The sequence below is a fragment of the Gymnodraco acuticeps genome, unplaced genomic scaffold, assembly GCF_902827175.1.
Source record: "Gymnodraco acuticeps unplaced genomic scaffold, fGymAcu1.1, whole genome shotgun sequence".
Lineage (NCBI taxonomy): Eukaryota > Metazoa > Chordata > Actinopteri > Perciformes > Bathydraconidae > Gymnodraco > Gymnodraco acuticeps.
In genome coordinates, this window is record NW_022989933.1 from 316833 (window position 1) to 388921 (window position 72089).

General features: G+C 42.3%; 3 protein-coding genes across 11 annotated transcripts in view; 2 read left to right on the top strand and 1 right to left on the bottom strand.

Moving 5' to 3' along the window:
• Positions 1–8573: 8573 nt before the first annotated feature.
• Positions 8574–29851, top strand: LOC117542367 (fibronectin type III domain-containing protein 7-like). Of its 8 annotated transcripts, XR_004568421.1 has the most exons (17): positions 8578–8813; positions 8978–8990; positions 9139–9399; positions 10892–11152; positions 12703–12966; positions 13442–13705; positions 14368–14622; positions 14695–14952; positions 15202–15456; positions 15784–16038; positions 16561–16845; positions 19262–19492; positions 19578–19849; positions 19941–20239; positions 20376–20546; positions 20661–20809; positions 20956–21094. XR_004568421.1 is itself a non-coding variant. In XM_034209988.1 (14 exons), the coding sequence occupies exons 1-13, from the start codon at positions 8769–8771 to the stop codon at positions 28860–28862; spliced, it is 2424 nt and encodes an 807-aa protein (XP_034065879.1). In that variant the 5' UTR covers positions 8576–8768; the 3' UTR covers positions 28863–28896; positions 29354–29851. The 8 variants fall into 8 exon arrangements, 4 of the variants coding, with proteins under 4 accessions (XP_034065877.1, XP_034065879.1, XP_034065878.1 ...); XM_034209988.1 differs by lacking the exons at positions 16561–16845; positions 19262–19492; positions 19578–19849; ... (2 more) ...; positions 20661–20809; positions 20956–21094 and adding exons at positions 28167–28427; positions 28716–28744; positions 28860–28896; positions 29354–29851 and having other exon boundaries at positions 8576–8813; XM_034209987.1 differs by lacking the exons at positions 16561–16845; positions 19262–19492; positions 19578–19849; ... (2 more) ...; positions 20661–20809; positions 20956–21094 and adding exons at positions 28167–28427; positions 28716–28739; positions 28860–28896; positions 29354–29851 and having other exon boundaries at positions 8576–8813.
• A 12795-nt stretch (positions 29852–42646) lies between these two features.
• On the bottom strand, positions 42647–46927 carry LOC117542374. 2 transcript variants are annotated; one of them, XR_004568426.1, is made up of 2 exons: positions 46219–46927; positions 42647–44268 (listed from the first exon to the last, which is right to left on the bottom strand). XR_004568426.1 is itself a non-coding variant. In XM_034209999.1 (2 exons), exons 1-2 carry the CDS (start codon positions 46835–46837, stop codon positions 43668–43670), a joined length of 1212 nt encoding a protein of 403 aa, XP_034065890.1. In that variant the 5' UTR covers positions 46838–46927; the 3' UTR covers positions 42647–43667. The 2 variants fall into 2 exon arrangements, 1 of the variants encoding a protein (XP_034065890.1); XM_034209999.1 differs by having other exon boundaries at positions 42647–44260.
• A 15746-nt stretch (positions 46928–62673) lies between these two features.
• LOC117542376 (fibronectin type III domain-containing protein 7-like) overlaps positions 62674–72089 on the top strand; it is a 10088-nt gene continuing 672 nt past the window's right edge. The window contains exons 1-13 of the mRNA XM_034210000.1: positions 62674–62793; positions 62961–62973; positions 63138–63398; positions 64880–65148; positions 66792–67056; positions 67535–67798; positions 68463–68717; positions 68790–69047; positions 69340–69594; positions 70399–70653; positions 71320–71580; positions 71873–71902; positions 72039–72075. Of these exons, the coding sequence (XP_034065891.1) occupies positions 62716–62793; positions 62961–62973; positions 63138–63398; positions 64880–65148; positions 66792–67056; positions 67535–67798; positions 68463–68717; positions 68790–69047; positions 69340–69594; positions 70399–70653; positions 71320–71580; positions 71873–71902; positions 72039–72070 (2496 nt within the window). The 5' untranslated portion in view covers positions 62674–62715 and the 3' untranslated portion in view covers positions 72071–72075. The remainder of the gene's footprint in view (positions 62794–62960; positions 62974–63137; positions 63399–64879; positions 65149–66791; positions 67057–67534; positions 67799–68462; positions 68718–68789; positions 69048–69339; positions 69595–70398; positions 70654–71319; positions 71581–71872; positions 71903–72038; positions 72076–72089) is intronic.

The window sequence follows — 72089 nt, forward strand, 5'->3', positions numbered from 1 at the left end:
TAAGTGGTTAAATGGCTACTTTTTAATTTTACTAAGGTGGCTGAGCTCTCTTGATGCCAAACCTGGTCTCAACAAAATGATGTTGGACATGCTGGAAAGACGGCGTCAGGAAGATGAGGCCAAGTACGGATGTGTCACTCTGATGCTGGATGCCATGGCCATCAAAAAGCACGTCCAATATGATCCTCAGACACAAACGATGTCTGGATTTGTGGACATGGGGGATCGAATTAATGAGACTGACATTGCTTCTGATGCTCTTGTGTTTATGGTGGTTGGGCTTCAAGGTTATTGGAAAGCTCCAATTGCTTATTATTTGACCAAGTCCCTCACACCAGAAACACAGAAAGTCTTGGTAGAGCATGCATTGGAAGAGCTACATCATCGTCAGATAAGGGTGGTGTGCATGACAATGGATGGTCATGCATCCAATGTCAGTATGTGCACCCAACTTGGGTGCCATCTAAAAGGAAACCCATGTGAGCCCTTGAAGACCCATTTCCCACATCCAGTAACCCATGACAAGGTTTTTGTTATGATGGACGCTTGCCACATGCTGAAGCTGACACGCAATATGTTGCAGGTACATGCTGATTATTGCCTATTTTCTCTGGTTGACTCTATTCTGCTTTTTATACATTTTGATGTATGTTTGTAGCAGTGAAAACATATTCTGATTCTGCAGGCATACAGCCCAATTAGAAGCATCACTGGCAGCATCAATTGGAGGTACATAGTTCATCTGAACAATGTCCAAAAGAAAAGTGGACTACATGCTGCCAACAGTCACAGATAAGCATGTGGACTTTGCTAATCAGAAGATGAAGGTATGTTTGTATGATGATTTATGAATAGAGGGCCGCAATAGAAATAGGCTCTAAGACTTTATTGTATTTTTATCCGTGGTGATGATGTTTGTATCTTGTAGTGCTAATGTGCTCTTCATTTGAACTATCTCCTTATAAACTCAATCAAGGTCTCCCTGGCTGCTCAGACTTTGAGTAACTCTGTGGCAGTGGCGCTCCGCACCTTGCGGGAGATGGGCTATGCAGAGTTCATATATATGTTTATATATACCTATGGCGGACAGTACACGACACTACACGACACGCCCACCTGACACGACACTACGGTGGCTGAGAGGCACTACCGTACATGGCAGATTAAAAGCGAATTGACGACACTACACGCCCCCTACACGACACGCCCACCTGATACGACACTACGGTGGCTGAGAGACCGTACATGGCAGATTAAAAACGAATTGCAAATGTTATTGTAGCATTTTAAGCAACTATTAGGCAAATAAGTTAATAACCTATCAGTTTGAGAACCCCTTATCCCATTTTGATGGTTGACATCTCATTTGAACAGTGAAAGCCAGAATGACAGAAGGGGTGAATTTTATTTTATAATTTTGCAAAAGTCAAAGATATTTACTGTATATTATCAAAATGCTTGTCATGTAGACATACTGGAGATGGAAAGGCTTTCAGTGTTGTAGCTGAGATTCTTACCGTTCCAATGATGTATGGGATGTATTAATAATAATTGGATACTTGGATTTATATAGCGCCTTTCATGAGACCCAAGGTCCCTTTTAAAAAGAAGAACAGGAGTAGAAACAAACATAACAAAAGGCAGTCAGACAAAACAACAAATAGATTTGGGGCCAAAGGCCTTGGCAGACAGATGGGACTTGAGGGCCCTTTTGAAGGCGTCAAGCGTGGGGATGTTGCAGATCTCCGCAGGGAGAGCGTTCCAGAGAGTGGGGGCTGCCATACTGAAGGCTCTGTCCCCGAAGGATCGCAGGTTGGTGCGGGGGGCCAGAGTCTGAAGACCACAGGTTCCGGGGTAGGGCATGTGGGAATTGTATTGATTTGATACAAGCAAGCCAGTGTTTCATTGTGTACTTTCAACTACAGTATATGGTCCGGCAAGTTCAGCATTCACTGTGATGTATATAAAATAAGACACTGATACCGTTTTCCTCAATGAACATTTATTGAACAGAACATCATGTGGAAAATCAGAGCTGGTCAACTTAAAAACATATTGACCTGCAGGAGTTTATAGCCTATTTAAAAACTCCTCGGAATCTTTCACAAGTCCTTCAGCCTTTGGTGCGCTTCCTCACTCATGTTCTTGGTGAGGTCATGAGAAGAAAGTTCCATCTCACTGATAAGACAAGATGGTATAAAGAAGTCATATGTAATATTATAAAATCACATGCATCAGGGGTTGTACAGTAAGTAAAACTACATTTGTGTTGCTTCAAAATAGTAGGATTGCTGTATAAGCAAAGTCCTGAAAACTTTATATTATTTTTGCACTATACTATGCATAACCTATATTTCAATTCGATTTTTACAAAATAAATGTATATGCAGCTTATTTTATTCCTGCCTATTGCCTAACCTGACTTTACTGACTGTGTGTTTGTATTCTGCCAGATCCTGAACAGCTGTCTTACAGTTATTGAGAAGGTATTGAAGCTGTTCTAAAATATGTAAATATATGTATAAAACATACTATATTATACCGAACTAAGATAAGATATTACATTTTGAAACTACATCTGTTACAGAGAGTACAGTAGATGGCAGCGACGTGCAGTCAGGGGAGGCAGGGGAGGCAGAGCCTCACTTGTCATACTCCAATGTAACGGAAAAACAACTAAAGAAAAACTAAATAGTAATAATAATAAAATGTCTCCACTGATCTGTGTTGTAACTTGTAAATGTGATTTATGTATGATTCCAATCGCTTTTTATAGTCAAAATTAGCAAATTTGCCGAGCTCCGCTACAACTACGGGTAGCGATGAGAAGTGAGGCAGGGACGAGCTCTGCCTCTCGTAAACCCACAGTAACTGGCTGGAGCGCGGGCACTAATTTACCGCGGGCACTTATTTTGTGAGCGCGCTCAAGCCAGTTACTGTGTGGTGAGGTGAGGCCGGTGAGGCACAGATGAGCTCTGCCTCACCTCAGAATGCGTCACCCCACAGAAACTGGCTGGAAAGCGGGCCCTAAGCGCATGCCTGCACCATCTCACTGTATGTCACCAATGTAATGTTTGTAGATCCCTTTATTACATTTATCCTCGCCATCCATAGTCTCTAAATAACTTATTTCACGTATGATATTTAGGCTCGCTGGTCTCATCATACAACGACAATGAAAAAAGCACCAGGGGAGGCAGCCATAACCTCTGCCGCACTGAAGGGGGCGCAAGTGAGCACACAGGTTCTTGTTGCTACTGTTATTCTACGCAGAGACGGTAGACGCAACGCAAACAACAAACTAGACTTTTGAAACTAGAGGAAGATAAGGAGGACTTTTACAAAAAAGTAATAGAGATTGTTGTCCAGAAGGATAGCATGGACTTCAAGTCAAGGTAAGACCCCAATTGTAATGAAAATGGGATCTTACTAAGAAAGAACAATCCAATATTTAGATTTTGGGTATCCTTTTGTTGAACGGTCTGTTAAACTAAAAAAGCTTTTGAAAATAACCGAATATGTCGATTATGGTCAAAATATGATATTTGTAAATCTGACTCTGAAAGAGTCAGTGCCTCACCAGCCATGAACCTCACCGCACGTCACTGGTAGATGGTGTGTTTGCTGCCAACAGCCATGTTATAGCTGCCTGGTTTCCACCATCTTCGCTGAATCCTATGCAACACCTACCGGTATTTTTATCATGATTATCCATGTTGCTACTCTATATTCTTGTACCAACTCATTACTGTAGTCACATCAACACAACTGTTTTTTCCAGGAAAATGCAGCAAATCTCCAATGGCTTATCCTTCCAGTGTGGGAACCTGGACACTGGACACTCTGTGTAAGTACATGTAGTTCAGTCTTTGCTATTGTTTGTTTACTGTACAATGAAGTTTGCCATGCCGTAAATAGTGTTTCTATCTTTAAATTCAACGCTTAATTTAGTTGTATAATACAGATCCTACAACTTTATAATATAACGTTTGTATGTCAAAGTATACCTGTTGATATTGGAACATGTGATATTAACAGATACTGAGGCCACAAGCTAGGGAGATTTTCTTTCTAGATCCCCTCCTCCGTGGCTCTGGCCGGAGAGATGATAGTCGCACCAAACCATTCAGGTTTTTTGGCGCACAGTTACATCACATCCGGACAGTGGTAGTTCTGTTTTAGACCACTTGTCTATCTTTTTTGAATCTATGGCTTTGTTTAATTTGAACTAACATGGGATGCATTGTATTAAATAAAAGGCATTGAACAACAGTCCCATAGATGCCACTCAGTGGCGGTTCTAGAACATTTTACATGGGGGGTCAAGAGGTCATGCCAGGGTGGCATGGGAGGGCGGACAGTACGTGGTATTTTATACTGTATATAACCTATTTATTGTTCATTCATGCCCTAACACAAGTGTTCTTAATGCAAAAGAGAAACAAGGTGTTCAGACAAACAATCGGGTGCCCTTTGAGTCCCCCAAGCTTACCTCAACCATTTTAAATGAAAGGAAACTACAAAATGTATTGTAAAGCAATGAATTAATGGAACAGGTTGTTTTGCATTACAATGTCAAACTAAATATATATTTGTTTTTAAAAAATTGGTTTTCTTAGTATTAGACAGACATATTTGTATGTCCTCACTAAGCATTATTACATATTAATTTAATATCAACAAATCAAAATGGCCAATTATCCCAAAATGTTGCTGCTAATATAATCATATGCTTGTCAACTTTAACTGATCAAAAATAAATTCTGAAAAAATGCTTGAATTATCTATGAAATTGCAATATTGTCCCTCAGTTTGTTTCAACCCTGTCACGCCATACCATTTACCCTCCTATTAAAATAATGGATCAGTCCATGTGTGATCTGCATTGAGGGAATTACATCACAAAAGTGTCCGTTTCTTCTCTTACCTATATTTCAGTTTTTGTATTTTCAGATTAAGATTGACAAGCTCAACATTTCAACTTATAATTAAGTACACAAATGACATCACCCATCTCTTCAGAGAGCTACAGGTGACCTGTGCAGCAACACATTTCAATCAATATTTGTCAATACTAAGAGCTGCTAGATTGTGCTGCTGTAATGGAATATGTAAGGAGAATAAGAACATACCATGTGGTCCAGCTGGAGTTTCATATGCCTCCTGATCCCTGCCTCTGTCCCTCTTTCTGACACTTCATCTTTATTCCTCACATACATTTATTCTTCTTCACTAATGTCTTCATCTCCTCCTCCTGCTCTGACCCTCCTGGTCTCTTCAGTGAACTCTCTTTTCCTTTTCCTCTTTCTGTTCGTCCTGATCACTTCTCATATGTCTTTGTGTTGTTGTTGTTGTTGTTGAATCACTCCTATACTCTGGCCTGCAGGAGTCTACTTGTGAAAAGCACTGGTACAAATGCTTGTATAACTTTACACGTTACGGCCATGTAGCCTAGCTAATATGTAGCATATCATATAACATCAGAAAGTATTGATCAAGCGCACACAGGCAGCTGTGTTTGGATCCAGTTTTTACAGTAAAGGATGTATCCTGGTTTCATTGATCTGGCCTCATTGCTGTGATGTGTAGTTTACGTGGATGTAATAGTAGGCTACCGCGTAGTTTAGCAAAGTGATCGATCTCCCAGCTAACGTTGTCTGCGTAGTATTTTGTAACGTCCCAAACAGCGCCCGTCTGTTAAACGCTATCGATTCAAACGGCAGCGTTTTATTAATATTTAGTTTCAAGCTCTCGTCCTTAGTAAAAACAAAACTAGTGGAAAGGGAAATGCTCCCAGGGGAAGCTGATCCATAGGTGCTGGGACAGCTCGCTCCCTCTCTGCAGCGGTGTGAGCCGCGGTCTGTGTGAATGCCGCTCCGCAGTTTAATGCAGGGCCGTAGCTGCGTTTTTAACGGTCCTAAAATTATATTTAAAATGATTCACTTTTAACTAATGTAATGCTTGTTTTGTTGCTTGAAAAGCTTGTGGAAATAGTGTAGGTTTGTTTTAGTACAGTTTTAGGGAAACAAAAGTTAGGGGGGCAGCTGGGGGGGGCAAGGCTCTACAGTGGGGGGGCAGCTGCCCCGTAGATCCGCCCCTGATGCCACTTGACAGCGGGGCTGTTCTGTTTTACCCCTTAATGACTTTGTTTTTGGAAGTTCAAGTTTGTTCCTGTTCCAACAGTGTTCAAAGATTTTCTGCATGATTTTCGAGTACTTATAAAGTTGAATTAAATTGTACTTATTCTTAACTTTCACATGCATTGTGTTCATAGAAACCTTGCTCAGATCTTGTGCCCTGGGCCTTGGGCAAGTCTTGGTGTGGATGATGTCCAGGTTAGATTTGTTAAAATTATTCTACTGAAGAGTATGATGCAATTGTCATTTTTGACACTTTTCACACTACATGGCCTACCAAGACAAGGGTTCTCGAACAACTGTGGGGTGTTTGTTTTGATGGTAAGATACTGGATACAGTAAACATATAGTAGTCCTATTTTTCTGTTTATAATAATGAATACAAATGTATAATGCTTTCAGCATGCTATGCACTCCATTATTGCTCATAGTTTGAGACATGCTGTGATTTATTTATATCCAAAACAACATTAACGGAGGAATATTATTTGTCAATGAACACCATAGATTCACAACAACCTAACATAATATACTATTTCTTTATTTACAGTACGCATTTTACATTGTGGCAAGAGTCCAATTTGATTTCAATGAGGTATGTAGAAATAAGGGTTTCATATTTCAGTTTTTCATTGATATCACTTGTAGATACAAAACTTTTCAGGACATATGTTGTTGACCCATCTGGTTGTGTGCTTTTAATATTCCAAGACGAACATGCAGCAAATTAGGTGGTGCCTAGTTCTCCTCAAAAACATTCCCATGCCGTATGTTTCTTTAATTTTACAATTTACATTTGCATTCTTGAAACTATTTGTTACACTGTAACCAAACTATATCATTTTTAATGAATGTTTTTAATGTTTGTCTTTCTTTCACCAAGGACTGAACAAGAGAGGTCGCAAGACTGCAAGAGGCGACGGGAGGAAAAGGCAATGCAGGTAGAAGTTGTTGAATCACAAATGATAAAGTCTTGAACCAGTGTGAGTGTTAAACATTTAACCTCTCTTTGTCAAATATATTTCAGGATGAAGAGGTTGTGAGGTTCCACAAAAGAAGCAGGCCATCATTTGAAGGCCGCTGGTAATTGAGATGGGGTCATGAGTGACCGCTGCTGGGGGGGGAACTGTTACAATCAGCTGTATTAGGTTCACTAATGCCTCAAAATGTATTAGTTGTCACAATCTGTCTGTGTTTTATTTTGTCCTGTCTTGTCTGTTGATTCCTGTCTCTGTGTTCAATAAAATTGAAAGTCCTAAATTGAAAGTGTTTCTTAAGTAAAAGAGTATAAGTATTATCAGCTAAATGTACTCGAAGTATCAAACGTAGAAGTACAGTATGCGGAATGGCTAAGTTCACAGTATTTTATTACCATTGATATTATCCTGTCAATTCTATCAATTTGTCAATACGATGGCACTTTTTTAATATATTTTTTAAAATACTGGTAGGAAATACAGTACTATAAGATTTCATTTATATCACATGTTTTTTTATCAGTAAAAAGCGAGTAAATATACAATATTGCCTCTGAAATACAGTGATTATACTGAAATTAAAAAGGTGTATGTTAAAAAACAAATGAAGGCCCTTTCTTGAAGTCATAACTGAAATAATTGATGCAATTAACATGCAAATAGACATTAAAATATGCTTTGAAGGCTGTCAATGTGTTTAATTTGAGTTTGACATTTGTAAATGCCGTTGCCATGGCGACATCACTCGCCATCATCACAGACCTCAAGGTATCATTATATTACCAGTATCATTATATATATATATATATATATATATATATATATATATATATATATATATATTAATAATATAAGATATAATATGTTAATATATATATATAATATGTTACAAAGGTTGAGAAGGAGGGGCTCCCGCCCACAGATATAATATGTTACTTTTGTAAGTAGCCTACACAACACGGGAGTCGGGACGTCACGTGCCTCAAAGGTTGAGAAGGAGGGGCGTTGAGGCTCCGCCCACGTTGAGGTATTGCGCACTGCATTGAGGGGCTTCTCTGTAAAGCCGGTTCCGCATGCTGGCTCTTACGGAACCGACTAACTCCCCTTTTTCGTGTACAGCTCACAACATGCTCAGACTTGTAGTGATTTGTACCTCTTTTAATACTTTTCGCCTTCTGAAAGAAAGAGGTGAAATGTGCTAACGTGACGGCCATCTTGGTGTTGGTGACGTGTGCGAGACCATAGTTCATTGAGCGTTTCACACAAATAAATGTATTACTTCGCAGTTTTAAGACACATTTTTATTTTTTTGACTTGCAAAATTATCTTTTAAATTGACAAGCATCATATGTGTAATTCGTGGCACAATTCAAACGGGGTCGAAAGATAATCTTTCTCTCGCCATTGACTTCAATACATAATTTTTCCGAAATAAGGTCCAACGGAAGGGGAGGGACTTCGCCTCTCTATTACGCTACTTCACTGTGACTGGTCAATTGCTTTAGTGGGAGGGACCAAATGCAGCTATTTAGACCAGCACAGACAAAGTATGTTTAGAAAAAGGGGAAACCTTGAAGAGAGAAGCATTTGAATCCAACAGAAGCTGCATAGTGTGAGGAGAAAAGTCATTTTTGACATTTTACTTCAAGAAAATATGAAGTGGCCAGCGATTTTTGTCTTGCTGAGCATATGCTCACAGGTAAAGTAACGGACTAAAATGTGTTATAGTCATTTTGCTTATTTCATTTCAGGCTCAGAAATCCTGTTTTTAAAAAGGAGTGATACAATGTTACAGTCAAGTAGTAGGAACTTGAATTTCATATAAAACCATAACCGTTTTTATTTTCTTATCTACATTTGCAGGCTGCAGCACAAGGTATGTATTTTATATTTTACCATAACTACACTGCAGATGGTAATATCATTTTCATATGAGAATGAACACAATATTGATGGTATCTGTAAATGAATCAATTTCTCAGGGTGTAAAAAAGTAGGCTACTTAAAAGATGCTCTCTCATCAGATATCGAAGTATCCGTGTTCTCTGCAACATCGAAGAGCGCGATTCTCAGATGGACCAGGGTCTACGGAGCCAGCTCATACAAGGTCATCGCCGCCCCCCAGAACTCCCCAGGCAACCCCGTTGGTTATGCCGTGTTTGGTCCACACACAGTGATGGGCACCATCAACTCTCTGTCCCCAAACATCATTTATACATTCACAGTTGCAGCTCTGGATAATGCTCAAGAGATACTAAACATTGGAACTATCGATTCTTCCTCAGGTGAGGTAACCTTGTGATGTTAAAGCACTTCACTGAGTGTTTTATTATTGTTTAGTTTCATCACACACAAAAAAACGTTCTGGTGCATGTGTTTTAGTTAAGTTAGTACAGTAGGCCTACCGTTTTATTCTGTGATATTCGGGCAAACTAATTATATATATATATATATACACACAAAAGTATTGGGACACTCCTTAATCATTGAATACAGGTGTTTCATTCAGTCCCATTGCCACAGGTGTATCAAATCAAGCACCTAGCCCTGCAGTATGCCTTTACAAACATTTGTGAAATAATGGGTCGTTCTAAAGCACTTTGAGCACCAGGAAAAGTGCTTTATAAATGTAATTTATTATTAAAGAGCTCAGTGAATTTGAACGTGGTACTGTAATATGCCACCGTTGCAACAAGTCAGTTCGTGAAATGTCTTCTTTCGTAGATATTCCACGATCAACTGTAAGTGTTATTATTGCAAAGTCTAAGCGTTTAGGAACCACAGCAACTCATGTAAAGACCACGTAAAGTTCACGTAAAGTTACAGAGCGGGGTCGCAGAGTGCTTAAAAGTCGCCAGAGCTCTGACTCGATAACTGCGGAGTGCTGCCATGCAGAGCAGTGGAAACGTGTTCTGTGGAGTGACTAAACACGCTTCTCTATCAGGCAGTCTGATGGACGAGTCTGGGTTTGGCGAATGCCAGGAGAACGTTACCTGCCGGACTGCATTGTGCCAACTGTAAAGTTTGAGGGATAATGCTATGGGTTTATTTTTCTGGTGATTCTTAATGCTTCATCATTTTGGACAATTATATGCTTCCAACTTTGTGGAAACAGTTTGGGGAAGGCCCTTTTCTGTTCCAGCATGACTGTGCCAGTGCACAAAGCATGGTCCATAAAGGCCTGGTTGGATGAGTTTGGTGTGGAAGAATTTGACTGGCCCGCACAGAGCCCTGACTTGAACACCTTTGGGATGAACTAGCACGGAGATTCTCCAAAATCTTGAAAGCCTTTCCAGAAATTAATATAGCTGCAAAGGGGGGGGGACCAACTTAATGCCCAATAATTTGGAATGGGATGTCATAAAAGCTCCTGTAGGTGGCCCAATACCTTTGTCTTTAGTGTGTATATACACATTACAGTCAGAATGTTTTTTTTTAACCATTTGTTATCTGAATAACTAATGTAACGTGTACATTTAAAACACCTAAATAGTACTTTGATGATGAGCAGAGGAGCACAGAAGAGTCACTGTTAGTGCCTCATGATTTAAATAAGCCTTTTAATAATATATAAAAGTATTAAAACAAAATGTATATATAAAAGTATTAAAACAAATAGTTTTATTATTACATTCAGCATTCAAATTGACGTACTGTTGCAGACACAAAATAAATATTTTGCCCTGAAATCTGTGGGTAAAAAGATGGATTGCATTGCCAACTAACGCTGAGAAGGTGTAGTATCTCGTCAAACTGTATTTCTTGTGAATCTTTTAGCTCCTGAGGTGATGGATCCCCTCCTGACAATGAAGTCAAAGGACAGCAAGACTTTTATCGTGTCTTTCAGCTTGAAGACCGGGGCGACATCTTACATCATACGATTGCAGAATCCCAACCGCTTCATCAGAGAAAACATTGTGTCCTCCTCCCCCGCTGAGATTGAGTCCCTCGACCCGTACACAGAGTACTCACTCAGCATCATGTCTGTGAACAGTGGAGGTCAGAGCCAGCCATCTTCCCCTGTGACTGCAAAGACAGGTACTGTTGTAGCGTTTGTGTCCATAATTCAAGATTGAGAAACAAAACCTCAAATGTATTCAGTGGGTAAACAATTAACCCCCAAGGGCTGGATTATAGCAATGAGTCACATATTCAGTAAGAAACAATATGCGCTGTTCTTCTCAGTCTCCATACCCTGTAGAAGTAACTTGATCTCCTTAATTGTCTCTTAGCAGAGTATATAGTCCTGTCATGGAATTATACACATTATCTTCAGTTTTTGTGCAAAAAGAATCCAGGGTTTTTCTTACCGCTCAATGGCTTAGGGTCTTTCCAGTAAAGACGGTAAGTATACTGGACCCTTCTCTGTTGAACACAATAGGAGGACCTGATCCTGAGAACATGGCTGGCACCTCTCTACTCCATCCCCAGGCCCAGGAGTTCAAAACTTTTAATCTCAATCAGATCCGATCAGATTTTGAAATCCCATGTTTTGTGATCCAGGATCAGACAACTCGGCCAGACTTTGTCCCAGTAGTTCAAAGCAATTCAGGATAGGATCACTCTGATCCAGATTACGACTTTTCAAGATGACTAGATCCTGAATATCAGTGATTTAATCCTACCGATCTCCATCTAGTGGATATGAAAAATAATACAAGGAAGACAAGAGACCACGTTGCAGAGACATCTACAATGTCTAATTATATTTTTGTGATACTTTAATGAGCATAAACATTTATGTCATCAACATTTGGTTGAAAACAAAATAGGCCACCACAAACATGACCAAAAATAAAATGTATTTCCCATGAAGGCTAAATTGTGTATTATTTCAGTTAACAAACTTTGCCATCTTATTTAAATTGAAACATATTTTAAAATAAATTGTACAGTACGTTTTGCTCTGGTAATCCACTGGAGATCCACCCCTCTGGTGGGATCAGGATAATCCAGTTTGTTGATCAAATTGATCCCAATCCTGTGTTTTCGGTTTGACTACCCGTTTTGAAGATTTGATCCAGATTAAAGCTTGGATTTCCTGATCTGATTGGATATCAAAGTGATCCTAATCCTGTTTTTTGGTTTTGAACTACCCAAAATCCAAATCTGATCAGATGGGGATTAAAAGTTTTGAACTCCTGGGCCCAGGGGACTATCTGATCCACATGAGTAAAAAATAACATGCTACAGGCAGTCGCATCGTTTTTGTTTGCCATTATTCACCTCTGATTTGATTTTGCTTCCTTGAATGAACAACATGAAAACTATGATTTTCATTTTGTAGTTGGTGCATAAAAGTCTGAAGTGGCTGATACTTGGGTGCAGCCCACATTCTGACATCACTGCTTGGATCTGTGACTACTGACAATAAAAAAATGTGATTCACAAAAAGCAAGGGCTTGACTAGGACTGCTGTAAAACATACCAGAAACATGACTCAAGATATTTATTCCCTTAAGACTTGGCTTCAAAAGCATACATCTTACATTACAAGTAAGCAACAATCAAAGTCAAGAGAAACATATTTACTCAAAGTACAGTCGCCCTAATTGCTTCATAATGTTAAACTTTGTCCCCCTCCACAGTGTTGCCCCCTCCTCAGCTCTCCGCCTCCTCTCCCAGCAACAACAGCATCACTGTGTCCTGGGCTCCTGTTGCCAACGCTGTCCAGTACAGCCTGTCTCTGTACAAGTTTGCCTGGAACACCACCATCATCAAGCACAACACTTCCAACACCAATTGGATCGTCTCCGGCCTGGATATGGGCTCAGTCTACGTCATAAAGGGTTTCGCCTGGGACCCCGAGGGCCGCCAGGGAGAGGACAGTCTGTACATCGACCAGATGACAAGTAAGCGTGCACCGAGACTCTTTTCTGTGTGGGAAATACCCATGATTGCTCCTATAAGTATATAGAGTCCATGTGTCTTTCTTTTTGATCATGTAAGAAATATTATACGTGTAGTGATAAGAGAAAATATTAACTAGGCTTGCAATTTTAAATAAACTTGCCACAGTCACAGACCTTTTTCTAGTGTGTAAAAACATATATCTTCAAATGATTATCATGGGATGTAGCCTCTATAAGCTACATAAAACATGACTGAAGTTGTTTGAAATAGTATTAAAACCCTTTGTTCTGTGAAATCTAAATCTAAGAACGGCAGCCATCTGATGAATACAGTATTATTAGTAATAACATTTTCCTCACGAAACATTACTGGTAAGAGTAATTTAGAAACTAATACTCTAATTATACTACTCCTTTTATTAGTGTGTTTTTATGTGTACTTGTATTTAATGCATCATTGGGCATGTTTTCACAGGACCTGCTGTGCCATCTATTGCCAATGTCTCCATGGTGATGAATAACGGTTTGGCCGGTATCTCAGTGTCCTTGGAACGGGATGAGGGGGTCTTTGGGTCCCTCCAGTACCATGTGATGAGCGACCAGAACCTCACCTGTAACTCCACATCCAGCTCCTGCACCCTGTCTCCAGTGGGCTGCGGAGAGGTACACACCGTCCGGGTCAGCACCTCCGACGAGGCCGGGCCCAGCGATCCATCCGGCCCCGTGGTGTTCATCACCTGTGAGTATTAGACTACATTTATTTCCGATCACACTTGTAAACTATCTGTTTGTAATAGGGCACCGTAGACATATAATGAGCAAGCCATAATAATGCAAGGAGTATTGGATTAATCACAAGATACTGTATAAGTGTTGGTTGGAAGTTATTTAGTTCATTACATCTTATTTAGCATCACTTTTATCCAAAGTTCCTTACACTTCGATGCCATAAATGTGACTACAGGATCAATTTGAACCTCTGATCCTTCCATTAATGGATTATCAAAATGGTTTACTTTGAAAGTTGACTAGAAATCTATTTGTCTTTGCATATTTATGATCTGTTTACGAGACAGCTATAAGATGATTCCATCTTCACATTCTCTTCAAACATAAAATACATAAAGCTTTTTCTTCCCATCAGAAGTGTTAATTTTCTCATCAATTGAATAGATTAAATATAATATGCAATGAAATAAAACATACTTTGAACATACACTTCGCTACAAGAGTTATGATTACATTTAGTTGTTTAATGAGAAACTTTATTATGTTATACGTAGAATTCTAACATTAACACATTAGTGCTAGATGTGGATTAAAATGATGGCAGCATTAGTTTGCTCTGAAACCCTCAGTCATTAAAATATGACTAAACTCCCTGCTCTCCTGTCCGGTCAGTCCCCTGCCCCCCACAGTCTCTGGCTGTTGTGGAGTCGACAGAAGGAAGCTGCACGCTGACCTGGGACACGGTGACTCACGTCAACAGCTACACAGCCTTCATCAAGAGAGGAGACGGTGCAGAGGAGAGCTGCAACACCACCAGCAGGAGCTGCACCTACAACTGCACATGTGGCCACACATACCTGATGTCTGTGATGGCCTTCAACCAGGCTGGCAGCAGTCCTGAAGGACAGGTTCTCAACTACACCACCTGTAAGTAGCCACTGAGGGGACAGATTTGAATTCATGATTTTCTGTGTATCACACCCCCTGTGTGTCTTTCAGTGCCCTGTTGTCCAGAGGGTGTATCCATCTCCGCCGTGAGCACTGACACGTTTGAGATCACGTGGACGGTCTCTCGGGGGGCAGAGCTGTACCAGACTCGAGCTGCAGACAGTTCAGAGGTCATCCTGTGTAACGACACGGCTCCGGTGTGCGCCCTCTCTGACCTCAGCTGCGACAGTTCCTACAGCGTGGTGTTGACACCCTGCAACGACATCAGTGGATGCAACCGGGCATGCAAAGCTCACACACAAATCACAGGTAGGAAACGTGTGCCCACATGTATCCAGCAAATATCCAGATTTTCCATTTAAACAGCAGTTAAAAAAAAAGTTTTGAATGACTTCAAATGCTTGATATCTAATATTATTAACTAGACTGGTCATCAGAGAGCTATACAGTATCTTTTAAAACTACACATAGGCCTACATCCATTCCTCATGTACTGTATGTGGAGTAGTCTCAAAGGTTTGATCATGCTCTTAATTCCTCTTTTCCTCCACCCGTCAGCTCCATGCATGCCGATGAATCTGATGTTGACTCAGAGAAACTCCTCCTGCTTCAGTGTCAGCTGGACTCCAAACAACAGGCTTGCTAATTACACCGTGACAGCGTCGGGAGATGACGGCACACGCACCTGCAACACAGACGGAAACAGCTGCGACATCACTGACCTTCCTTGTGGCTCTAACTTTGAAGTCAGCGTCATAGCAACCAGCCCCGCAGGCTTGGGTTTACCCAGCTACTCTGAATTGTTGGAAACAGGTGAGTGGTCAAAAGTTGTGATTGAACCATTTTATTATAAAGCACGGGAAGGACTTAAAAACATCAATATAATAGCATGCTAGTGACGTGTAGCGCCACGTACAGCCTCAAGAACACCTTCAGGGTTCCTCAGCACGGAATACGAACACCGATATATTTGTAATAAAAACTGATATCTTAGTTAATATCAAGCTGTCTTTTGCTCTTTTCTGCTGTAACGAATGTAAATGTCCCCTCTGTGGGACGAATATAGGGATTCTGATTTTGATACAGATGGTAGTTTTGTGTTCCACTCCTCAACACCACATTTATCATCCTCTTCTACAGGACCGTGCTGCCCGGTGGATCTGACGGTGGATCAGGTGACGCAGGCAATGAGCAATGTGTCATGGTCTCCCGCTAAAGGGGCGCATACATTCATCACTTCCCTAACATCAACGCGTGGTCACGCCCGCTGCCACACCATGGACTCCCACTGCCTCATGGGATGCATCACCTGTGGGACCAACTACACCGTCACCATGGAGGCGATCAGCCACAGCGGGCGCCGGTCAAACTGCTCCTATGAGGGCTTCTCGTCCAGTGAGTGATTGGGTTTTCTTCCAATGAAAAGAAAATACATTGCAACTGTAGTGTATCTACCAGAAAGCACTGACATGACACTTTTATTATAAAAAAGAAGCAATACATATCAAAGACGATTGTTTATGGTATGTATCTATATAAAAGTAGGAATCTGTTCATCATTTTCAATAAAATTGGATTTGAAACACTTTTTATATTTATTTGTACAAAAGGGGTTCTCACATTTTTGTAGTTCTTTTTAAAGGGCCCATTGCATGCTTTTCCGGTTATTACCCGTCTCCTTGTGTGTTATGAAGGTGTCCATGCATGTAAACAGTCTGCAAAGTCAAAACCCCTCAAAGTACACCCTGTAGGGAGTAAAACTCTAACACAGAAAATACCTCCCCCATAAGCCTCGTTGGAGATTTCTCAGTTTCCATTGTTTACTTCCTGCCCCGCGTGACGTAGCTGCACCGCGTGACGTCACTTCCTCTGCCAGCCGACCATATTAAGTGTTGTAAAACCTGCTTCTTTTCAAAGCTCTATCCAGTCATGTCGCGGAGGGTCTGTTGACTGTATCGTGTGGAGAAATCCACAATGTTTGCAGTACCGAAGGCAGAACCACGACGAAGTCAGTGGTTGACATTCCTTTTTAACACTGTTCCAGCTGATTTACCAGCCGGTACTGTTGTGTATGCGCGGCATTTCACGGACCAAAGCTTTAAAAACTTAACAATGTTTAGCTTCGGACTTGCAAAGCTGATATTGGAGGACGACGCTGTTCCTACTTTGTTTGGACCAGCGGGAGATTCGGGTACACAACCTGTAAGTATTCATTGTGGTTTGTGTAATTATTCTGTTTAAAATAAACAATGTATCTACCACGACTGTGTAAATGCTATGCTATGCTAATGATATACTACCGAGGTAAACACGAGGGCTACCTAGCAGACCTCAACACCGATGTTAGCACATGGCTTACATGTATCTCATAGCAGGAGAATGTCTGCAAACACACACGAAATACTCATAGACAGTATACTCCGGGTGATTTAACCGTACGGTCAGTAATTACAGTTGCCGTTCGTGTATTCTACCGAGCTATCATTAATAAGCTAAGCTAGAAGCTCTAACCTAGAGATGTTATGAAAAACATTGTTTTCATACCAGCTACAATGAATGACCGAACGCAGACTAACTGTATAATATTGAAATTGTAAGATGTTCTTGCTAAGCCTAGACTAGCTGTTAAACTGCATATTAGCTGGCAAGCTAACTGTGTTGATTACTGATAGATAATCATAGCTGGAGAATTTCGTCTGCAAATACACACGAAATACTCATAGACAGTATACTCTGGCTGATTTAACGTACGGTCAGTCGCCAAACATAATTACATTGAAGTTGGCGGTCCTAGCAGCTATGCTACTGAGCTACAAAGTCTGAAATATTACGCTACATGGGAAAAGGTAGCAGACTATCTGTAGAACATTGTAATTGTAAAAGTGTTGCTTTTATGAAATTGACTGTTTTCCTCGGATACAAAATTAATTGTATGAATACTATGTGTATCTTTCTTAGAGTACATCACAGCAGGAACACAATACCAACTGCTCCAGTACAGTCGGATGTCAAACAGACTGTTTGTGTGGGAACTCAGAGGGTTGAGACCATGGATGTATAATAACTGGATACAGCGTGGGAGGCGGGGCCTCATTCATTCCTATGAGAGCTGCTCATTAGTGCATGATGATAAAATGGCCCAACTTTTGAGAGAGTGAAACGTCACAGATTACCCAGCATGCCTGAGAAGTACCCGTATGTGCACTCATAGAGCATGCGCAACTTTAACCAAAATGCTCGTTCACATCAAGCACGTCAATTTGCGTACACGTAACAGCACCGTGCGTTCATGACAGCATGGTAATGGATTGTTGTTATCATGGATTTGATATGAACGAGGCGGCAGCTAGCGGCTAGCTAGTAATGATGCTAATGTACACATCAATCGTTATGTACTTATATTACGCTGTAACAGGATCTAGTGATATCCAACAGAGCTTCATTTAGCATGAAATTATTATTGCACTGTATATATATATATATATATATATATATATATATATACACAGTGCAATAAGCTTCTTAGTGCAATACGAAGCTACAGGGACGTTAATAATGTCGGTAATATTAACTTTATTTAATACAACATTTACGGTACAAGATTTAATCATACAGCCCATGTAGTATGATAATGAATTACAGCAAACATGTGCAATATATCCATTATTACAGCTCCGTGGGATGGCAGTAAGACGATATGGATCCGTTCTTATTGTGCATCCATGGGTAAAGATAAACGCAACTCACATTGGTTTCTCATACAGCATCTCTGTAAACTATGTGTATTCACTGAATTTCACTCTCTGCCTTTAACGGCTCGTTGTAGCTCCAGCCCCACCCTACCTGTGAGCACAGTGTGCTCTGATTGGTCGGGACACGTAACATGAACGTGCCGGGCGGCGCGGTCCCGTGGGTTAGATGCACGTTCATAATGCAGAGGGAAATAACTCTCAGAATAACGTTATTAGCACATTTTTACAACTTGAGGAACGAATGTTTTTAATAAGGGCTATACAAGTGTTCATACTGGGTAGTTTATTTAGTTTAAAAGAAATTATCCAACGAGTTACAGACCACTCTTTCCCCATGTAAGTCAATGGGAAAAAGTGTTTCCGGGCCTGGCAATCAAACTGAAGTGTAGTACCGCCGTTTGACCAGCACGAATATTTTCATCTGAGTCCGGCGCACTTCCTGGGGGCTTGGTTGAGACACGGTCTGTGGGAACACAGACAGTGGAATGTAAAGTGTCCGCCATTTCTGTTGCTACACAGTTGGCCCGGGGAACACTGAAATCGGCACACGTGAGAAGCAAAGGTAGACTATAACACTGACAAATCACAGATACATTACCTTAATTGTGCTTTTATTACATATGCAGCACTTGGGCTCGACCAAAAATCGTTTTTAAATGTGCTCTATAAATAAAACCTTATTTGATATTATTGTATATCTCAGAAATACTGTTATGTTGACTACAAGAAATACAGTGCTGTTTGTAGTTTGTACATTTTTCATGAATTAATCTGTCAGATGTACACAAGTTGTTGGCCTTTTACAATGTATTAGTGTCTTATCTAATGTACAGAGTATTTATGCACTTTTCCCTTTTTATTAACAGGCATCCAGGCCACGGTGTCTTTCAAAAGTGTTGGCACTAAAACTTCCACCTACAAAGAAATCCCCTTGTCCTCTACACCAATAAAGGGCCCAGGCTTGGGACCTAGCAAGAGACCTCGACTAGAGTTGGAGGAGGAACAAGCGGGAACAAGGAGGAGACGTCGACAGAATTTGAGGAGACTCTGGGTTCGAGTTACCACCCTGATGATACTGTAGAAGAATGCGACGTATCGTAAGTTTGGTACATTTGGTACACATTACTATTACTGTTTTTCAGAGTTGAAATCTAAAACGTATTAATTTTTTTGTTACATTAGACCACAGGCACAATCCACGCACCGTGACGTAAAGTACATTGTTTTTTAAAGCTGCCTCAGACAGCTGTTTGAAAAATGTCCGTTGTGTAAGACAGACTGTGATGTCCAAACAAGAAAAGTGGGGACCTGTGGCGTTCACACAGCGTTGTTCAAACTGCAGTTACTTCAGAAAATGGGAGAGCCAGCCCGTCATCGGAAGTACCCCGGTTGGCAACTTACAATTATCCGCTGCTACATACTTCACTGGGGGTTCCTTCTTCCAACTACGAAAGGTATTTTACCATCTCTAACATCTATAGCGCATGAAAAATGACAGCAGTGGACTTTTTCAAAAACGTTTCCTTTTTTTCTATTTATTCATAGATATGCAGAGCCATGCAGCTGGAGATCATCGGGTATGGGACCTTCAGGAGGCATGCTAAGAGTTACCTGGAGCCTGCTATTATCCACAAGTGGAACACTGATCAGCAGCAGAATTTCGATAATCTACAACAACAGGGGGGAAAGGTTGCAGGAGATATGAGAGCCGGAGAAGGTGACAAGGTGGACGTCACTGGTCAACCACCTACAAAACGTTCACGTGCATGATGACCCCCTGTTCCCCAAGTGCACACATTCTGTAGGAGCCGCAAGCGATGCAAATAAACCTTACCTAAAAGGTGGTAAGTTCAATATTTCACTTCCTTCATAAGATCAACAATATAGAATGTAAATATAACATTGTTGTTATGGCAAATTATTGTTGTAATGTTCTAATGTGCTGGTGATTTACCTAATGTCTTTGTCATTTTACTCAAGGCTCAATAACACTCGCCAGAGTTGAAACGATACTCACCAACAAGAGAGTTCTCAAAGATGTGCTAAAGCTAAGCCATCACTACCAGACCTCATCCCTGGAGTCCTTTCACAACTTAATTCTGCGTTTTCCCCCAAAAATGTGGTTTTCCCCTTCATTGGAATGTTGTGCAGGTAATACACTGTATACTTTATTCTGTAGCATCTTATAACACAGTCACTGTTTAGTGGCATGAGGGTTTTATTCTGTCATAACACAAAGTCTCATTTTATTTTGCTATTCTATAGGTTGTGTCTAGCAGCAATGCATCACAACGAGAATGCTGGGCGTGACCAAGCGACAACTGCTGCAGGAAAACTTGTCTTCAAATTGGCTTATCCAAAATCAAAGAGGGGAGAGTGTACGGTCAAGCCTGTTAAGAACGACCCTACATACAGTAAGTTGTGAAATATTTGTTTTTATTATTATTAACAGAACTTACATTTCAAATGATTAAAGATACAATGAACAATAAAAGTATTACATTAAATACAAAAAGTGAATAACAATAACAAATTATTTATACAATGCTTTCTTTTTCAGTCTATGTGGATGAGCTGACGAGGCTTGTGTTTCACAAAGTCTTTCTGGACCCTACACCCTTTGTGTACGAGCTGAAACGAATCCACGTCTCAACTCAATTTGACAGGCCCCCCAGAAATGATTGTCAGCCGTTTCCCCCCAAAGGAGGTCGAAATCCTACATATTGTCCAGCCAGATCTGGAAACTCCTGGCGGATCCGGAGCACAACACACGACGGAATCACCACTCTGATGCCTCGCCCTAAATATCCCCAGCACCAGCTTACAAAGCTGCGATACGCAAGATATCGAAAACGCCTATCGGGAGAGGAATGGATGATGTACAGTGTATAAATATACATTTTGTACATTTGTAAAAATAAAGTTTGAAGGAAATACTTAGTAGCCTTTCTTTCCTGAATTATTTGCTCCTATAACATATCATTCATATATAGCAAACCATGATTTGATTTTTCATCAAACGGTAGTAGTTTATTACAGGTAACAATAACTTACTCTTCTTACTTTGTATTTGTCAAAGGTCCAAAACTGTATTTATAAATATTGTGGAGATTCTGCAGGGTGTATGGGTTCAAGCAGTTAGGCTCTAGTCCTGGGTGGTCAACCATGCAGTTAATGTGTTCTGGAACTTGCAGCATGCGTGTTACAACCTATGAAGGTAAGATGTGTTATAAAACACGTTTAGCAATTAAACCAACTATGGGAAAGGTTTACAAAATAAACATTCAATTACTAAGGAAGTAATAATAGTCTATTGACTTGAAATATATGTATGCTGTATATCTTGGTGTGCTACTGTTGGTGTTTTCAGCTAGCTGCCGACATAATGTAATGGCGCGTTTCCACTGCAGCGGGGTAGCCCCGTTAAGCGTCCCTAAGCGTCCTCGCTCTGGCCTCGGACTGCCTCGCTGGCCGTCCCAGGCCGTGGCGCATTTCCATTACAGTTTAGGACCTGGGGTAGCAACGCAGTGTAGGCGGGGCGATCGGCTTTGTTTTTGTTCACATTTCGAGTTGTTCCGTCGAGCTCCCGCTGGATTTGATCATCCCCAATGAGATGTAGGAACGTCGTCACCTCCTCGGTCGACCACGGTGTGCTTTTCTTATTAAACGTAGCCATTTTTGTAGCTCATCCGTTTACAAAATGCTGTTTATAAAAATGCTGCAAGCTTGCTTCTAAATATATATGCGACGCTAGGGATGAACTCGCGCGCAATCTTGTGACGATTCTCTCTGACCAATCAGCAGTCGAGAGTGTTGACGTCACTAGTTCAGCCCTGGCCCTGGTCTGAGGGAACCACGATTTTATGAGGCCGGAAAAAGAGGGAAAAAGTACCCGCTGGCCGGTACTAGGCTATATGGAAACGCCACCAAAAACCGGCCTGGCCGCTTGAGGACGGTTAAGGACGCTTAAACGGGGCTACCCGCTGCAGTGGAAACGCGCCATAACTAAGTTAGGCTACCTTTCTTATGCTATTGCAGCACACGTTTTCTCCGTCACTTGGCATCAAAGCGCAGTTTCCACAACGGCACCTAAATAACAACAGTTGTAGGTACATCTGATGACATCTGAAATGCAAGACATATACTAGATAAAAACGTACCACAATGACACAGTTTGGTCTGCTCTAGTGAACGGCGAGGCAAGACTCGCGATTTGGTCTATTCTAGGATCGAACGGAGGTTCGAAATTGTATGCTCCATACGCCATTGTATGCTATATGTAAGCTATCTATTTATCTATATAACTCTCTATCTATCGATTCTCAAATCTAGTATTGCTATGTTGCTAAGTACCCGCTAAACCACTTTACGGCAGATGTCAACAGGGGCAGAGCCTCTCTGGTGGTTGACTAATCAGAACAGAGTGGCAGAGCTGACCAATCGGAGCACACTGGACGCACAGGAGGGTGGGGGCAGGAACTCCATCGAGCCGTTTAGCACAGGGAGTGAAAACTATAGGTTACTTACGTAACCCCAGTTCTTAGAGTAACATGAAGTGAGATGTCTCACTATGGGATGCGCCTCATCGCGGAGCAAACGGAAGCATCAATCTCATTACGCCAATCCTGATTGGCTAGTGATCTTGACGTCAGGGAATTCACCCCCTATAAGTAGCTTGCGCCACGACGCATGCGTCATTCAAAATAAGCACCTCTTCTCGCTTCACCATAGCAAGGAGGGCCGTCTGGTGAGACATCTCACTTCATGTTACTCTGAGAACTGGGGTTACGTAAGTAACCTATAGTTCTCATTCATAACACTCCGTTCGATGTCTCACTATGGGAAATTGTAGCTCCCGTATTGTCAGACGAGCTTATCTCGAAAATCACCAAACCAACCAGAACTTAACAGGTAGAGCTCTGACTCAACCAGGTGCCCAGCACTGCTTGAGTCACACTGGGAGCAGAACGTCCAGCCTGTTAAGAGGCGGACAAAAGTGAGCGGCGAGGACCAGCTCGCCGCTGCACCAATGTCTTGGATGGGAGACATCCTGGACAGAGTCCAGGATGCAGCCAGACCCTGAGTCGAAAGAGCTCGCGGACCCGAGGGTGCCTGCGAACTCTGACTCGTATGAGCCCCAAAGCAATTGCTTCCACAAACCAGTGGGAGAGCCGTTGCTTAGTAACAGGCTTGCCGTTATAAGGGTTAGCCCAGGACACAAGCGTTTTAGGGTGAGAAACACCGCTAAAAGCTCCAGGGTAATTTATGTGCGCCCGCTGGAGGTCTCTGCTCCAGAGACCCCTCACCGGGCTACCTTCATAAATACCTCCCCATCAGACATGCGTCCGTGGTGACCACTTTCCGTGAAAGGACAGCACCCATAGGCACACCTCGTACTAGAAAAGTCGGGTGCAGCCAGTGGCGCAGTGCCATTACGCATTTCACAGTAACCATCACGCGCGGGGTTTAGTTTTAGGGCGGCCACCCAGCGCTGAAACTCCCTCATGTGTAAGCGTCCCAGTCGTACGACCAGGATGGCTGACGCCATGAGCCCCAGCAATCGCAGGCATGATCTGAAGAGAACATGTTTGCGCAGCTGGAAAAGAGCGAGACAAGCTCTGAAAGCTTTCACTCTTTCCGCTGACAAGCGAGCTGAAAAGGGCACCGAGTTCAGGTGTAAACCCAGGAAGAGTATAGTCTGCGCGGGGCACAACATGCTTTTCTCTGTGTTTATTATGAAACCCAGGTTGAGCAGGTGCTTTACGAGGACATTTGTCTGCGTAACAGCCTCCTGCTCCGACTGTGCGAGAAGCAGCCAGTCGTCCAGGTAGGTCGCCAGGCGAATACCCTGTTGTCTTAACGGGGCTATCGCGGCTTCCGTACATCGTACAAACACCCTTGGACTGAGAGACAGACCGAAGGGGAGTACTCTGTATTCATAACAGATCCCCTGAAATGCGAATCTCAGATATTTCCTGTGTGGGTAATATACTGGGATGTGAAAATACGCATCTTTCAGGTCGACTGATGTAAACCAGTCGTCTTGTCGCACGAGCCGCAGCAGAGATGTGTGAGTGAGCATTCTGAACTTATATCTTTTTAGATATTTGTTCAGAGCCCTCAAATCAAGTATTGGCCGAATTCCGTTCCCTCCCCGTTTGGAAACGAGGAAGTACTTGGAATAGAAGCCGCCCTGACTCTGCTCGGCGGGTACAATAGATATACTGTAGCCCTCTTTTCTAGGAGAGAGAGAATCTCTCTCTCCAGAATATGGGCTGACTCTCCTCGGGCCTGCGAATGCAGAATGCCCGAGAAGCGAGGGGGGGTGACAGCGAATTGGAGTCTGTAGCCCCGTGTTACTGTCTTGAAAACCCAAGCAGATGATGTGAGCATCTTCCACTGCATGCTCCTTAGAGCCACGTCTCTTCCCCTCTGAGTCTCTATTTGTTGTGTTATGGGGCCCTCTAGTGTCTGAACACAGTGGTGCCCCTTTTCGACAATCCCCACCGACACTGCGCATGCGCATGACGGTGGTGCCTTCACAACCCCAGCCGGCCCTGCGCATGCGCGTGGCGGTGGTGCCTTTAAAGCCGCAGCCGGCACTGCGCATGCGCGTGGCGGTGGTGCCTTCACAGACCCGCCTGTAATCCGCCTTTTGAGAGATGCCGTAGCTGCTCTCAGAAGGGGAACAGTTGACGGGCTGTTTATTGGTTTTATTGTTTTTCTTATCATTTTTTTGAGCTGCGCCCTCGGCCTGAAGCCTGGATGCGTCAGCGGCAAATGTTTTATGACAGAAAAATCAACAAATGTGTGACATGTGTTTGTGCGGACTTGAGGATGGTGTTGAGGCATCTCTCGAGGCGGCGGGAACACATTTAGAGCTGGGGAACCGTGAACTTCCAGCTCTGTCACAGAGGGGAGAAGGAGGGGCTGTCACGCTGCTCGCTTCTTCTTCCTCGACTGCTGGCCGAAATTCTGGGTTGGCTGCCGCCTGAGCTGCAGCCGGAAACCGGAGATTTTCTAGGCCAGCTCGCCCTCGTCTCCAGCCTGGGCTGGGGACTCGGGGCGGGCTGCGACCTCTGCGTTTTCGGTGTTTTAAACCGAGCAGGGTTCGAGGCAGCTTGGGCGAAGGATTGCTGCTGCGAAGGACTGCTGCTGCGAAGGACTGCTGCTGCGAAGGACTGCTGCTGCGAAGGCAGCGGCTGGACCCTTCGAGGGAGGCAGAGGTGGAGTGCCTCGTCCTCCTTCTTTTTCGACTCACACCTCCTTTGCATGGAAGCAAGAGCGGAGCCGAAAATTCCCTCGCGAACGATGGGCATATCCAGCACATCCTCCTTTTCCCGGTCTGGGAGGTTGGTGAGGTTGAGCCATCTCGCTCTTTCCTGCACCACCATGATCCCCATTGCCTTGCCCGTGGCCTGGACGGCGCAGCGTTGGACACGAAGACAAATGTCCGTGACCGCTGCCATCTCGTCCAGAGTGGCTGCCCCTGGGTTACCTGACAGGTCCTCGCAGAGCTCCGCTTGGTAAGCGGTTAGCAGCGAGGACACATTCAGGGCCCTGGCGGACAACGCTGCGGCTTTGTAGGACCGTTCAGTCATTGTCGACTGAAATCGGTCCGACTTTGCTGGCAGCGTGGGGTACCTGCTTGGTGACGGGCCCATCCTCGGTAGGAGGTGGGCCGCTACCAGCGGTTCCATGGGCGGTATGCGGAGCAGGCCGAGCTTCTCCATTCCGTCACAGTCTAGGGAGGAGGCACCCTGGATTGGGACCTTGTTGCTGAAGGGCCGGTCTCTCCACGAGACCGACACCTCATCCAACATCTCCGGGAAGACCGGAAGGAGTTGCTTCTTTGTCCGCGCTGCTTGGGGAAAATGTTTCCCTTCGTAGCGGGACCTGGAGGTCTCCTTGGCCATTTCAGGCCACGGGATGTCGAGTCTGGCCGCGGCGCGTTTACACACGGCCTGCAGGTCCATGCTCAGACAGGGCGAAGATGGTGTGCTATCGCCCGGGAGAGCAGCCCTCGCTCCAGGCTTTGCAGCCTGAGCCGATGACATGAAGATGTCCTCTTCATGTTCATCCGACTCGGACAGGAGGAACACCGAGGTGTCCTCTTCGTCCTCATCGTAGTCCAGCTCGAGGACATCCTCCTCGGGTGAGACCATGGTGAGGTCTAACCGGGAGCCCCAGCTCGGTAAAGCGTGGGGTCCCGTTCCCGCGTGTCTTGCCGTCACCGGGTCCCGGCCTGCCAGGGCGCGGGATTCCGGTTCTGCAGCCATCGCAGATAATGAGCCCCAGACCGACACGGAGAGGGGTTCACTCTCTGCGGCGGACGCCCCCGCGTCTTGACTGCCGGCCGGCAGGTCAGTGGACATGGAGGGGTCCTGCTCCGACAGGCTAGCTTGGCGTGCTAGCCGTCGGCGGAGGCTCTTCACGGTGAAGCGGACACAATGTCCGCACGAGCCGGGGTTGTCGATAGCGCCTCGGGCGTGTTCCAGCCCGAGGCAGGACGAGCAGACCTGGTGTGTGTCTGTGCCCGAGATCTTCAACCCGCAGTCACAGAATCGAGCCACCGAGTCCCTGACTCCTCTGGTGTGATGGAGAGAGGCGTCCATCTTGTTCGCCTCGTGGCGTGGAGAGGACCCGCTCTCAACAGGTAGGTTGGGAGAAAAAGGAGTTACCACCCTGTCCTTAATCCGGAGAAAAGGACGGTGTGGGTCTTTTATTCCCGGAGAATACTGACTGGTGTGACAGTATGCTCCTTTAATCCTTTCCTCCTCCGTGGGGAAGAGAAAAGAAAAAACTTCCTCGCTACCGTGGTGTCGATAGTGAGGGAGCGAGCTAACGCTAGCTTGAAAAAATCAGACCTACCTAAAGAGAACGGCGAGGTCGATTTCAATACTAACTGGCGTTAGTATTACCGTCTTCCTGCGAAGCAGAAGGAGTAGCCGGCGAGCACCCGTTGACCGAAATGGTTATTTGGGTTCAGTCTGTGGACCGTTAAGCTTCCGGCTACTATAGAGATGTGCTCTGAAGCGAGAAGAGGTGTTTGAATGACGCATGCGTCGTGGCGCAAGCTACTTATAGGGGGTGAATTCCCTGATGCTGACGTCAAGATCACCAGCCAATCAGGATTGGCGTAATGAGATTGATGCTTCTGTTTGCTCCGCGATGAGGCGCATCCCATAGTGAGACATCGAACGGAGTGTTATGAATGAGAACTCATACTATACAGAGATAATGTATGAGAAACCAATCTGAGTTTGGAAAATTGCACAGTATTTTTATATTGTAATATCCCTCAACAATGGTATTATGATCAGTAGAAAGGACCATGCAATGGGACCTTTAAGATTAAAACAAAAAATCTGAGGACAAGCCTCCAAAGTAAAAACATAACTAAATGTTTAAAAAATGTAGCTGCTATAAAAAATTATAAATAGTTTGGAAATTACTGACTAATGTAAGCCTACTTCTATTAATCTAACCATTTAGCATTATCTTCGTGGCCCAATAGATGGCGCTCTGACACCCACACTAAACAGTAGAGTGCATACCCTTTTTGTAAAACAACAAAATACACTTTAAATTCAAAGCCATTTCTTGACTGCTTTGTTCATGTGCGTCAGGTTTAACATTTGACAGATCGGTGAAATATATGTTCCAAAAATTAAAACCATTTTTGTCATGCTCTCTTTGAAAGGGTTGGTTATCTTTCAGACATTAAAGCCACTGCAGAAACCTCACTTCATGTCTCTCTCGCTCCCTCAGGTGCCTGCTGTCCATCAGGCGTCCGGCTCTATGGGATGGCCCACAGCTCTCTGCGGGTGCACTGGCACGGTGCTGGCAGCAGCCACAGCTATGTCACAGAGCTGGTGGGCAGCAGGAACAACTACACCTGCACCGCCTCCCCCGGGGAGAGTAGCTGTGATGTTCCCAACATCCAGTGTGGGGATGTCTACACTGTGGTGGTGGCTCCGCTCTCACCAGAGGGCAGCAAAGTCCTCTTCTGCGCCCAGAGGATCTACTCAGGTAAGATTGTGACATCTCTCACAGTTGTTTATGATGATAAATAATATAGGAATTTAGTTTGGAGCTAATGTGTCCTTTTGTTTGTTATATTAAAAGTTAACCCTCTGTTTATGCTCTTAACGGAAAAGTTTTAGCACTAGTGATTTTATGTATTTCTGTATTCGGGAGCACAACAGCAGTAAAGACGATTCAAGCACCACAGGACAAACAAGGTGGAATAGCTGAATCATTTTAAAAGTGATTGACAGCATTTTGACAGAATTTCAACTTTTTCCCCTGCCCTCTCAGTCTCTTGCGCAGGCAGCAACCTTGGTACAGTTGAGTGTTATAATATGCAAAAATATATTTATAACTCTATTTTAAGTTCCACCGTAACCACCCAAACAATTATTTCATTTTTCTCTAATGTCATTTCAACCTGTTGTTCTGCAGTGATATACAGAGAAAAGAGAAGCATGGACTAGATATGGTAAGTAAAAATACGACAATTATACAGAAATATATTACGCCTCACCTGTAGTGGAAGCTGTACATATCAGCAACTGCTATAGTGGTTGATTAAAGACTCAAGCATAAAGTTATGTGAAGCCAGTGAGCTTGCCTCTTTGAGACCAGCTTTTAAACTTCACAATATAATTAACAATATATGTGACAATAAAGCCTGTGTTATTAAAGCAACACAGGCACGACATGAAACGAGAAAAGAAAGAAAACTCTGATATTGATATTTCTTACAGTAAGACATAATAAAGTATATTATACATGTTCAGGTATAATGATAATTCCCTCTGCTGGTCACAATAAAACATTATTTTGCTCAAGATCTGAAAACTTTGACCTGACACTCTGCTGTTATAAGATGTAACAATTTACTTAATGAATATACATTTCTTCAAACTGAATGTGACTGAATCTCTTCTCCACAGACGCAACACCTCCATCTTCCTTTTTCTGCTCTTCCTCCTTCATCAGTCCCGCACCACTGCAATAAAGCTAACTCATGGATGAATAGAAGAAGGACTTGCCTGCACTGGACAACATGCCTGTGTGTTGTCCAGTGGTGATAATGAAATCATTTTAATAATACATTTGTATGTGTTTTTATGTCTGTATCACTGATAAAATAATACCCCTCTGTTCCCTAAACTATCTTGATCAAGCACTCTAAGAGAGTGCATACGTTTGCTGCTCATAATAATTATCATGAGGCAACATGTACAATGTGGACATGAAAAATGTTAAAAGTACCTCATGAACAAATCACCATATTGGCAAAAGAGTAACCGTGCCCAAGCAGACCTTGAAGAATATGTTGCCCCTTCATTTTCTGAATAATTGATTGGTTGGCCAAAAAGTAAATAATAATTGTAGGTCCGCCCCCAAGTAGGAAGCCTCCTGGTGATCTGTGTCACCTCATCATGTGTTCTCAGGATGAATTCAACTGTTTGTGATATGTCTCTGTTGTTGTGACCATAGTTCAGTAAATAAATAATTCCTTGCATCATTTTTGTGATGTGTGGTTTATTTTGCCCATAGATTTGTGCTTCAAAATCTTGTTTTTATTCTGTTTGGTGCCAAATTGTGGCGGACCATAACTAAGTGTACCTACTCCAATACTTTGACTCCACTATAATCCAAAGACTAATGCTTTTAACTTCCCTCAGTTTGTTTGATAACTTTTGAATATACATTTTTAACTGCAAGGTATTTCTATTTAATAAGGTCAGCTTCAGATCTATCCATCAGATTCAATTATAATACAATATATATTATACTGAAAACGGGCCTTTATATAATGAGGTATTTTACTTATCTTGTTTGTCAGTAGTGTTCACATTTACTTTCTATCTTTCTTAGCTTAAAGAATAGTGAACAAAATTGTTACCCGGCCACACTTTGGACATTTTCTTTTCCTGCTACAAAGAAAGTTGTCCGGCAGGAAGTGCTTTTGGCAAGTTTTCATAACTGGTGTAAATGCTCAGACACCTTGGTGAAAATTAATCCTAGTTGTTGTGAAGGTAAACTTCTGTTGTTGCAATGTTGAGGTAGAATGAAGGAGTCTGGAACCGTTGTTAGCCAAAAGCACCGAGAGTTTATTGATCACAGTACATTAATTACATACGGCCGGGGAGATCACTTAGTTGCACACCGTCCCGTGTTTCACCAGCGATCTCTGAACCAAAAGACACAAAACATCTAACCAACACGAGGAGAGGCGGGCTTCCAGAAAGCCCGCGTATAATCAATAGCCGATGCAAGACAATGATCTGCTTGTCTCAAGGAGATGCTGCCAGGTCAACCCTCGGACATAGGAGAAGCGTTTGACCTGTGACCTCAACCTACAGAGGGGTCTTTGAGTGACTACAAGCAGATGTTTGCAGTATCACAGACTCTAAGGAACCATAAAAGACTCTATAAACAGATCAGATGAAAATATTCTCTTACAGTTGTGAAACTAAGGTAAATCAGGCACATTTGCTTCAGTGTGTTGTTCTGACCCCCAGGGCAATTTACTAACAATATTAGTCCTTATTTAATATGTATTCCTTTTATCTATTCAATCTGATATCTGATGTCAGCTGTCCTTGATAAAACATCTGCTCAGTATCCCAGAGTCAAACAGGTTTTCAGGTTATTTAAAATTATTAAATTGGAAACAATGAATCTATATACAAGTTGACTGATTTAACTAATTGCTTGAGCTCTATTTGACTGTTTGTAATTCTGTTTATATGTCTCCTTAAGTCTGGAAGAGGTGTGAAAATGTGTTTATAATAACTGAACATATACAATTTATTTTTTGACAATAGCAGTAGGCCTAATTTGTGTCCATTGATTGTTTTTAAACTTGTTTATTCAAACTCATACCTTTTTAGAAGTATTAGAATGGAGGAGTATTAGGGCCAGAACAACTAGAGTAGAACGTTTTTTAATTTTTAAAATAAAGTTTAAATGTATGTAGCCTATTCTCGATATTTTTACTTTATTATTAACATTTCTACTAAAAATGCAAAATATATTAAAAGCTGCAGCAGCAATGTGATTTGTTTACCATGTCTGTATTTAAGTTAATTCCGTTTGGAAACAATGTATGGGTCTGCAAAACGCAATTTTTTAGAAAACGAAATAATTCCCCCCAGTTTGAATAAGGTGCCTCGGATGTTGTTGTGACTGGACCCTAAACATCTTTATCATTTTCCCCCTCTATGTATCGAACTAAAACTCTTCTGTGGGACTCGCTACCTCATGTTATTTGTCTTTACTCAAAATATTTCGTCTTTTTTACATTCCTGGCAGAAATAGGTTTTCTACAATGAAAGTTCATCAACAGTATAGAGTATTGGAAATGCTTTGAGGCCTTAAGGTAGAGGAAGTCCAATTCCTTTTTCAGACCCATACAGTAGAGTATCCAGGGTATGGCTGGGGTAGGCTAAAGCCATATCAAGAAATGGCTTAGCCCCACCATGAAAGATTATGTTAAAGTAAGCAGTAAATTGCACAGACAGCAGCGAGATTGATTTCAGTAGCCACTTGTCTGGAAATGCCGAAGACTAGAAGTGGTTTTGAAAACTTTTTTCAGAACATATTTGCATGATATGGGTCCAGGGCCGCCCCTGGCCAACTTGGGGCCCCAAGCGACATTGTGAGATGAGCCCCCCCCCCCCCCCCCAACCGACAGGAGTGAAAAAAAAATATTTGGAAACAAAGTAGGCTACTTTGCAAATATAATTCCTGTTTATTATTATTATCAACAGTTACTTTTGTATACAGTGAGGTAAATGGTATATGTGCATGTATGTCGTTCAGTATGGGTTTACAGGTGAATACGTCTGCATTTCCTGCCAAATACTAGCCTCAAAAAGATTAAAATATAATTAATGCAAATAAACTACTTCTACTAATAATAATCATAATCATAATCAATTCAATAATATAAATACTATATTATTTTATTATAATATAGTTGTAATATAGTCAAGATAAAACATGCTTATGACATGCTCAAAAACGGATATTTCTTAAATCTGTATTCAAATGTAGTTCCCTCTGTCAGCAATGTATCAACAACTACACACACATTTCTATCAGTTTCTCTGTGTTGTGGTTGACATGATGATGGCTGTTAGGAGTTAAGGGGAGAGGCTGAGCATCACCATGATGATGACTGTTAGGAGTTAAGGGGAGAGGCTGAGTATCACCATGAAATGTGCAAATTGACATAAAAATGAATAAAAGGGGAAAAAAGGCTCCATGTTTTTTAAGCTGTAAACTTTAACTGTTACGTAAGCCAACTAGACAGACAGTGTATCACTCTTCCTCCTGTACATTAGCAGATAAAAGGCATAACATACTTGAATGAATGGTAAATAAAGAATGCTGGAAATAACTGCATCTCCATTAGCCTATGCTCTGCAGAGACTGCCTTCTTCATGTCCTGAATTGCAGCTGATGTTTTAATATGGCAATTGGCAATTTGACTTATACAACATTCACAAGTTGTACATTTTTGACTCATAGAATAACCCACCTTCGAGTGATGCTCTAGTTTCTTCATGTTTTGTTTTTTTCCCCTCTTGCTTGTGCCGGACTGAAACTGTCTTTTCACCAACATCTCTTCACCTGCACTAGTGGCCGTATCAAAGTCGTGATTTGTCAGATGTCGATTCATTGCAACGGTGTCGGGTTACAAACGTGCTCCGCTTGTCTCACCTCTCACTCTCACTCTCGCGGGGGGTGCGCAGAGAACTGAGCGGAGAACTGCGCACAGCAGCTGAGGCCCCCTGCGCCCCATGCAGCCTGCGTGATTGGCCTGTAGGGAGGGGCGGCCCTGTATGGGTCTCTCACCCATATCATGCAAATATGTTGTGGTATCTTTACTACATCCTTGAATATAGAGTAGCCTATCGTGCTACAATACAAATGTTTTTCCTTCTCTTTTAGAATTTTCGAATCATAAATCTATCGAGTAGAATAGATCACAAATCTAATCGATAGATTTATGATTCAAAGATTATAAAAGTAGGGTAGACATGTGGATATTATCCGGCTGAACAAAACGTGCATTTATCTAACAGGTTTGTTTTCCACAGACCTTATTTAGAACTATTTTCCAAAATCCTATGGAGAAATCCCATTGCTTTTTTGTCGAGGGAACCTCATTATATATCCATGGAGGGAACGGTGGAAACCTTATACATCAATGGAGGGAACCGGTGGGAACGGTGGGAACCTTATACATCCATGGAGGGAACCCATGCGTAGCTTACTTCCGGGTTTTAGGATGTGTCACTGCACCACTCGAAGTCCCGCCCTTCTACTAGTCAACTAGAAAGACTACAAATCCCGTAAGTGATGTCATTAACGTTACACATTACACTCGTGTTACTCACCGAAACCTTAGGCGCATTCACACCGCAGTACTTTTCCCACAAAGGTTCATGAGAACTTAGTTCATGAGAACTCTTTTGTCGCGTTCACACAAAAAAGAGCCGGTACTAAAATTAGTTCATGAGAACCTTTTTACCCCCACGAAAGTCCAGGGACTTTCGTGGGGGTAAAAAGGTTCCTATTTCTGATTGGCTTGGCGGAATGCAAACCACGCCCCATAAAACTCCCAAAAAGTGTTGTGAAGCCGCCATTTTATTATCCTCACATTAGCATTAGCATTAGCCCAGCGCAGAAACGCAGAGAGACTAACTTATGGCAACACACAATAAAACATGGGAGCGGTGGAGATGAGGAGGTGTCGGCGTTCTGGCGATTTACTCGGAAGGCTTCAGTAGAAGCTGCTGGGAGTCCAAGCAGCTTCTACTGAAGCCAGTCCCCAACTCCGGAGACTTCCGGCCGGGGAGTTTGGGCGGCAGTATACGCCGTGAAGTGGTTTGCGGCCTGCCAGTAAACCCAAAGCAGAAGAAGAAGAAGTGACGTCAGCGGCTTCATTTGCCTAATCCACCCCCAGGGACTTATTCCGGTGTGAACGCGATCTGTACTTAGTTCATGAGAACTAAAGAGTTCTCATGAACTAAGTTCTCATGAACCTTTGTGGGAAAAGTACTGCGGTGTGAATGCGCCTCTTGTAAAGCGTAGTACCCCTCAATGCAGTGCGCAGAACCGCAGTGACGCATCCTAAAACCCGGATGTAAACTCCTTCCAGTTCCTTCGTCAAAAAAGCAATGCAATTTCTCCATAGGATTTTGGAAAATAGCTCGAAATAAGGTCTGTGGTTGACACACATTTAGGAGACGGATCACATTTTGTTCAGCCGGATAATATCCACATGTCTATCCTACTTTTTTAATTTTCTAAGCATAAATCTAGTCGCAAGAAGCAAAATGCTAACGTTATACTATAAAGGAACTACAGCAGGGTCGCTGCTTTAACGTCACGCCAACTTAAGATCCATATTCAAACATACAGATTGTAAATGGTACAAGTTGAAGTGTTTGTTTGAACAGTTTGCAGGAGGCAGGTAATTGCTTTCAAGCAGAACAGGGCAAACAAACTTAGCAGGAGTGTTTACGTATTCGGTGTAATGACGTAAAATGTCCTGGACAACTTCTGTAGTCCTATTCAGCCACTTGTTAACAACCATCGTTTTTCAGACACGTAAACTCTTCAAAAATCACCAGCGGGGTCACTGCTGATGTATTTAATGTCGTAGAACAAAACGTGATCTGTCTCTTCAATTTGTGTCAAACACAGACCTTATTTGGAGCTATTTTCCAAAATCCTATGGAGAAATTGCATTGCTTTTTATCGAAGGAACCGGACGTGGTAAAAATGCTAACTTACTTCCGGGTTTTAGGATGCGTCACTGCGGTTCTCTGGCGAAGTCCCTCCCCTTCCGGGGGAGCTCCATGGAACCTTATTTCGAAAAAATTATGTATTGAAGTCAATGGAGAGAAAAAGATTATCTTTCGATCCCGTTTGAATTGTGCCACGAATTACATATATGATGTTTGTCAATTTAAAAGATAATTTTGCAAGAAAAAAATTAAAATGTCTCGTAAAACTGTGAAGTAACACATTTGTTTGTGTGAAACGCTTAATGAACTACATCTCTGGGGCCTATACTACGAAGCTGGTTCAACCTAACCTGGATATGTTTGAGTTAGCCGGTTGGCCTAATCCAAAACATACGCGCTCTCGCTAAACTGTACTACGACGCGGGTTATCAAGTGGATCGCTCAAGCCAGCCGTTTCCTATCTAGTTAGGTGCGCGTTCACATGAGAGGGGTGGTATTTGGAGCATTCGACCAATCAGAAACATGGAGAAGCGTACTGACAGCGCAGCGTCATACTTCCTGAATGAAAAGTGAACTTTAATACTAGTCAAAAATGAAGAAGTTAAACTTTAAACATCCATGACTTAAACACTTTATCCAGGATAAAAGCCACACACCTGCAAGGTGAATACAGCTGGCAAAAGAAAAAGTGTTTGAATGTGTACATTAACAGGTTTATGATATCACTGCCTCGTCTAAAACACGATTTGACTTTAATTACATTTGTCTCGAGTGTTTCGTCAACTTAATGTGTTGCTTAAAATAATACTTCTGCATACAGTATGTGACACTGTGAGTGTTGCACGGCCAGATACGGCTCAGCTGACTCAGATAAGAAAATATAATACATTATGAAGTGATATGCTGCGGACTGTACTTAATGTTACTCTGATCCGGTTACTTATGTTGTGGCAGATATGTAAGTAAGCTTTCTTAACGCTAATGTTATAATAGTCAGATTGCTCTGAAGATGGGAGGTGATATTCTATTAATGTTCACGTTCACACAGTCGGTGATTTTTGCCGGCCGTCTTTCCTGCGACGGCAGCTTTTCTGTATTTCCTTTCTCCTGTAATATGACTTGATCGCTTTAAACTCCGCAGACTGAGCTCTGATTGGTCAGCAGGCAGTGCTTTCACTGAGTTGAGCTCTTAGCCTGCAACCTCACCTGGTCCTGACCAGGTTAGCCGCTAAGCATAAGTTACCATGGAGATCTAGCCTGCTAAAAAGAGAACCAGCTTCGTAGGACCGGAAAGCCGGAGTTTTCCCTGAATTTAGCCGGCTAAGCGAAAATCCTGCTTCGTAGTATACCCCCCTGGTCTCGCAGACTCTCACAACAACACACGTCACCAAGATGGCCGTCACTACTGTCTTGTCAACAAAACGATTGACTACCCTCACTATCACCACAATGAAACACGTCCAGAAGAATGTCATGCAAAGCTGCCTGCCTGCCTGCCTTCCTTTGATTCTCTCTGAACTGCCTGGTCTTTTTAATGTTTAATGTCAACCATTTGTGCAGATAGCATGAAGTAGAAAAGATCGGCGATCGCCGATGCTAGCGTTAGCATTTCTCCCCCGGGCTTAAATTGTGTATTATAGAACAGGCATGAAAATCACTCACCTTTCGGCGAAATTTGCCGTTTTGAATCCAAAATAGGTCGTTTGTGTGATTCACGTAGATCTGCAATAAAATATTTTTGGGGTATGGGGGGTCTGGGACCCGGAGTAATCTGCGGCCGCGAGCTGTTATGTGCCATCATGACACGCATGGTGTTCTTTTTTTATATATTATAATGCAGCGCGAGCTGTGTGCTCGAGTCTTCCTGCCTGTCGGCTCTGCTGCTCCGCGATGATGGTCTAGCTTCAGCAGCCACATTACCTACGGGTGCGTTCGTTAATATTAACTGTGCGGTCCGGAGTCACTGTGGTACAGACTGGACCGCTGGTGAACAGCTGTTAGAACGGGCCGTTCAGGTGTTAAGAGCAGAGCTTCCTGTCGGAGCACAGAGCGTGATGTGCACTGAAAAGTGTTTCTGTCGCAATATTATCGTTGAGCTAGCTAGCTAGCATACATTGTCACTATCTGCTAACGTTAGCTTTAGCCTTCGTTTTCTAATAGTTTTTTTTTCATAGGCTATAAACGGAGGTGGTATAAGTATAGATCTTGTACTTGAGTAAAAGTAGAAGCACTCAGATCTTGTACTAGAGTAAAAGTAGAAGTACTCAGATCTTGTACTTGATTAAAAGCAGAAATACTCAGATCTTGTACTTGAGTAAAAGTAGAAGTACTCAGATCTTGTACTTGATTAAAAGTAGAAGTACTCAGATCTTGTACTTGATTAAAAGCAGAAATACTCAGATCTTGTACTTGAGTAAAAGTAGAAGTACTCAGGTCTTGTACTTGAGTAAAAGTAGAAGTACCAGAGTGTAGGAATACTCTGTTAGTAAAAGTACTGCATTCAAAATGTTCCTCAAGTAAAAGTAGAAAAGTATTCTCATCAAAATATAGTGAAAGTAGCGACAGTAAAAGTAGTCGTTGTGCAGATTGGTCCATTTCAGAATAATATATATGATATGTTTTATAATGATTGATCATGAAAGTGTTCTCAAAGCTGGTAAAGGTGCAGCTAGTCTGAATGACTTTGTATACTGCAGGGTAGCTTGTGGATTTACTCCAGGTGGAACTAAAGTCTGATTCAACACTTGATTAGATTTCACATCATTCATCCACATCTGTAAAGTAACTAAAGATATCAATACATGTAGTGGAGTCAAAGTACACCATTTACCTCTGAACTGTAGAGGAAAAGAAGAACAAAGTAGCAAAACATTGAAATACCTAAATAAAGTACAAGTATCTCAAAATTGTACCCAAGTATAGTAGGCTACTTGAGTTTATGAATTTAGTTACTTTACACCAGATGCCATAAAGATAGAAAGACTAAGCCTTGCACAGAGGCATGACAATAGATTTTCAAAATGCTCAACAGTGCTGCCAAAATTATAAACTGACTGCTACACAATTAAAATAAATGCTTTTATATATTTCTATAAGATGTGACTCTTTAGCGTTTCTGTTATTATTAACACTGCTGCTTTAGTTGTTTTGACTGCTAAAATCCTGTTATTCCTCATTTTAAAGCCGATATTCCGTGGGGTCGGGGGGCTCGGGTCCTTGTCACCTTTTCCATACCTGATGAGTTTACATCCCTGATAATACTTAGTAAGGAGGCCATAATATTTTTGACTCATGGCTGAAGTTAAGTTTCTCCAGCTCTCCCCAGGTTGGCAAAAAAATGCATCTCAAAATGCATCAGATTGATGCTTTAAAATATGGAATATTCAACATTTTCTTCCGGGGGAGCATGCCCCCGGACCCCCCTAGAGGGATATAATACTTCTCACCTTTTTCACCCCTGACCCGTTTTCATGCCTGATAGAATGATCACACTGGTGACAGTACTCTTCAAAGGGTTCACGAAATATGACTACTACTCTTACTGTTTAACATTTTGGGTTACTTAATGTTACTTCATATTAAGGCTAATAAAAATGACAAGGCTGCAATGCTAACTAACGTGCTAGCTACTAGCTAGGTAGCTAACTTGATCCAGCCACTCCTGGTCCTTTCATCAGACGGGAAGCGAAAGAACGAGCAAGACCCATTGCTGGTATGATAACAACCTGGTACTAAGCACACAGGCATCTTGTTAAAGTTATCTTAACCAGCGCCATATAGATAGATTATATCTATATGGCGCTGATCTTAGCTATCTCTTAGTGGAGGAAAACAATTGTGACATCACTTACGCGACTCTGGGATTTGTAGTCTTTCTAGTTGCATATTTTTCATAGTCTTATATCTCAACAGTTTTACGACAAACTGTGACTTTTTTGATATGGAAATTATTTTTTAAGATTGACAAACATCATATGTGACCTGCTCCGTCGAAATAAGTTGCATTGACCCAAAGACATATTTTGAGCTGTATACACTGTTGGAAGGAGGAGATTCCTAGCTTTCTAATGATATCAGGATTGTTGTTGTACTCCAAATATTAAGCGAAATATGTCACATTATAATGACTGTTACAGAGTCATCATTTTGAGAAAAAGGCCTTCAAAGTTTCCTCTTCTCTGGAATCCATCGATCTGATTGATTATTAGCGGAGCAAATGATCAAAGTAGTAAGGAGGGAAAATATGTTAGTTTGGATTACTGGTCTGGGGGAAGCTCGCGAGCGTGTGTATGCATGCGTGTGTGTTTGTGTATTTTTGCGTTTGTGTGTATTGTGTTTGTTTCCCGGGGAAAACCCTCACGAGAAACACCGGCTGTTGTTATGCCTGCTGTGACGTCAAGTTACTCCGTTCTCCGCTTGTAATTATGCCGTTACAAGCTTCAAAGTTGTATTTATCATCTGAATTCGCCAAAACAAGTTTAATATTCTGAAAGCCAAGACTTTGTTTATTTGAAATCAGATGAAAACAAACTGTAACGGACCCTGCCGTGTTATCTATGATTACTATACGCTTACATTCATAATTTCAGCCGGAGGGAGGGGGGCGGCGCTGCAGAAGAGCAGAGTGGAGAGTGAGAGGTGGCTGTCATCTTCCCTTTACAAGCTTAAAAAATGTATTTATCGTGTGATTTTGGAAATAAAAGTTTCATATTCTGAAAGCCAAGACTTTGTTTATTTAAAATCAAACAAAACACCCGAACCCCGAATAACTATTTTTTTACCTAAATCCACGTTTATTTTTAAATGAGCCGTTGCGACTTCCGACTGATTTCGATAGAGCGGGTCACATATGTGTAATTCATGACACAATTCAAACGGGATCGAAAGATACGTTTTCTCCCTCCATTGACTTCAATACATTATTTTTCCGAAATTAGGTCCCATGGACCGGAAGTAGATGGGCGTGACTTCGCCACTCTATGTGGGCGGGAGCTCAACGTGGGCGGAGCTTCACAGATTACGCGTTTTATCCTGTTTCCGGAGTAGCAGTTCTGTTCTGTTAATCATAGCGTCAGAGTATGATGGAGGTAAGTAGCCCTGAATAAATTAACTAATTTGTTTTTGCTGCAGTTTAAAATGTGTTGATTTTAAGTCTCACTTATTTGCTGTCAAATGTGCGCTGTCGCTACTAGGATGTGCATGTCCTAGTGATGCAGTAAGTAAAACTACATTTGTGTTGCTTCAAAATAGTAGGATTGCTGTATAAGCAAAGTCCTGAAAACTTTATATTATTTTTGCACTACTTGAGAAATACTAATAACTATACTATGCATAACCTATCTTTCAATTCGATTTTTACAAAATAAATGTATATGCAGCTTATTTTATTCCTGCCTATTGCCTAACCTGACTTTACTGACTGTGTTTGTATTCTGCCAGATCCTGAACAGCTGTCTTACAGTTATTGAGAAGGTATTGAAGCTGTTCTAAAATATGTAAATATATGAATAAAACATACTATATTATACCAAACAATTATAAGATATTACATTATGATTGGTTTCCACCATCTTCGCTGAGTCCGATGCAACACCTGCCGGTATTTTTATCATGATTATCCATGTTGCTGCTCCATATTCTTGTACCAACTCATTACTGTAGTCACATCAACACAGAGATGGAGGACTCGAGTCGGACTCGAGTGCCAATTTTCGTGACTCAACTCGGACTCGCGCACTGATTGATATGACTCGGACTTGGACTCGTGAATTCTCGCGTACGCTGACTTGGACTCGGACTCGTGAATTTCCCCCCCCACGATGACTCGGACTCGACTTGTACATTGACGCTCTGACTTGGACTCGGACTCGTGAATTTTCCCCCCCACGATGACTCGGACTTGACTTGTACATTGACGCTCTGACTTGGACTCGGACTCGTGAATTTTTCCCCCCACGATGACTAGGACTCGACTTGTACATTAGCCGTGTTCACACCGGAGTACTTTTCCCCGTACTTTTCCCCTTTAGTTCCGTTAGTACCCCTTATGTTGCGTTCACACCAAAAGGAGTACTTAGTGCCGGGAACTTTTACCCACATTTTTAGTGCCTGCTAGAGAGGTGGTACTATCCTGGTGGGAAAAAGTGCCCCAGTTCTGATTGGCTGTGCGAATTGCAAACCACGCCCCGTAAAACTCTGAAAAAGTTTTGTGAAGCCGCCATTGTATTTGTGGCATTAGCATTATTAGCATTAGCATTACCCCCGCTCACCAACGGAGAGAGAATAACTTATGGCAACACAAAAAAAAACATGGGAGCGGTGGAGTGATGAGGAGGTGTCGGCGTTCTGGCGATTTACTCGGAAGGCTTCAGTAGAAGCTGCTAGGAGTCCCCGTAGCTTCTACTGAAGCCAGTCTATTGTGTATTAGTAAAAATACATTAATGAAGCAAGGGACAGACGATACGGGTACTACCCAGCTAGCGGGGAACGTTCTCACAACTTTGGCTAACGTTACCTATTGGTTCTAATAAGGTTTTAAAGAAATTTTTTAATCTGATGTTCAAAGAACCTTTTTAGGATGTTTATTTTTTCAAATAATGTTCCTATAAGGTTTAAGGTTAACTAAGACATAACGTTTTAACTGCAACATTCAGAGGATGTTTTGAGGATGTTATTGAGGCCTGAGATGACAGAAAGGGTTTTATAAAATGTTCCTTTAAAGGTGGGGTAGGTCATTTTGGAGAAATCAGCTCGAGTACGCTAGAATTTGAAAATACACAGCCCGAACAAATCTGCCACTTCCTTACAGAGCTCCTCCTCCAACACACACGAACGTGCACATGACCAATGAGGGCACGAGATAAGTTTGTGCACAGATGGAAGGCTGACAGGCAGGTAGGCCATCCAGTTATTTGAGCCGGGCCGGCTAAAATTATTGGTCGTGCTTTTTACAGTACTACGGCTTCCACAGATGACATTTTTTAATGGATTTTTTGTCAAAGCACTTAAGATATTCATTGCTATCGGGATGTTAAGAGCATTCCATGGAATATAACAAAAAGTGTATCTCGAGCCGGTTTCTCAAACTTACCTACCCCACCTTTAATGTTACATGATAACAAATGAAGAACATTCTCCAAGCAACATTCTGCAAATGTTTTCAGGATGTTATTGAGGCCTGAGATGACAGAAAGTGTTTTATAAAACGTTCCTTTAATGTGATATGTTAACAAAGGTGGAACGTTTTGCCTGCAACATTCTAAGGATGTGTTTTGGACATTGTTGGGTAACACATTAAAGATGTTCTTTATAAAACGTTCCCTCAATGTTACATGATAACAAATGAAGAACATTCTCCAAGAAACATTCTGAAAATGTTTTCAGGATGTTATTCTTTTTTTTATAAAACGTTCCTGTTATGGCAAATATTAACACGGTCATGGTCAACGTCAGATTTATTTCTAGAGCGCTTTAAAAAACAAACTTGTTGCATGCCAATATTCACTCACGTGCACTTATAATCACACTAAGGTATGTAGGCCCACAGTATTCATAATATCATATGTGTAAAATATCCGAAAATAATCACACTTTTTTCTGACTATAAAGGTCGTGTCTCGTATGTAGGTTATCTGATTCCAATAGTTAAGTAAACTATCAAAATCATCCAAATGACCACAGTGGTCAGTCCACTTACCCAGGAATTTTGAGTTGAACAATTACAGGAATATTATGTCTTTATGTTCTAATAATGTAAAAATATTTTAGTAAATTGTTACCACAGAACATTTGCATAACGTTTTAAACATAAAGCATGTTATCCTTCTCTAAAATAATAACATTCTGGCAACAAAAACAAATCTAACTTGCAGCTGAAAACATTTTAAGAACAGTAGGGCATAATGTTCTAACAATGTTATCAAAAACATTTTAAGAAGGTTATCACCAAACACTTTAAGAATGTTTTTAGAGAACGTTATCCTACCTTTCAGAAGAACGTTCTGGGAACCAAAAGAAAACTTCCCGCTGAAAACATTCCTAGAACAATGAATAAAACATTCTCAGAATGTTTTTAGAACCAAACATTTCTAGCTGGGTAAGCTCTTTACTGTTGTTCATGCTTTCCCGCCACAGCATCAACTCCCGGGCATACACTTATTCTCCCAACATTCTATGTTACTCTGGTTACACTGCGCCCCCTATTGGCAGGAGTATATCAGAACCCAACATTTCCCACCTTCTTAAAATAGTTACTTCTCCACTTGAACAGTATGCATAACATTAGCATTTTAAACAGACACTTCTGTAGTAACCATCTGTAATAATAATAATAACAACTTCACATATCACAATATGCAGAACATTTTCAAACATGAATTCAACCCATGATTCAACCACAGTTTAAGTGACATAGTCCTCAATCCAAGCAGGCTGCTTTCTGATTCGCTGGTTCCTGCTCTGAGCACCATCAACTGTAGCTGGCTCAGCAGGCCAGCTACAGTTGGCCTGTTGACATTCTCTCCTTCTTCTGATGGAGGAGTGAATGTTTCTGGAAGAACCAACAGGTGTGAAGCATCCCAGGTTTTTCCAGCGTGTAACTGTGAGGTCCCTTCTGCTGGGTCACTTTCAGAGGCTCACTGAACTTTGGCTTTCCCTTTTTGACATGCAGCGGGTTTCTCACACGCACCAGGCTTCCCGGATGTATTTTGGGAATCTTGGCATTTCTTTTTGCGTCAGTGTATGTTTTCATGTGCCACTGTTTCTTTTCCACTCTGTCTCTCAGTTCCTGATCCTGAGTATCAGTAAGCTGTGGCAGGATTGAGAGTTTGGTTCGTATTTTTCTTCCATACATGAGCTGGAAAGGAGATGTCCCTGGAGTGGCGTGAGGTGTAGCTCTGTAGACCTGAAGAAACTCAGCAACGTGAGCTTTCCACGGAGCGTTCTCTCTCTGTGCAGTGAGAATGCTTTCCTTCAGCACTCTATTTAGCCTCTCCACATCTCCATTTCCTTCTGGATGGTAGATGGTAGTCCTGATGTGTTGGATGCAGTGGCGAACCATCAGGGCCTTCAAGGTATTCAGAGAATACACTGGAACACTCAGATAAAACAAACAAAATCGATTTAATTATATAAATAAAATGTAATACAATTTATATAAAATGAATAAATGAGAATGGTATCCGTGTTGTTGATCTGTAATATTACAGTGTTACGTTGATTTGTTTGTCTTTCTCAGACCATGCACTACGCATTTCAGTGGTTTTGTGTTAGAAAAGAAAGCAACCAATCAGATCTTGTTCTGGTCTCTGGGTAGAATCTCCTTCAACCAAGGTATTCTACATCCTTGATGCCCTGGCCGTTGCACTGAATGAGAGCGTACGTTTGGACTGACAGTTTGATCAACCAATTATATATTGATTTGTAGCCAATGGGTGTATTCTTTCAGAGTTTCCCTCGGTTCCAGGTTACTCTAGAAGGCCCGCTAGTTAACTGGCTCGAGACCGAGGATCTAGATGAATGCGACAAAGCAATTAATGCCGTTTTATTGTTTTTAACGTTGAAATGACAAGTGCAACAGGTGAAGATGAAGTAATTGCGGAATTGTTGTGAGTACCCTTTTCAAGATGACAATTCAGTGAAAAGACGGACATTATAATGCCGCGGGGGGGGGGAAGTGCAGGCATCTGTGAAGTCAGACGAGGGAACAGCAGTCAGCAGGGCAGAGACAGCAGCAACAGTCTCTGGTTCCGTGTCTGAGGTGCAGTCCTGTCCGTGTGGCAGTGGCAGACGGGAAAGGCAATCTGCTGCATGGTTCTGAGCACCGGGTCTGTAGACAATATCATAGTTGAAGCAGAGTAGCCTGGCAGACCAGCGTGCTACTCTCATACCAGCTCTCCCCATGCCTTTTGTAGCCAAGAGTGTGGTCAAAGCTTGGTGATCAGTCCTTAAGGTGAACTTTGTTCCCCACAAGTAGGTTCTCCAATGCTCTGCAGCCCACACACAGGCCAAAGCTTATTTTTCTACCACAGAGTACTTTCTCTCTGCAGCACTAAGAGAGCGGGAAGCAAATGCCACTGTTCTTTCAGTGTTGTCAGGATGTATCTGTGTCATCAGCACCCCACCTATGCCATAGTCTGAGGCATCTGTAGACACTATGGTGGGCAGTGACGGGTCAAAAAGAGCAAGTGATTAACTGTCTGTGATGAGTAATTTAACCTGCTGAAAACTACTCTGTGCCTCATCAGTCCATGTGAATGTAGCTCTGCGTAGCACATCTCTCATTGGTTCCACCACAGTTGCATAGTTCTGTATGAACTTGGAGTACCACGATGTTAGGCCAAGAAAAGACCTGAGAGTCACTGGGTGATGGAGCATCCCGAATAGCTGCAATGTGGTCATCGTTCCTAACACAGCCCATAGGTAAAGCTGTATTAGCAGGTGCAGATGTAGTAGGAGTTGCAGGTGGGGTTGTTATCTCTCTGACTGTCTGCTCTGACTTCAGTACCACACTGTTTCTCATGATGATCATTTCCAGTGCCTCAAACAGGTCCAGGCCCAGCAGTATTGAACCTGACTTCACAATGAAAAGGGTAGCTGGGGCAGTATTTCCGTCATGGAATGCACGTAAATGCAGTTTCCCTAGTACTGGGATTCTCTGTCTTGAGTATGTGACTAGAGGAACCTTTGTAGGTTTCAGTGGTATGTGACTGAAGTAGGTCTCGTACACATGAGCAGGCAGCAGTGACACTGAAGAACCAGTATCTACTATCATCTCAAATGACTGGTTAGCAGGAGAAAGTCCCAAATCTACAGTGCACATTATTTTCTTCTCTTTTGGGGCAGTATTATTCAGCAATAAAACAGTCAGTTCTGGAATAACGACCTCCCTCACTTCACGTTTTTGTTCTGAACGACACACTTTGGCAAAATGCCCAGTTTTTCCACAGGATTTGCATATTTTGTAGCAGGGCATTGTGTGGAATTGGCCATATGTTTATCTGAATCACATCTGTAACATCTTTGTGCTTGCTCAGACTTTCTCTCACCTTTCCTTTGTTTACTTGTAGCGGGAAGTTTTTGTTCCCATTTTGGCACCCTGATCTCTCTCACAGGCACTTCACTGTTGGAGAACTCGGCCACGTTGCGCACCGCCGTTTCCACCTGATTTGCAGTCTGAATGGCTTTATCCAGTGTCAGTTTGTCTTCTAGCAGCAAGCGTTCACGTATGCGTCCACTGTAGGCTTTTTCCACAATCTGATCACGCAGCATATCCTGTTCTGCATTTCCAAATGCACACAAAACGATCATTTCACGTAGCGCAGAGACGTACTGTGCAATTGTTTCATCATGTCTCTGGGCTCGTTGGCGGAACTTGTGTCTCTCCGCAATTACGTTTACCTTCGGCACGAAATGCGCCCATAGTGCAGTCACGGCATGGTTGTATGTAGTTCCCGTTTCAGTCAATGTGTAGAAAATCCTCTGTGCTTCGGTTCCGACGCTGTGTAGCAGCGTAGCACGTACACGGGTATCCGGCCACTTGGCTCCTTCCACGTCGATCACTAGCAGATCGTTTTCAAACATTTTTAGCCATGTTCCAAATGGCATAGTAGGTTCTCCCGGACACTGAAGAAAGGTGGGAGGTAAAGGAGTAGAAGCCACGGCCATCCTCGTCGCCAATTTGTTGTGTATTAGTCAAAAAACATGAATGAAGGGACAGAGGATACGGCTACTAAGCTCTTTACTGTTGTTCATGCTTTCCCGCCACACCAACTCCCGGGCATACACTTATTCTCCCAACATTCTATGTTACTCTGGTTACACTGCACCCCCTATTGGCAGGAGTATATCAGAACACAACACAGTCCCCAACTCCCGGGACTTCCGGCCGGGGACTCCGGGTGGCAGTATGCGCCGTGAAGTTGTTTGCAGCCTGCCAGTAAACCCAAAGCAGAAGAATAAGAAGTGACGTCAGCGGCTAATTTGCGTAATCTTCCCTCAGGGAAAAGTACTCCGGTGTGAACGCGATTGGTACTTAGTGCCCTGGGGTAATAAGTGCCGGGGCACTAAGTGCCGGTGTTGTGTCAAATTATGCCCCCCCGTCATGAAATGCCCCCCTTGTGACGGGAACGCGCATTTCTAAATGACACGTTTACACCTTAAAACGATGTTTAAAACGAAAAGTAAACGTTCAGGGTTTTTATTCATTGTAATTTTCAGACTGTAAGTTGTTTACGGCCCGTCCACACAGCGGCGTGCGTTGAAGCTTCCAACGCTTCTGCCCATTCGCTTTGAATGGGGTGACGTCACTTTTAGCCGAACTGCATTTTGGGAAGCGACGTGGAGCGTTGCTGGCTTCAAAAGTTGAGCAATGTTCCAATTTTGACGCCTCAACGGAGGCGTCAGCCAATGAAATCCCGTTTATGCAAATCTGCCAGTACAAGCGCTAGCCAATCAAACCGCGTGTATGCTGGGAGAGACTACGCAGGTCATTTCCTCATATTCCAAAAAATGGAGGGAAAATTCATTATAGCGGTAGTGAATCACCCGGTGCTGTATGATCAGTCTCTGTTCATCTACCGGGATACAAACCGGAGGAGCGAGGCATGGAGGGAGGTGGTAGGTTTTCGCCTGTTTGGGGATTTTATATCCAGTTTACTTCGTTTTAACATTGCTATTGCTTTGTATGTCGGGGGCGGGAGATTCATGTGATTGGTTGTTGGTCGCGTTGCTCGCAAAAAATCCCCAAGCTTCAGATACTCCCACCTCCAAGCGTCAACGCACGCTGCTGTGTGGACGCTCTGTTAGTGGTAGCTCATATAGTCTTGATTTTTCTGGTTTAACTGTTTGCTCCGTATTTGATGGGAGTGGTGTCGAAATTCATTCATCACTTCCTTTTCAGTTTAAAAAAAAAAAAATTATTAGCTATTGTTACGTCCTGTCTGTATAAACGTGCTTTAAATATTGTTTAATTTTACATAGTTGTCATCTAATAATCAAAATATATGTTTACAAATGTTACATAGTCTTTGTCAGCATATTTTTGCCACGCTATGCACCCCTTGCTATCTTACAAAATAAAAGTGTTACATTCATGAAACTTGCTCCATTCATTGGTACTAGTCCTACAACCATACCCTGAAAAATGCTTGAGGGTGGGAATAAGAGAACCATCTTTTTGGGTGGGGTGCATTTTATGACAGGCCTGCTTATCACAATATGCACCCCCTTGCTATCTTACAAAATAAAAGGGTCACATTCATGAAACTTGCTCCATTCATTGGTACTAGTCCTACAACCATACCCTGAAAAATGCTTGAGGGTGGGAATAAGAGAACCATCTTTTTGGGTGGGGTGCATTTTATGACATGCCTGCTTATCACAATATGCCCCCCCTTGCAATCTTACAAAATTCAATTCAATTCTCAATTCTTAAATTTCCCCTCCTCGACTCCTATCCTCGAGACTTAGTCCCGCCCACAGGAGATGCGAGCGGAGGACTGAGGAGGGGAACCGAGGAGAGAGGAGTGGAAGCAGCAGGCGGTTAGAGAAATGAGAACTCCTCTCCTCTGAGCGGTCATTTTAAAGAGACGTCCATTAATGATGACAGGAGGCACAGCAGCCCTCTGTCTGATGGACAGATGTGTTCATGATGACTTATATATTTACTTTTAATTCATTCACAGTGCGGTATAACGAGACAATAACAGGCTACAGATGCGGACATATAGGCCTACACACATATATTTATATAAATATATACAATTTCAGAATCAAACAAGTATGAGAGCACTCTCATAATAACGTAACACAATCAGAGACTGGATATATCCCCCCCCCCCCCCTCTCTCTGGTCGCTGAAATGGGGAATTGAAATTACGGGCCAAAAGTTGTACAAGTATTAAAAGCAAGCATAGGACATCAAACCAACTGAGACCCGTCTGTCCGCCGCATCTACGCACTGTACCACACACACACACCTACACACTGTACCACACACACATAGGCTACTGCTCCTAAAGCATAATCAGGCTACAGCCGTTGTGTATTTGATAATGTGAAGCACTAAATGGTCTTAGAAAAATATCGACTCTTTGTTTGTAGATATCTACTAAACTACAGCATACAAATACAGAAAGTAATGTAGGCCTGTTATACTGAGTGATATATATTTTACACACTGCTCTGCTTTCTGCACGGACCTCACAGCTGTTCTCACTGTAAACATCGCGTTGCGATGAAAGCAATAGGCTTGTTTGAGACGCGTTGCGGCTCGCCTCGAAAGTAGACGAGAATAGCCGATCGCAGCCGGGGGAGGTCTCAAAAAGCTCGCCTGAAGTCGGACAGCTCGGAGTCAGCTTCCTCTTCTTCTTCTTCATCTTCTTCTTCGCCTTCTTCTTCTTCTTCTCTCGGTTTTTTGGCGGATTGCAAACAACTTTAAGGTGCATACCGCCACCTCCGGAGTCGGCTTGACTCGGTTTGCATTTATAAAGAATACACACGTGTTTAATCGTTAATGTCAGATATGTACTAAGTAAATACATTTGTTTCTGCTCAAGATTAGATTCAACTTTATTGTTATTGCACATATTACAGGTACTGAGACAACGAAATGCAGTTTAGCTTCTAACCAGGTGCAACAAGCAGTAAAGTGAAAAGTAATGTACACAATAGACAGAATAAAATATAGAATGAATTGAATGATGAATAAACAGTGAGGGGTATGAATACACTAGATATCAGCCTGTGAGCAGTATGAACAGTGTGTATGAATATGCTAAGATATATAAAGTATGAAAACGGTAAGCAGTGCAAGTATAGTATAACATATATAGATATTAATTTCATGATGATAAACATTGTGGAACAATGATGAAAAATGGGAATGGATGTGGCGACGTAAAACTGACACAAAATAACAACAAACTTTTGCTGAGCCAATTGGAGAGTTTCATCAGCAGCACGTGGAAAAAACCACCAATGAGCGCTCAGCTCGAGATACCAGCGAGTCGTTTCCCATCAAGCATTTCGCTTCCGCAGCCCGTGGAGAGGAACTGTGCCGCCTCGCCACGCCTCGCTCTCAAGGCTGCGGGCGTCTTTGTCCCGCGAGATTTCAACGTCTCATGTAGGCGAGCCTCCAGAGCAAGTCGGACAAAATGACTAACCATCATGCAACGTACTAGCAAGACGTTGATCGCAACTGCGCAGGTCTCGCTTGTCTCAAACAAGCCTAGTTACTAATATAATATCCAAGGGATGCATGCAGAGCTGTCATTGGCTGAGATAAGTCCGGCCGTGCGTCACACCTCCACCATTCCCGGAAATGCATCCGTGGAGGATACATCAGTGTCTCCTCGGTTAGAGCTCCTCCAGAGAGCCTCCTCGATGCTCGGTCCTCGAAGTGCATTTAGAGAAATGAGGGTTGCGTTCGGATAGTTTAAAAATCAGCTCCTAAGTTCTAACCCTATCTCCTATTCCTTGACCTCTGAGTGAAACGTCACGGGGTTAAGGGATAGTGGATAGGAGAATTCAAAAGGATTTAGGAGAAGAGACTGCGGTGCTTTAGAGCAGTGATTCTCAAATGGGGGTAGGCGGACCTGCAGGGGTACGTGAGATTAAAGAAAAAAAAAGTTTAATTAAAAAAAATACCATGCATGATTACAAAAATAATCTTAGTACAAAAAGTGAACTAGAAAAAACAATTGTATATAAAATATTTCTAGAACCAGCAAGGGGGTCCTCATATAAACATGTCTGTTCTGCCCTCGCAAAGCTAGACAGCTCTGAGTGTTGTTGGATATATTCACTTGTACGCTCAATTGGGCTGAGAGGCTTATCTAGCACATGTGGTTTGTGGCTGATGTTTAGAGGTCCTGATAATTTATTCCGGTAAATTACTCTGACCTACTAATTGACCTGACCGAAGTTATTGAGTCTATGTAAGTTTGTGGCTTGGCTCAGATCCACCAACGTCAGCAAGATCTCACCTCTAGTAACTCCCCGAAGAACCAGGTTCAATTAACTGCTGTTTCAATTCAGACAACTCTTTTTTAATCTGTTTAAGGGATCCCGAAGGATTTTGATATCAGTAAATGGAGTGTGCTCCTACCTAAGTGTGTGTGGCAGGGTGCAGTCTTACATTTGAAGCAGGAGAGGAGTGCACAGGTTGTCTTTTAAGTTATCCCAGTCCAACAGGTGGGATCAGTTTATTTGAAGAAAAATAGGTCCAAACTAATACAGGGTTTTTACCTTCTCTCTTTACAACATTATAATCATACTAAAAAAATGGTGCTGTGATCATGTTCAAATATGAAACTTTAATTCAGTCTTACATTTATTACCAAAATGTTTAATTTCAACTGCCCAATTCAGTTGTGACATTTTAAAATTCTCCCGATAGAATTTAGAGGTATTTCCTCGTAAAAAGACCGGTGACAATAAAAAGTGCATTCAACTTTTCATTCACCAAATCAATTCACATCAGTTTCATACCTTTTTTCCGACACAGACGGCGGGTATAACATTCAAAAACCCATTCCTATCCGCCAATATTTCGGAGGAAGATTCCTCACAGGTCGCGGGTTATAATATTCATACACTTTTTCCGACACAGACGGCGGATTAACATTCAAAAACCCATTCCTATCCGCCAATATTTCGGAGGAAGATTCCTCACAGGTCGCGGGTTATAATATTCACAAACACATCTGTCATCAAATCATTCCACTCCGCCAACAACCAAGAAATTCGAGAGATATTTACCACGTGTGAGAAGACCTTACCGAGAGCTATTAACCCAGCTCTGAAGCACAAAGCCTACCGGGAGAGAGTCTACCAGGGGAAACCCCCCTCTCTCTCGCGCTCTCTCAAAAAACCAGTCTCTTTATGCTTAAAAAACTGGATCGAAACCCCAAAAAAACAAACTCCTCCTCTACACCCAATTTGTGGAAAACTGGGCATGGCCTCTAATGTACAAGGCTGGACATGACCCGACATGTTCCATAGCTTATGGCATAAGACACACCTTCCTATGTTAGTGTAAAAAGGACTTGACCCCTTTTTGAGGCCTCTAATGTTTTTCTCCTTCAGTAAGAAGCCCCCCTCCCTGTGAACTGCTGTCACAGAAGAGGGAAAAAACGGCCTACTCTCTTATCAGAGACACCCATAAATCATAGACCTTACACACTCAACCTAAACAAACCACTTTGTTTTGTTTATACTGTAACTATAGAAAAACCTAAAATATGAAGCATTTTCATTGTGGGTTATACAAAAATATAATTGATTATATTTGATTATAACTAACTTTCGTTTTAAGCATTAAACATACTATGAAAACTCACAACACCCTCTTTTCAAAACGCAAAGTTATCAAATAGCAACAGCAAAAATTGTAAGCATACATACATATTCAAAAACCGTCAAGAAGCATTCTCATTATGGGTTTATACAAGAATATGATTGATCATATATGATTTATAATTAACTTTCGTTTTTAAGTATTCACTTCATACTATGATCTCAACACTGCGCTCCCCACTTTCATTCTCCTCAGCTTCTTCATACACTGCAGCTTCAGCTGAGGCAGCAGCGGCAGCTTTCTGGCTTTGGATAATGTGGAGACTGGCCTGTTAGCTTTCTGCTTAATCAATTCTGCTTCTTTTTCTGCAAAGGCTAGTTTAGCATGGGCAGCTTTAGCCTTAGCCTGTGCTTTGGTGGCTGAAGACGTTGATGACTCTTTGCTTGAGTTCCGTGATGACTTTGAAGATACTTTTGAGGACTTTGATTTTGTGTCAAATGCTCTAAGACACTCATACTTCTCTGTTGGCTGCTCTGTTTCACCACTTGCTTCTTGCTGCATACTGGTGTGACTGTCCTCCTTAATATACTTTCCTCCTGACCGTAGACTCATGGTTGCTGAGTGTTCGCTTCGTGTGCTTGAGCTCGCTGTGCTCTGATCTTTTCACTGTTCTGCCCTCGCAGTGTGCGGCTATGCAAAGCTAGACAGGTAGCTAACAACTTGAATGCTCCAATAATCACAAGGTTTTGGCTTTTCTTGATGTTTACTGTACGATTCTCATTGTGAAACTAGAAATACAATACAGAAATAAAGCATACATTAGTACACATATAACTGATATACATACATTAATTCAATTAGTCTGCATCTCATACATACACTCATACATGTACACAGCATCTGTATGTAATGCTACTAATTAAACCCATTTAACCAAACAAATACAATCCACCATTTTACCATCAAAGGCATATGAAAACAACAGCTTACTGTAAATTTAAGTGCAATAAACACGCCAACATTAATAATGCAATAAGCCTAACATAGTGCATTGATAATAATGCTACGACTAGCAAGCTAAATGTAAAGCTAGCTGCTAGCTAAATAAAGCATGGTCTAACAAACTCTTCATACAGGGAAAATGTTACAGACTCACATTTTCTACAACATATTACACAGGTTATACATTATGTTCTGGTACTTACAGATCAATAGTATCCAAAGCAAAAGCGTAATAATAAAGGAACTCTGCAGCACCGGGAGTCGGCTGCATGTCGTGACGTCAACTGAAGAAATTCCCTATTACATGCACACATCCTAGGTACCACAAACGAACACAGGGGGGCAGTATAAACAATGCAAATCAACCTTAATGATGGATATTGAACAGTTTCACTTTGAAACTAATATTCATCTTCCAAGAAAGGCAACACACTCCCCGCTTGGTATAATACCATTGTACCACTACCAATACAACATACTCTAAAAATAAGCCTTAGGCTTCAACATACTCAGTCCTTTCTGTAGGTTTCTTCGGAAAGAACGGGGTTGAGCTTCTTGAGTAGGCTTTGCTTAGGGGGTGTCTTTCCCTTTTCAAGACATTTGAGCTCGTCATTAAAGGCGTCGTACTGGACGGAGCGAATTATGACGTCTTTAGCGGGTGAAAGCTTACTTACTGCTGAACGCTTCTTTGAAAAGCTTCCAGCCCATGTGTTCTGCATTCTCTGCATGGAAGGAACATTGATGAGTCTGGCTGTCCCAAAGAGTGTTCTCCAGCTTGAGAATCGCTCGAAGCGTTGAGAACCCAACTGGGATCCGGAGGCTTTAGTGACCAGAGCCGTCACATCAGGCCGTATCTCTGCATCGGCTTCAGTCTTCACGAGGGTGAAAAGACTTGACTCGAGTGTCTCCTCTGCATTGGCATGAGACAGGATGGCAGGACCTGAGAACCACGTACTCTGCTGCAGGTGGGCCGCTGGTATAGACCTGGTTGCATAGTCTGCTGGTTTGCTGTCTGTGGAGACATAGTGCCACTGGCGGGGTGCATGGATTGTCTGATGCGAGTCACTCGATTTGAAACATACACATAAAACCTTCTTTTGGGCTTGTAGATGTACCCAAGCACAATCTTGCTGTCCGTGAAGAACTTGACAGCATCCACATCCAAATCGATCTCATCTATGATTAACTCGTATAGTTCAACAGCCAGTACAGCTCCACACAGCTCGAGATGTGGAATGGTGTGAGCAGGCTCAGCTTGTTAATTTTCCAACATCTTCCGCATGAACTCAATGTAGTGACTTTGTATTTTTGGCTTTTTCTCAAGAGTTCTCCGAAGTGAGCAGAGACGCTTCATAGCTTGCTCTCTGTTACTAGGAAGACTCTGTCTGGGAGAGCGGAATGGCAATGGTGCCACCCAGCTGTTTCTGTCATCTTGGTAAACCTGTTCATCCATGATGCTCAGGAAGGCCTTGTCATCCATGGATAGTGCTGGCTTGTCATCATCCTTGGACCTTTCAAAGACTGAACACCCTAGGCTATCTGTACCAACAGTGAGTCCTGTGTATTTCCCACAGACAGAAGAGATTGGCCTATGATGTTGTGTCATGCCACTGTAGTCTTCCTTCACCAGAATACTGTTTGCACATGGACTAAGAAAGGATGTGCGACCGTTGTTCAACACGTTTGTTTTGTAGACGTTGACACCCGCTGGTTTGAGGACTGTGCCCAAACAGGCTTCCCCGACTATGACCCATCCTAGGTCAAGTCGCTGCGCATAAGGAGCATTGTGAGGCCCGTTGATTTGCTCGCGCACCTTGTGCACCCTTAAGATGTCTCTTCCTAAGAGCAGGAGGATTGGAGCGTCTGGGTCCACAGCTGCAATCTTGTCAGCAACTGGCAGTAGGTGGGGGTGATGGCGAGCAACGTCTTGGGAGGGAATTTCCATCCTATCATCCGGCATCAGGTCACACTCGATTAAGGTGGGGAGAGGAAACTGTAATTTCTCATCCAAAGACTCTATCATGAAGTTACTAGCTCTCCTACCTGAAGTCTCTGTTGTTCCTGAACAGGTTTTCAGCGTGTATGGAGACGAGCTGGCCTTGACTTTGAAGAGATCGAAGAACTCTGTCTTTGCCAGAGACCTGTTACTTTGCTCATCAAGCACTGCATACATCTTGATAGCTGTTTCCTTTTTTCCTGCAGGATATGCCTTGACCAAACAGATCTTTGAGCATGAACGTGGGCTGTAAGCATTTCCGCACACCTCTGTACACTTTGAGGTGACTGAAGAAGATACACTGTCGCTTTGTTCATGGCTCTCCTCTTTATCAATCATAAAACTCTCTGTGGTCGAGGGAGGAGGACCTGGATGCAGGGCTGCAATGTGTTTTTCACTGTTGCACTCAAAGCACTTCACTGTTGCTTTGCAGTCTCTTGCTAAGTGTCGGGTCGACCCACAACATCTGTAGCATATGCGGTTATCTCTCAGGTATAATTTTCTCTCTTCTATAGACTTGCATCTGAAGCTTCGGCACTTCTTGAGTGGGTGTGGCTTCTTATGTATCGGACACTGACGCTCTGGGTCATCAACTTTCTTCTCAGCAGGACCCGCTTGATTGTCCGAGGTGTCTGTAGGAACATCTGTTTTGTGCACACTCACCGAGGTTTTGTTGCTGTACTTCTCAGGCTCCTCCGTTTTGGAAGGAGCATGACTGCTTGAGGTGGTGAAAGTGAAGCATGGATCATTTCTGATCTTCGCCTGACGTCGTACAAACGAAGAGAAGACAGAGAAAGGGGGAAATGCCACTGCGTGGTCCTCCTTATAATTGGATCCATGAGCTATCCATCTTTCTTGAAGATTAAAGGGGAGCTTCTCTACCATTGGGTTTACTCCACAAGCCGTATCCAAGTATGAGAGGATACACTCCAGTTCAAGGAGAATGTCACCTAGTTCTCGAAGCTTAACGTTGTCTTTGTTAGTTAGCTTTGGGAAGTCTTCAATCTTCTTGAGCAGAGCGTCCTCAATGACTTCTGGTGTTCCATAACATTCTTCAAGACGCTGCCAAACCATGTTGAGGCCTGCTGTGGGATTGAGGACATGTACAGAGCGAATTCTTTTAGCCTGTTCTGATGACTCAGCGCCAAGCCATTTTGTTATTAAGTCCAGTTCCTCTCTATGTGACAGGTTCAAATCTTGTGTGGCGCTCTGAAAAGATGCTTTCCATGCCCAGTAATTCTGAGGTCGGTCATCAAATTGTAGAAGACCCGAACTCACCATTTCCCTGCGAATTAGGTAGCTTGCAAAGTCTAGTCCCCCTTGTGGCTCCGTAACACACCCTCTTCCAGGATTGGAAAACTGCTGAGGCCTCTGAGAGTAAGTCTTGGATGGAGCGACCTTGCTTGGTTCTCTAACAAACTTAGTGTCTCCCAAATTTGGATGTTTGTGACTTTGGTGAATAGCTGGCTCTGCACAACGATTTTGGAATGGATTGTGAGAGACCATTTGCATCTTTTCATATGGTGATGCTTTGCGAAACAGCTCTGAGTGTTGTTGGATATATTCACTTGTACGCTCAATTGGGCTGAGAGGCTTATCTAGCACATGTGGTTTGTGGCTGCGCTCCCCACTTTCATTCTCCTCAGCTTCATCATACACTGCAGCTTCAGCTGAGGCAGCAGCGGCAGCTTTCTGGCTTTGGATAATGTGGAGACTGGCCTCGAGGTTAGCTTTCTGCTTAATCAATTCTGCTTCTTTTTCTGCAAAGGCTAGTTTAGCATGGGCAGCTTTAGCCTTAGCCTGTGCTTTGGTGGCTGAAGATGTTGATGACTCTTTGCTTGAGTTCCGTGATGACTTTGAAGATACTTTTGAGGACTTTGATTTTGTGTCAAATGCTCTAAGACACTCGTACTTCTCTGTTGGCTGCTCTGTTTCACCACTTGCTTCTTGCTGCATACTGGTGTGACTGTCCTCCTTAATATACTTTCCTCCTGACCGTAGACTCATGGTTGCTGAGTGTTCGCTTCGTGTGCTTGAGCTCGCTGTGCTCTGATCTTTTCACTGTTCTGCCTTCGCAGTGTGCGGCTATGCAAAGCTAGACATAGCTAACAACTTGAATCCTCCAATAATCACAAGGTTTTGGCTTTTCTTGATGTTTACTGTACGATTCTCATTGTGAAACTAGAAATACAATACAGAAATAAAGCATACATTAGTACACATATAACTGATATACATACATTAATTCAATTAGTCTGCGTCTCATACATACACTCATACATGTACACAGCATCTGTATGTCATGCTACTAATTAAACCCATTTAACCAAACAAATACAATCCACCATTTTACCATCAAAGGCATATGAAAACAACAGCTTTTGTAAACTGTAAATGTAAGTGCAATAAACACGCCAACATTAATAATGCAATAAGCCTAACATAGTGCATTGACAATAATGCTACGACTAGCAAGCTAAATGTAAAGCTAGCTGCTAGCTAAATGAAGCATGGTCTAACAAACTCTTCATACAGGGAAAATGTTACAGACTCACATTTTCTACAACATATTACACAGGTTATACATTATGTTCTGGTACTTACAGATCAATAGTATACAAAGCAAAAGCGTAATAATAAAGGAACTCTGCAGCACCGGGAGTCGGCTGCATGTCGTGACGTCAACTGAAGAAATTCCCTATTACATGCACACATCCTAGGTACCACAAACGAACACAGGGGGGCAGTATAAACAATGCAAATCAACCTTAATGATGTATATTGAACAGTTTCACTTTGAAACTAATATTCATCTTCCAAGAAAGGCAACACAATGTCAAATGTGTGTATTGTATTTTATAGTTTTTCATAATATATCATTTTGTTCATTGGTTTGTTTTTGTTTGTTTTTTGTTTTTTTTGTCATATATATTACTTCAATTGAAAAACTCCTTTTTTTCATGCACAAAGATGAAAAAGTCCTTAGTTTGTTGTAATGCATGCATGAAGGAGTTAATAAATCACACACTGATGGAACTATATTGTAATTATGTATATAGGCTTTTTCTATCAAAAATGTCCCGGGTCGGTCAGGGGGTACTCGGCTGAGAAAATGTTTCAAAGGGGGTACATTACTGAAAAAAGTTTGAGAAGCACTGCTTTAGAGAATCCGACTGCACTTTCCCTATCCGACGTGTTTATGATGCGCCAGCGGACGTCATTTTGTGCGTCTGCTGCTGTGGGGAAACTATGGAAACTACAGTTTTCTATACAGCGGACTACAACATGGATGTTTAATAAGAACGAGGGACTACTGTAAACTCATTGAGACTGCAGCCCAGGGTTGCATTCCAATAGTCCATTTAGCTTAGGAACCTTCCTAACGGAGTGAAATGACCCGGAAGTACGTCACTGGCAGCCATGATAAGTGCCGTTCCAATTATCCAAATGAAAGGAAAGGAGGTTTCAAACTTCCTTTATAACCTCCTTTAGCTTAGGAACCACTAGACCTCCCTAACCGAAAGGAGAGGAGAAAATGCTGCCCCACAATGCATTGCAGCCGCAGCATTTGCCATCACAACAGTCGGCCGTTCACGGAAACAACCGATTATGACCGATAAATGATATCATGAAAGTTACGGTGCTTATTAAGCATTTTAAAACGTATGTGGTAAGTTGCCAAAGTGCTTTGTTTTGAACGTTCATCAGTATTATAATCAAAGAGAGAAATATGAACGTTAGTTTTTACTGAAATGATCAAATAAAGTCAACATCTCACAGTCTTTACTGAGCTGTGTGGGGTTTGTTCAACTTTTAAAAGATGTTTGAATGGTGATATACACAGTGATAGATGTTAAGGACTAACGTTTATAATAAATACATTTGTATTGATTTTAAGATATTTTCATAGTTCATTCAATCATACGTATTGGGATCATTTGTATTAATGTGGACCGGAGGGAGAGGGTGACGAGCATAAGTTTCACTTTCCTTTTTTATTTCAATTCCAACTTTGGTCATGAAGAATATGTTTCTCTGTTGTCCACGTTCATAAAGCATAAAGCAACAGCATCAGAGCACGGTGCAGAGTCTCTAGATGAGTTTACAGTAGTCCCTCGTTCTTATTAAACATCCATGTTGTAGTCCGCTGTATAGAAAACTGTAGTTTCCATAGTTTCCCCACAGCAGCAGACGCACATTCATGACGTCCGCTGGCGCATCATAAACACCTCGGATAGTGCATTCGGATTCTCTAAAGTACCGCGGTTTCTTCTCCTAAGCCCTTTTGAATTCTCCTATCCACTATCCCTTAACCCCGTGACGTTTCCCTCAGAGGTCAAGGAATAGGAGATAGGGTTAGAATTTAGGAGCTGATTTTTGGATTATCGGAACGCAACCCAGATGTCCTTCAACATGGCACGCTGAAATTCATTTCCGGGTCACTACAGGAGGACCGAAGAGTCGAGGGTTGCATTCCAATAGTCCATTTAGCTTAGGAACCTTCCTAACCAAGTGAAATGACCCGGAAGTACGTCAGTGGCAGCCATGATAAGTGCCGTTCCAATTCTCCAAATGAAAGGAAAGTAGGTTTCAAACTTCCTTTATAACCTCCTTTAGCTTAGGAACCACTGGACCTCCCTAACCGAAAGGAGAGGAGAAAATGCTGCCCCACAATGCATTGCAGCCGCAGCATTTGCCGTCACTCAACAGTCGGCCGTTCACGGAAACAACCGATTATGACCGAGAAATGATATCATGAAAGTTACGGTGCTTATTAAGCATTTTAAAACGTATGTGGTAAGTTGCCAAAGTGCTTTGTTTTGAACGTTCATCAGTATTATAATCAAAGAGAGAAATATGAACGTTAGTTTTTACTGAAATGATCAAATAAAGTCAACATTTCACAGTCTTTACTGAGCTGTGTGGAGTTTGTTGAACTTTTAAAAGATGTTTGAATGGTGATATACACAGTGATAGATGTGAAGGACTAACGTTTATAATAAATACATTTGTATTGATTTTAAGATATTTTCATACAATCATACGTATTGGGATCATTTGTATTAATGTGGACCGGAGGGAGAGGGTGACGAGCATAAGTTTCACTTTCCTTTTTTATTTCAATTCCAACTTTGGTCATGAAGAATATGTTTCTCTGTTGTCCACGTTCATAAAGCATAAAGCAACAGCATCAGAGCACGGTGCAGAGTCTCTAGATCAGTTTACAGTAGTCCCTCGTTCTTAGTAAACATCCATGTTGTAGTCCGCTGTATAGAAAACTGTAGTTTCCATAGTTTCCCCACAGCAGCAGACGCACATTCATGACGTCCGCTGGCGCATCATAAACACGTCGGATAGTGAAAGTGCATTCGGATTCTCTAAAGTACCGCAGTCTCTTCTCCTAAGTCCTTTTGAATTCTCCTATCCACTATCCCTTAACCCCGTGACATTTCACTCAGAGGTCAAGGAATAGGAGATAGGGTTAGAACTTAGGAGCTGATTTTTGGATAATCGGAACGCAACCGAGGAGTCGAGGAGGGGAAATTTGAGTATTGAGAAACCTCTTATATCTCTGGTCTCGACCGTCTCGCACACGTCACCAACACCAAGATGGCCGTCAAGTTAGCACATTTCACCTCTTTCTTTCAGAAGGCGAAAATCACTACAAGTCTGGGCATATTGAGAGCTGTACATACGAAAAAGGGGGAGTAAGTGCGTTATTATGAGAGTGCTCTCATACTTTAAATTGTATATATTTATATAAATATATTTGTGTGTGTGTGTCCGCATCTGTAGCCTGTTATTGTCTCATTATACCGCACTCTCAATGAATAAAATACATACATAAAATACAGCACTATGACAAAACACTCAACAGCTGATGCAGCTGTTGCCATGTAATAATGAACGGACGTCGCTTTAATATGACCGCTCAGAGGAGAGGAGTTCTCATTTATTTAAACGTCTGCTGCTTCCCCTCCTCTCTCCTCGGTTCCCCTCCTCGGTCCTCCGCTCGCATCTCCTGTGGGCGGGACTAAGTCTCGAGGAGGGGAGTCGAGGAGGGGAGTTGAGGGCCCCGTCTCAGGTCGACTATTTTAATTTCCTCGTTCCTCGGTCTCACCGGAAGACATTGATTTGTCTGCGCCATCTTGAGTAGGCTACCGTCCCATGGCTCTTATTTCTGCCGGAGGACCAAGGAGCGAGGAGCGAGGAGCGATAATGGAGGAGCGATAACCGAGGAACCACCAGACCATCCTCCGATGAAATCCTCAGATACTCGCCCCGCCCCCTTACTGTGTATCGCTCACTGATTGGACGATGCAGCGCATGCACTGATCTGATGCTTCTTGACATGAGAGCCGTTTCCCAGCGGAGTGAAGAAAATAAATGAAACTCACGAGAGTCACTCCTCAGTTTATACCGTGTTTTGCTTCAATTCATGTATCATTTAGTTACAAATATGTGATATATCTGAACAACAAAGTGGTCAAAAATCATTTTATTCATTTATTGGAAACATTTTCATGATCGCTTTTTTCGTTTTATATTTTCATTTATTGTCATTTCCATTCAGTCAGTCATTAAGTGCTATTAAAATGTTAATGTGCTACATATCCAAACAAACAAACAAAGTGTGCAATCCAACGAATGTTAATCTAACTGGGTTTTGATAGATAATATATCTCTTTTTCTTCTCTCAATTATTGTATTTCTATTGTGCAATCTAATCAATATTAATCAAACTATTGTTCGTTTATACATTTTAAGAATGGCGTTTTTCTTTTTTGAGAATGATTTCTTATTTTATTTTATTTATTGGGATCTACAACAGATGATACAAATGTTTGTGTCAGTAAATTTGTGGCGGGGGTGTTTGTGAAAATAACGGGGACAGAGCTGCTGTCAGACGAACAGCTGTGCGGCGTCATCACAAACGGACGTCCCTCCATGCTTCCCTGGTGGGAGGGACTAGTCGCAGGGAAACGACGCAAGTGAGGGAAGCAAGGATTTAATTTAACCGACCTGAGACGGGGCCGAGGAGGGGAAATTTAAGAATTGAGAAGCCTCTAAGGTCCACCGGAAGGGGAGGGACTTCACCTCTCTATTACGCTACGTCACTGTGACTAGTCAATTGCTTCAGTGGGAGGGACCAAATGCAGCTATTTAGACCAGCACAGACACAGTATGTTTAGAAAAAGGGGAAACCTTGAAGAGAGAAGCATTTGAATCCAACAGAAGCTGCATAGTATGAGGAGAGAAGTCATTTTACTTCAAGAAAATATGAAGTGGCCAGCGATTTTTGTCTTGCTGAGCATATGCTCACAGGTAAAGTAACGGACTAAAATGTGTTATAGTAATTTTGCTTATTTCATTTTAGGCTCAGAAATCCTGTTTTTAAAAAGGAGTGATACAATGTTACAGTCAAGTAGTAGGAACTTGAATTTCATATAAATCCATAACCGTTTTTATTATTTTCTTATCTACATTTGCAGGCTGCAGCACAAGGTAGGCCTATGTATTTTATATGTTACCATAACTACACTGCAGATGGTAATATCATTTTCATATGAGAATGAAAGGGCACAAAATATCTGCACATAATATCTGTAAATGAATCAATTTCTCAGGTTGTAAAAAAGTAGGCTACTTTAAAGATGCTCTCTCATCAGATATCGAAGTATCCGTGTTCTCTGCAACATCGAAGAGCGCGATTCTCAGATGGACCAGGGTCTACGGAGCCAGCTCATACAAGGTCATCGCCGCCCCCCAGAACTCCCCAGGCAACCCCGTTGGTTATGCCTTGTTTGGTCCAAACACAGTGATGGGCACCATCAACTCTCTGTCCCCAAACATCATGTATACATTCACAGTTGCAGCTCTGGATAATGCTCAAGAGATACTAAACATTGGAACTATCGATTCTTCCTCAGGTGAGGTAACCTTGTGATGTTAAAGCACTTCACTGAGTGTTTTATTATTGTTTAGTTTCATCACACACAAAAAAACGTTCCGGTGCATGTGTTTTAGTTAAGTTAGTACAGTAGGCCTACCGTTTTATTCTGTGATATTCGGGCAAACTAATTATATATATATATATATATATATATAAAATATATCGTGTGTGTATATATATATATATATATATATATAGGTCTATGGTATATACAAAAGTATTGGGACACTCCTTAATCATTGAATACAGGTGTTTCATTCAGTCCCATTGCCACAGGTGTATCAAATCAAGCACCTAGCCCTGCAGTCTGCCTTTACAAACATTTGTGAAAGAATGGGTCGTTCTAAAGCACTTTGAGCACCAGGAAAAGCGCCTTATAAATGTAATTTATTATTAAAGAGCTCATTGAATTTGAACGTGCTGTAATATGCCACCGTTGCAACAAGTCAGTTCGTGAAATGTTTTATTTCGTAGATATTCCACGGTCAACTGTAAGTGTTATTATTGCAAAGTCTAAGCATTTAGGAACCACAGCAACTCACGTAAAGTTACAGAGCGGGGTCGCAGAGTGCTTAATAGTCGCCAAAGCTCTGCTGACTCGATAACTGCGGAGTGCTGCCATGCAGAGCATTGGAAGCAGTGGAAACGTGTTCTGTGGAGTGACGAAACACGCTTCTCTATCAGGCAGTCTGATGGACGGGTTTGGCGAATGCCAAGGGGAACGTTACCTGCCGGACTGCATTGTGCCAACTGTAAAGTTTGAGGGATAATGCTATGGGTTTGTTTTTCTGGTGATTCTTAATGCTTCATCATTTTTGGACAATTCTATGCTTCCAACTTTGTGGAAACAGTTTGGGGAAGGCCCTTTTCTGTTCCAGCATGACTGTGCCAGTGCACAAAGCATGGTCCATAAAGGCCTGGTTGGATGAGTTTGGTGTGGAAGAATTTGACTGACCCGCACAGAGCCCTGACTTGAACACCTTTGGGATGAATTAGAATGGAGATTCTCCAAAATCTTGTAGAAAGCCTTTCCAGAAATTAATATAGCTGCAAAGGGGGGGACCAACTTCATATTAATGCCCAATAATTTGGAATGGAATGTCATAAAAGCTCCTGTAGGTGGCCCAATACTTTGTCTATATAGTGTATACACATTACAGTCAGAATGTTTTTTAAACATTTGTTATCTGAATAACTAAAGTAACGTGTACATTTAAACACTTAAATTATACTTTGATGAGGAGCACAGAAGAGTCACTGTTAGTGCCTCATGATTTAAATAAGCCTTTCTTTAAGCAAATAGTTTTATTTTATTACATTCAGCATTCAAATTGACGTTGCAGACACAAAATAAATATTTTGCCCTGAAATCTGTGGGTAAAAAGATGGATTGCATTGCCAACTATTGCTGGGAAGGTGTAGTATCTCGTCAAACTGTATTTCTTGTGAATCTTTTAGCTCCTGAGGTGATGGATCCCCTCCTGACAGTGAAGTCAAAGGACAGCAAGACTTTTATCGTGTCTTTCAGCTTGAAGACCGGGGCGACATCTTACATCATACGATTGCAGAATCCCAACCGCTTCATCAGAGAAAACATCGTGTCCTCCTCCCCCGCTGAGATTGAGTCCCTCGACCCGTACACAGAGTACTCACTCAGCATCATGTCTGTGAACAGTGGAGGCCACAGCCAGCCATCTTCCCCTGTGACTGCAAAGACAGGTACTGTTGTAGCGTTTGTGTCCATAATTCAAGATTGAGAAGCAAAACCTCAAATGTATTCAGTGGGTAAACAATTAACCCCCAAGGGCTGGATTATAGCAATGAGTCACATATTCAGTAAGAAACAATATGCGCTGTTCTTCTCAGTCTCCATACCCTGTAGAAGTCACTTGATCTCCTTAATTGTCTCTTAGCAGAGTATACAGTCCTGTCATGGAATTATACACATTATCTTCAGTTTTTGTGCAAAAAGAATCCAGGGTTTTTCTTACCGCTCAATGGCTTAGGGTCTTTCCAGTAAAGACGGTAAATATACCGGACCCTTCTCTGTTGAACACAATAGGAGGACCTGATCCTGAGAACATGGCTGGCACCTCTCTACTCCATCCCCAGGCCCAGGAGTTCAAAACTTTTAATCTCAATCAGATCCGATCAGATTTTGAAATCCCATGTTTTGTGATCCAGGATCAGACAACTCGGCCAGATTTTGTCCCAGTAGTTCAAAGCAATTCAGGATAGGATCACCCTGATCCAGATTACGACTTTTCAAGATGACTAGATCCTGAATATCAGTGATTTAATCCTACCGATCTCCATCTAGTGGATATGAAAAATAATACAAGGAAGACAAGAGACCACGTTGCAAAGACATCTATAATGTCTAATTATATTTTTTAATTTGAAAGGTGATGACAGATGATGGACTTTTTTTGTTTGTTGAAGATATTTTACTTTAATCTAAATTACATTTGTGATTGACAATTTTGTTGTGATACTTTAATGAGCATAAACATTTATGTCATCAACATTTGGTTGAAAACAAAATAGGCCACCACAAACGTGACCAAACATAAAATGTATTTCCCATGAAGGCTAAATTGTGTATTATTTCAGTTAACAAACTTTGCCATCTTATTTAAATTGAAACATATTTTAAAATAAATTGTACAGTACGTTTTGCTCTGGTAATCCACTGGAGATCCACCCCTCTGGTGGGATCAGGATAATCCAGTTTGTTGATCAAATTGATCCCAATCCTGTGTTTTCGGTTTGACTACCCGTTTTGAAGATTTGATCCAGATTAAAGCTTGGATTTCCTGATCTGATTGGATATCAAAGTGATCCTAATCCTGTTTTTTGGTTTTGAACTACCCAAAATCCAAATCTGTTCAGATGAGGATTAAAAGTGTTGAACTCCTGGGCCCAGGGGACTATCTGATCCACATGAGTAAAAAATAACATGCTACAGGCAGTCGCATCGTTTTTGTTGGCCGTTTGCCATTATTCACCTCTGATTTGATTTTGCTTCCTTGAATGAACAACATGAAAACTATGATTTTCATTTTGTAGTTGGTGCATAAAAGTCTGAAGTGGCTGATACTTGGGTGCAGCCCACATTCTGACATCACTGCTTGGATCTGTGACTACTGACAATAAAAAAATTTGATTCACAAAAAGCAAGGGCTTGACTAGGACTGCTGTAAAACATACCAGAAACATGACTCAAGATATTTATTCCCTTAAGACTTGGCTTCAAAAGCATACATCTTACATTACAAGTAAGCAACAATCAAAGTCAAGAGAAACATATTTACTCAAAGTACAGTTGCCCTAATTGCTTCATAATGTTAAACTTTGTCCCCCTCCACAGTGTTGCCCCCCTCCTCAGCTCTCCGCCTCCTCTCCCAGCAACAACAGCATCACTGTGTCCTGGGCTCCTGTTGCCAACGCTGTCCAGTACAGCCTGTCTCTGTACAAGTTTGCCTGGAACACCACCATCATCAAGCACAACACTTCCAACACCAATTGGATCGTCTCCAGCCTGGATATGGGCTCAGTCTACGTCATAAAGGGTTTCGCCTGGGACCCCGAGGGCCGCCAGGGAGAGGACAGTCTGTACATCAACCAGATGACAAGTAAGCGTGCACCGAGACTCTTTTCTGTGTGTGGGAAATACCCATGATTGCTCCTATAAGTATATAGAGTCCATGTGCCTTTTTTATTTGATCATGTAAGAAATATTATACGTGTAGTGATAAGAGAAAATATTAACTAGGCTTGCAATTTTAAATAAACTTGCCACAGTCACAGAACTTTTTTTAGTGTGTAAAAACATATATCTTCAAATGATTATCATGAGATGTAGCCTCTATAAGCTACATAAAACATGACTGAAGTTGTTTGAAATAGTATTAAAACCCTTTGTTCTGTGAAATCTATATCTAAGAACGGCAGCCATCTGATGAATACAGTATTATTAGTAATAACATTTCCCTCACAAAACATTACTGGTAAGAGTAATTTAGAAACTATTACTCTAATTATACTACTCCTCTTATTAGTGTGTTTTTATGTGTACTTTTATTTAATGCATCATTGGGCATGTTTTCACAGGACCTGCTGTGCCATCTATTGCCAATGTCTCCATGGTGATGAATAACGGTTTGGCCGGTATCTCAGTGTCCTGGGAACGGGATGAGGGGGTCTTTGGGTCCCTCCAGTACCATGTGATGAGCGACCAGAACCTCACCTGTAACTCCACATCCAGCTCCTGCACCCTGTCTCCAGTGGGCTGCGGAGAGGTACACACCGGCCGGGTCAGCACCTCCGACGAGGCCGGGCCCAGCGATCCATCCGGCCCCGTGGTGTTCATCACCTGTGAGTATTAGACTACATTTATTTCCGATCACACTTGTGAACTATCTGTTTGTAATAGGGCACCGTAGACATATAATGAGCAAGCCATAATAATGCAAGGCGTATTGGACTAATCACAAGATACTGTATAAGTGTTGGTTGGAAGTTATTTAGTTCATTACATCTTATTTAGCATCACTTTTATCCAAAGTTCCTTACACTTCGATGCCATAAATGTGACTACAGGATCAATTTGAACCTCTGATCCTTCCATTAATGGATTATCAAAATGGTTTACTTTGAAAGTTGACTAGAAATCTATTCGTCTTTGCATATTTATGATCTGTTTACGAGACATCTATAAGATGATTCCATCTTCACATTCTCTTCAAACATAAAATACATAACGCTTTTTTTTCCCATCAGAAGTCTTAATTTTCTCTTCAATTTAATAGATTAAATCTAATATGCAATGAAATAAAACATACTTTGAACATACACTTCGCTACAAGAGTTATGATTACATTTAGTTGTTTAATGAGAAACATTATTATTTTATACGTAGAATTCTAACATTAACACATTAGTGCTAGATATGGATAAAAAAAATGATGGCAGCATTAGTTTGCTCTGAAACCCTCAGTCATTAAAATATGACTAAACTCCCTGCTGTCCTGTCCGTCAGTCCCCTGCCCCCCACAGTCTCTGGCTGTTGTGGAGTCGACAGAAGGAAGCTGCACGCTGACCTGGGACACGGTGACTCACGTCAACAGCTACACAGCCTTCATCAAGAGAGGAGACGGTGCAGAGGAGAGCTGCAACACCACCAGCAGGAGCTGCACCTACAACTGCACATGTGGCCACACATACCTGATGTCTGTGATGGCCTTCAACCAGGCTGGCAGCAGTCCTGAAGGACAGGTTCTCAACTACACCACCTGTAAGTAGCCACTGAGGGGACAGATTTGAATTCATGATTTTCTGTGTATCACACCCCCTGTGTGTCTTTCAGTGCCCTGTTGTCCAGAGGGTGTATCCATCTCCGCCGTGAGCACTGACACGTTTGAGATCACGTGGACGGTCTCTCGGGGGGCAGAGCTGTACCAGACTCGAGCTGCAGACAGTTCAGAGGTCATCCTGTGTAACGACACGGCTCCGGTGTGCGCCCTCTCTGATCTCAGCTGCGACAGTTCCTACAGCGTGGTGGTGACACCCTGCAACGACATCAGCGGATGCAACCGGGCATGCAAAGCTCACACACAAATCACAGGTAGGAAACGTGTGCCCACATGTATCCAGCAAATATCCAGTTACATTTTGAAGTTGTAAAGTTTTCCACTTTATTTCATTTTCAGATTTCCCATTTAAACAGCAGTTAAAAAAAGTTTTGAATGACTTCAAATGCTTGATATCTAATATTATTAACTAGACTGGTCATCAGAGAGCTATACAGTATCTTTTAAAACTACACATAGGCCTACATCCATTCCTCATGTACTGTATGTGGAGTAGTCTCAAAGGTTTGATCATGCTCTTAATTCCTCTTTTCCTCCACCCGTCAGCTCCATGCATGCCGATGAATCTGATGTTGACTCAGAGAAACTCCTCCTGCTTCAGTGTCAGCTGGACTCCAAACAACAGGCTTGCTAATTACACGGTGACAGCGTCGGGAGATGACGGCACACGCACCTGCAACACAGACGGAAACAGCTGCGACATCACTGACCTTCCTTGTGGCTCTAACTTTGAAGTCAGCGTCATAGCAACCAGCCCCGCAGGCTTGAGTTTACCCAGCTACTCTGAATTGTTGGAAACAGGTGAGTGGTCAAAAGTTGTGATTGAACCATTTTATTATAAAGCACGGGAAGGAACACTTTCGTTCCTACCCTCACCTATGGTCATGAAGGATGGGTCATGACCGAAAGAACGAGATCGCGGATACAAGCGGCCGAGATCGGGTTTTCTCCGCAGGGTGGCTGGTGTCGCCCTTAGGGATAAGGTGAGAAGTTCGGTCATCAGGGAGGGACTCGGAGTTGAGCCGCTCCTCCTTCGCGTCGAAAGGAGCCAGTTGAGGTGGTTCGGGCACCTAGTTAGGATGCCACCTGGGCGCCTCCCTAGGGAGGTGTTCCAGGCACGTCCAGCTGGGAAGAGACCAAGGGGTAGACCTAGGACCAGGTGGAGGGATTATATCTCTTCGCTGGCCTGGGAGCGCCTTGGGATCCCCCAGTCAGAGCTGGTTGATGTCGCCAGGGAAAAGAAAGTTTGGGGCTCTCTGCTGGAACTGCTACCCCCGCGACCCGACCACGGATAAGCGGGAGAAGATGGCTGGATGGATGGACGGGAAGGACTTAAAAACAACAATATAATAGCATGCTAGTGACGTGTAGCGCCACCTACAGCCTCAAGAACACCTTCAGGGTTCCTCAACATGGAATACGAACACCGATATATTTGTAATACAAACTGATTTATTAGTTAATATCAAGCTGTCTTTTGCTCTTTTCTGCTGTAACGAATGTAAATGTCCCCTCTGTGGGACGAATATAGGGATTCTGATTTTGATACAGACGGTAGTTTTGTGTTCCACTCCTCAACACCACATTTATCATCCTCTTCTACAGGACCGTGCTGCCCGGTGGATCTGACGGTGGATCAGGTGACGCAGGCAATGAGCAATGTGTCATGGTCTCCCGCTAAAGGGGCGCATACATTCATCACTTCCCTAACATCAACGCGTGGTCACGCCCGCTGCCACACCATGGACTCCCACTGCCTCATGGGATGCATCACCTGTGGGACCAACTACACCGTCACCATGGAGGCGATCAGCCACAGCGGGCGCCGGTCAAACTGCTCCTATGAGGGCTACTCGTCCAGTGAGTGATTGGGTTTTCTTCCAATGAAAAGAAAATACATTGCAACTGTAGTGTATCTACCAGAAAGCACTGACATGACACTTTTATTATAAAAAAAGAATCAATACATATCAAAGACGATTGTTTATGGTATGTATCTATATAAAAGTAGGAATCTGTTAATCATTTTCAATAAAATTGGATTTGAAACGCTTTTTATATTTATTTGTACAAAAGGGGTTCTCACATTTTTGTAGTTCTTTTTAAGATTAAAAAAAAATCTGAGGACAAGCCTCCAAAGTAAAAACATAAGTAAATGTTTAAAAAAATGTAGCTGCTATAAAAAAACTATAAATAGTTTTGTAAATTACTGACTAATGTAAGCCTACTTCTATTAATCTAACCATTTAGCATTATCTTCGTGGCCCAATAGATGGCGCTCTGACACCCACACTAAACAGTAGAGTGCATACCCTTTTTGTAAAACAACAAAATACACTTTAAATTCAAAGGCATTTCTTGACTGCTTTGTTCATGTGCGTCAGGATTAACATTTGACAGATCGGTGAAATATATGTTCCAAAAATTAAAAAATGTGTTGTCATGCTCTCTTTGAAAGGGCTGGTTATCTTTCAGACAATAAAGCCACTGCAGAAACCTCACTTCATGTCTCTCTCTCTCCCTCAGGTGCCTGCTGTCCATCAGGCGTCCGGCTCTATGGGATGGCCCACAGCTCTCTGCGGGTGCACTGGCGCGGTGCTGGCAGCACCCACAGCTATGTCACAGAGCTGGTGAGCAGCAGGAACAACTACACCTGCACCGCCTCCCCCTGGGAGAGCAGCTGTGATGTTCCCAACATCCAGTGTGGGGATGTCTACACTGTGGTGGTGGCTCCGCTCACACCAGAGGGCAGCAAAGTCCTCTTCTGCGCCCAGAGGATCTACTCAGGTAAGATTGTGACATCTCTCACAGTTGTTTATGATGATAAATAATATAGGAATTTAGTTTGGAGCTAATGTATCCTTTTGTTTGTTATATTAAAAGTTAACCCTCGGTTTATGCTCTTAACGGAAAAGTTTTAGCACTAGTGATTTTATGTCTTTCTATATTCGGGAGCACAACAGCAGTAAAGACGATTCAAGCACCACAGGACAAACAAGGTGGCATAGCTGAATCATTTTAAAAGTGATTGACAACATTTTTGACTGAATTTCAACCTTTTTTCCCCCTGCCCTCTCAGTCTCTTGCGCAGGCAGCAACCTTGGTACAGGTGAGTGTTATAATATGCAAAAATATATTCATAACTCTATTTTAAGTTCCACCGTAACCACCCAAACAATTATTTAACTTAAGAAGTAAAATTATTTTATTTTTCTCTAATGTCATTTCAACCTGTTGTTCTGCAGTGATATACAGAGGGAAGAGAAGCGTGGACTAGATATGGTAAGTAAAAATAC

Bases quoted from the DNA above. Each gene is read 5' to 3' on its own strand.
- LOC117542374 (XM_034209999.1), bottom strand. From the start codon at position 46,837: ATGGCCGTGGCTTCTACTCCTTTACCTCCCACCTTTCTTCAGTGTCCG. The intron at 44,261-46,218 runs GTGAGAGAAAGT...TGAGTGTTCCAG, and splicing joins TACAAGTAAACAAAGGAAAG to TGTATTCTCTGAATACCTTG.
- LOC117542367 (XM_034209986.1), top strand. From the start codon at position 8,769: ATGAAGTGGCCAGCGATTTTTGTCTTGCTGAGCATATGCTCACAG. The intron at 11,153-12,702 runs GTACTGTTGTAG...CCCCCTCCACAG, and splicing joins CCCTGTGACTGCAAAGACAG to TGTTGCCCCCTCCTCAGCTC. The intron at 16,039-28,166 runs GTGAGTGATTGG...TCGCTCCCTCAG, and splicing joins CTATGAGGGCTTCTCGTCCA to GTGCCTGCTGTCCATCAGGC.